We start from the raw sequence: 72,089 nt of genomic DNA on the forward strand, positions 1-72,089 counted from the left end.
TACTAATTCAGACAGATTTTATACTGCCACAAAGATAATTGGATCATATGATACATTTCTAAGATGGGCATATCTATGGCTAACTTTGTGCCATTTCTTTTCCTTTATGTCGTGGTCTCTCGGAATTCTTTCACTTGCAAAATTCATCTGCTTTTTTATTAACATATTTCTTAGATGTCACAGCTGGAGATTTAAAAAAAAAAACATCAACATCATTCAGATAACAGCTTTGATCAAATCTGCCATCTGGCCTAGAATGGACCAACAAGCCTCTTCTCATTCCCATGCCAATTTTGGGAGAAATATTCAATACAAAGCCAGGTGGTAAAGGTATAATTATGATTTTTTTTTACAGTACCTTTTAAAAGGCATACTTTGAATAAATTATTTAATTTCCCCATCACTTCATTGGACTTCACAACGCACGCAACCGCTTCCAAATGAACCAAGAGACGAATAGGAAGAGTTACAAAGGGCTTGTTGGCAGCCTCTGCGGAACATCTCAAATCATGCAGGACTGCTGCTGCTGCTAAGACATACAATTTATTAAGCACTTATGTGTCACTCATTCATGGGCTTGCTCTGTAATCATTTCTGCCAGTGTGTATGAGAATAATTAAATACCATTCACAAATAATTATGCAGCTCCACAGAAAGTAAGGTGTTATTTGACAGATTGTCATACACTGTAGTAAACATCTTGGGAAGAAAAGCAAGATGATATGACACGAGCCTTAAACAAGAATAGGCTTCACCATCAGAAAAAAGAGAGAGAGAGAGAGAGCTTTTAATGATGATGTAAAGAATTCTTCCACCTTCCTATTGAAAATGTTTGGAAAAATATAACTCTGAGTTTTGAATCCCCTTAATTATATACCTGTCGGTATATTCCCAGCCTCATCAATGAGAGTAGAGAAGCTGGGATCATCAATGTTAACCAAGCAACTTAGAGAAGTAAGATGTGTTTGAATTAAAGCTAAGAAAAGAACTGGAATTCAAAACCAGGAATGGGTCAGGTTAAAAAATAAAATCCATAACATCCAAAAGCAGGACAAGCTTTTTTAAAACATGAAATGAAGATAGATAGCCCAAGCCATTACAAGTCAGGAAAGCTAGAATTTATCCAAAATTTGTATTGAAATCCTTGGGAAGGGATGTTCTCGCTATTCTTTTGGTTATTTTTCTAATTTTCCTTTAAAAAAGGAAAACTTCCGCCTTTTTTCTTTTAAAAGTTATTTTCTTCTTCTTCTTATGGAGGCTGCTATTTATTTCCCTCCCATCTGCTGCAAAGCCAGCATAAGGAGCATGGAAAGGAATTCGAAATAACAGACTGAAAATAGGACATGGGTACCTTCTTTTGAATAAAGAGTTGCTCAGTTCTGAAAGGCAAGCTTACAGAAGTCCTTTTCCTTACAATTTTTCAAAGACTTTTTTTTTTTAAAATTGGTCTTACTTCCCAGCCTATGGAGCAGTGGTTAGAATGCAGTATTGCAGGCATTCTCTCACAGTCATGAGTTCAATCCCGACCGGCTCAAGGTTGACTCAGTCTTCCATCCTTCCGAGGTCGTTAAAATGAGGACCCAGATTGTTGGAGGCAATAGGCTGACTCTGTAAACCATTTAGAGAGGGCTGTAAACCACTGTGAAGCCATATATAAGTCTAAGTGCTATTGATCATCCATCCATCCATCCATCCATCCATCCATCCATCCATGATGCACAATGTTAGAAGGCAGAATTGCAGGCTAACACTGCCTACTGCCAGGAGTTCGATTCTGAGCAATTCAAGGTTGACTCAGCCTTCCATCCTTCCGAAATGGGTAAAATGAGGAACCAGATTGTTGGAGGAAATATGCTGACTCTGTAAACTGCTTAGAGAGGGCTGTAAAAGCATTGTAAAGTGGTATATAAGTCTAAGTGCTATTGCTATTCCCCCGGAGATGAAGGCAAAAGGAGAAGGGGATGGGCAAGGATGAGATAGTTAGATAGCGTCATCGACACAATGAACATGAATTTGAGCAAACTCCAGGAATCCATGGTGTTGCAAAGAGTCAGACATGTCTAAGTGACTGAACAACAACAATCCTGCTGTGCTTTAAATGGGCCTAGAAAATCTAGCTCTTTCTCCAGGTTAGGAAGTATCTACTGTGTTTGTTGAGAATGTTATTAATGTGCTTGGGGTGCATTCATCCCCAAGTTGTTGCCTTCTTTTGATTTTATTGTACTGGATGTGTTTTTGATTTGCAAGCTGCCCAGGGGTGTTTTGATTTGGCTGGGTTGCAATGGTGACTTCTTAATAAGTACAAATGCCTATGCGAAAACCAGAGGTGAAGCAATCATTGGCTCTCTGGCCCTACAATGTACACATATATGGGATTCAATTAATATAGTTAAATTCAGTGCTGACTCTGTAGACCACTTAGAGAGGGCTGTAAAGCACTGTGAAGCGGTATATAAGTCTAAGTGCTATTGCTGTCCAACATTCTATTCCCAAATGGTCCCTCACTGAAGTACTAACCAGGGCCCAACCTGCTCAGTGTTCTAAATCTGCAACCAGCAAAAACAAACTTAGATCCCACTGAGTTCTCTGAAAAGAAACCCCACAGAATTTCTATCTTTGATGACCAATGGCTTGCACACAATTGTTGCCTCCGATCTTATGCTCCTCAAATAATTGTCAAATAACATTTCCTCCCCAAACTTTCCTGTCAATTAACTGGTTTTTTTTTAAAAAAAAGGTGCTTAAATATTTTTTAAAGTAGGAAGCGGAATTTAAACTCTTGTCTTATTTGTGTCTTGTTCTACGCTGGAAGGGACTGCAGATTAGATGCCATGCACAGAGCAGCTGACATGTACAAATGCGATTTCCCTGCAAGAAATGAATTAGTGTCTAAAGGACTGAAAGGGATTCCTCTCTGCAGGTATATCAGCATTATGTCCCTCTAATACTGAAGGCCATGAATCAGCACCTGTGGACATTTGAAATTATACATACAGGGAAAAGGATGAGCTCAAACTGAGCACAGGCCTTATAATCATCCTGTAAATAGGCATTGCATTCTATGTAACATTACTGAGCCGATTGGTGAGATGCTATGGAACATTCAGTGTTTGCATTATGAAGCCACTATGGTCTCTTAAGTATAATGCTGCAACTGAATGGCCTTCACCCTGCATAAGTTTTATACCCATCAGCAGTGATTTGAATGTATGCGATGAGCTGAAAACTGATAGCATTCGTTGCTTGGCTATGGCTATTTCTATCATCCCCATCATCTTTAATGTCTCCCTGTGTAGCAGGTGAGGACTTCTAGAGATAATTCCCATAAGGAAGACATGGTTCAAACCTCATATAAGCCTCCCACATGTATGTTTTGTGCAGTAAAATGTAAAGGTTCCCCTCGCACATACGTGCTAGGTGTTGCCGACTCTAGGGGGTTGTGCTCATCTCCGTTTCAAAGCCGAAGAGTCAGTGCTGTCCGAAGACATCTCCGTGGTCATGTGGCCGGCATGACTCAATGCCAAAGGCGCACTGTTACCTTCCCACCAAAGGTGGTCCCTATTTTTTCTACTTGCATTTTTATGTGCTTTTGAAACCGCTAGGTTGGCAGAAGCTGGGACAAGTAACGGGAGCTTACCCTGTTACATGGCAGCACTAGGGATTTGAACTGCTGAGCTGCCGACCTTTTTGATCGACAAACTCAACGTCCTAGCCCCTGAGCTACCGCGTCCCTTTTGTGCCGTGGTGGGATTCAAATAATATAACAACTGGTTCTTTGCCCTCATGATTTCTTCCAACAACTAGTTCACCAAACCGCTCAGAAAGTTACCAACTGGTTCTCCTGAAGTGGTGTGAACTGGCTGAATCCCACCACTGGTTTTGTGTCACCGATCTACTGAAAAAAATGTGCCCACCCCCCAAGTGCCTAATTTTCTCTACTCACCTTGTTGAAGTAGATGTCTGATTTGGAACTACACCTGCCTAAAAAATAGGATGCTTTTAGGGTTTTCATTATTTCCTCAATAAGGTAGGATGAAACTGTGTACTGAACTTTATGGTATAAACCAGTGCTGGCGAACTTTTTTTGGCACCGAGTGCCAAAACGGGGGCATGCGCATACCGGAAACCAGAAAAGCAACCGCCCTATAACCGCATATACACACCGGGAAGATGATCTGGTTTCCCGTGCAGTTTCTGGCATGCATGCAGGTGCGAAGGCCAGCTGGCCAGCGCGATCATCATCCTGGTGTGCACATGTGCACCAGTGGTGGGTTGCTACCGGTTCATCCCGGATCAGGCGAACCAGTAGCAGTGGTAGCAGGAGGCTCTGCCCACCCTCCCGGACATCTCTGTGCACATGCAGAAGTTTCTTCACATGAACAGAAGCGTCACACGTGTATGCAAGCGCGCAAGAGAGAGCAAAGCAGTAGCGAATGAAATTCAAAGCCACTACTGATGTGCATGTTCCACGTGAAGACCAGCTGGCCAGTATGTCAGAACCCAGAAGAGCAATGGGTGACGGCTCGCATGCCAGGAGATATGGCTCTGCATGCCACTTGTGTGCCATAGGTTTGCCATCATGGGTATAAAATCAGATCTGTTAATTTTAGGTTCTGTTAGTTAATTCTATGCAAGAAATGGCTGGCACTTTTCTTCAATTAAGGGCCTCTGTTTTGTGAGAAAAGTCCTGATTTCCTGGTCCTTAGGCCCTAATCATTCCTCTTCTTTCATGTGCCCCTAAATATCGCTTTGGAGAGAGAGAATGTGAAATTCAAGGAAATAGAAGCACATAAACTTTTTTTTTAGAGCAAAGGAACAACATCATTTGCCAAACCTTAAATAATTGATAGCCTCGTCTTGCTCCAGCAAGTAGATGGAGTTTTTAAAGCTTTATTATTGGTTGCTTGTGATGGATTACTATAGAAGTCAGAGAATGGGGGGAAAAATATGAAGCAAAGAGGCTGAATACCTCTTATTTTCTATGAAGGCATCCCACTTTATGTTATCATCTTAGACAGCAATACTTCTTTGCAGAAATGCATCTCAATGGGTGCATGATTACTTAATTGTGAGATGTTATTAGTAGTTTGTTTCTTAAGGATGCCTGCTTTAAAGTGTTTTTAACTGCAAGTTTTAAGCAATTTGGAATATTTTATTTGAATGTGTGCAGTATCGTGGTCCATTTTTTTTTAAAGCAGATGATTGAGGATTACTGCAAACTTTATATAAAGTATGTTTTATGCCAATGATTGCAGCGGTACAAAAATCTAATCAATAAAATGACGTTTATAAGAATGCATAATCCAAATGCAAACAATGGAGGTATGTCATAACTGAATACAGGTAGTCCTCGATTTATGTCCACAATTGAACCCCAAATTTCTGTTGCTAAGCGAGAGATTTTTTAAGTGAATTTTGCTCTATTTTACTATCTTTCTTGCCACAGATGTTAACTGAATCACTCCAGTTGTTAAGTTAGTAAAACAGCTCTTAAGGGAATCAGGCTTCCCCATTGACTTTGTTTGTCAGAAGTTCGCAAAAGGTCATGTGGTCCCATGACCCCAGACACTGCAACCATCATTAATATGAAGTAGTTGCCAAATGTCCAAATGTTGATCATGTGACGATGGGGAATGCGACAATCATCATCATCATCATCATTATTTAACAACCCCATTATCCCTTGCAGGGTGCAGTTTGGGCAACTGAATGGAGCTAGCAGAGTGTTTAATGGCCAGATGCCCTTCCTGTTGCCAATGCGGAGTTTTGTTTGGCAGATATATTCTCATTGTGGGGATGCGACAATGGTCATGTAAAAAAACAGTCAAAAGTCACTTTTTTTTATTGAAAAAGTTTTACAAATTTTTCCCCTTTCCCCTCCCCTCCCCTCCCTTCCCAACCCCCTCCCCCCCCGACTTCCCAGAACAAACACAAGGTATAGTAAAAATAAAGCAAACATATACTAAAAAATTTTCCTTCCTAACTAAATTATAATCCTTCAATTCTCATCAATTCCTAACTTTCCCCAAAACAATAAAAAATAATACATCCTAATCATTCAAAGGCAGTCTGATAACTCTTAGTCTGATATCTGCTTTGAATATAGTCAATCCATTTTTTCCATTCACTTAAATATCTTCCTTGCGTATTGTCTTTCAAAAAGGCTGAGATTTTTGCCATCTCAGCCAAATTGGCAACTTTCAATATCCATTCTCCTATTGTAGGTACTTCTTTTTTCTTCCAATACTGTCCAATTAGTAATCTTGCCGCTGTTGTTAAATTTAAAATCAACTTAGTCTCAATTTGTCGGCTGGCGGCCCCCAGGGGAAGGGCCTTCTCTGTTGGAGCACCTACCCTCTGGAACGAACTTCCCCCTGGTTTGCGTCAATTACCTGACCTTCGGACCTTTCGCCGTGAATTGAAAATGCACTTGTTTATCCAAGCAGGACTGGCTTAATTTTTTAAACTTTTTGAATTTTAATAATTTTAATTGGGGTATTTTTATGAATTTTATGGGTCAAATTTGACGGTTTTAAATTTTTGGCCATTTATAGAATATGTTATTTTAACTTTTGTCTTAATTTGTATATTGTACTGTTTTTATTCTGGCTGTACACCACCCTGAGTCCTTCAGGAGAAGGGCGGTATAAAAATCTAAATAAAAAATAAATAAATAAAATAAATTATTATTAAAAATCCCTTTTTTCAATGCTATAATAACTTTGGTTACTAAATGATCTGTTGTAAGTCAAAGACTACCTGTATACCAATAACGTTTAAGGCTAACCAAAATAACATTATCGTTGATGTCCTTATCAAAAATAATGGCCAGACTAATACTAAGATATGAAAATTACATCTGTTAATAGGTAACATATTCATTTTCCTGATATATTTTGAGTATAGTTCAATTTCTTTTCTTTTTTAAAAAAAATAAAATTAAATTAAGAGACCATTCAAAATATATGGGACAAAATAAAAATAAAAGAAAGAGATGGTGCACAATCAGCCCATAGAATACCCAATACTCAGATCGGTTGGGATTGATTTGAACTCTCGGATCAATTCAACAAATTGAAAGATCAATTGAGTTTAGCAAATTGAACTGAATGCACCCAATTCAACTTATCCTAATGTTGATGCTTTCCCAAAGGGGCAACTCTATCTGAACTGAACTGGGCTCGGTTTGAAACTGTGATCCAAATCGGTTTGGACATCTGAATTGGATTGACTTTCCAAATGTACTTGAAACGTTTGCGTTGAACTGAAAAGGCACTTCACTTTGGCAAAGGTTGCGTGACAAGGAGAATCTGTTTCACTTGACCATCCAGCTTTGGAGGCAGATTGACCACTTCATAGTTTCTAAATGAAGCATCAAGCCAAAGCACTTCCACAGGAAGAAACGTCTCACTCAACTGAAGTGCGCTGGCTTCCTACATTCTATACATAAACAGAAGCTGCTACATATCCTAAATGGTATCACTGAAGCACTGTTTTGCTCAAACTTCCTGTCTTTCATAAACATATAAATATAGGTACTCCTCAACTTACTTACAGTCATTCATTAAATGACTGTTCAAAGTTATAACAGCACTGACAAAAGTGACTTATGGCCAATTTTCATACTTAATCACCGTTGCAACATCCCCCACTGTCCCATAATCAAAATTCAGGCGCTTGGCATAAATAAGCTCTGAATAAAATCTATTTATGACAGTTGCCTATCCCAGGGTCCAGAGGTGGGTTTCAGCAGGTTCTGACCAGTTCTGGAGAACCAATAGCAGAAATTTTGAGTAGTTTGGAGAACTGGTAGTAAAAATTCTGACTGGCTCCCCAGTCTCTGCCTCCCAAGTCCCAGCTGATCGGGATGAAATGGGGATTTTGCAGTAACCTTCCCCTGGATTGGGGAGGGAATGGAGATTTTACAGTATCCTTCCTCTGCCATGCCCACCAAGCCACACCCACAGAATCGGTAGTAAAAAATTTTTGAAACCCACCACTGCTGGGGTCATGTTATCACCATTTATAACTTTCCCAGATGGCTTCTGACAAGCAAAACAAGCAAAGTCAATAACTGCATGATTCACTTAATGACAGCAGTGATTTTTTTTTGTTTGTTTACATTTATACCCCGCCCTTCTCCGAAGACTCAGGGCGGCTTACAGTGTATAAGGCAATAGTCTCATTCTATTTGTATATTTTTACAAAGTCAACTTATTGCCCCCCCAACAATCTGGGTCCTTTGTTTAATAACTGTGATTTGTTTAATAACTGTGGCCAAAAGGTCGTAAAATGGGTCAAAACTCATTTAACCACTCACTTGGCAACAAGCGTTTTGGGCTGGACTGAGGTTGTAAGTTGAGGACTTCCTGTAGAGCTTTCCCCCCCCCCTTCTTCAAACTTTTTCCTCTGGTGGTCCAAGATGAAACAACCCCACAAAATTCGCACCCCTGGCTTCTTAAGCAAGTTTGCATATGAAGTCAGATCTCTATCGTGAAAAGGGCTATTCTCTTTGGACAGTCAAAGCCAGATACCAACAGTAATAGCAGCAACAAAGCATAATATCAACCATAAGGTAAAGGTAAAGGTTCCCCTCGCCATACATGCTAGTTGTTGCCGACTCTAGGGGGCGGTGCTCATCTCTGTTTCAAAGCCGAAGAGTCAGTGCTGTCTGAAGACGTCTCCGTGATCATGTGGCCGGCATGACTCAATGCCAAAGGCACACGGAATGCTGTTACCTTCCCACCAAAGGTGGTCCCTATTTTTTCTACTTGCATTTTTACGTGCTTTCGAAACTGCTAGGTTGGCAGAAGCTGGGACAAGTAACAGGAGCTCACCCCATTACACGGCAGCACTAGGGATTCAAACCGCTGAGCTGCCGACCTTTCGATCTACAAGCTCAACATCCTAGCCCCTGAGCCACCGTGTCCCTGTCATATCAACCATACTAATAGAATAGATGATATTGATAACAAAGAATGTAGTCATAACATCTAGAGATCCGTCTGTTTCTCCGTACTCATTTTAAGCAAAGCTCGGGTAAAGCCAGTGAAGTTGCTGGGAAGCCAATGTTGGGTTTTATTTCCATGACAACATAGTCTACAATGGCTGAATGTGAGAAACCTAAGCAACTCTTCCTGACAGGTCCCCAAAGAAGAAATGCTGGGATTATAGAAGATTTTGAAATCCACAATGATGAAAGGACAAACCAAACAAAGAAAGAAGGAATCCTATTAAAATGCATGCAAACAGAGTGCAGATAACTCAAAACAGCGCTCTTATATTTTTTCCCCTAGCATTCAATCTGCTTTCCTGTTTAGACTAACACTCTGCTTCTTTTACCTCTTTATTTTGCATCTCACAAATGTTTGAAGTGTGAAGATTCATTTAGCTTCCTCAAAGTGGCCTTCGATCAAGATAATTTATACTTGACCTCATGAAAGAATGGCAGACATTTGAATCTAACTGGCAGCTTTAGAAATTATAAGAAGTTTTTGTTTTATGCTCAATATTTCTCTCTGACTCTCATCCTGGAAGTATACTTTTTATACGTGTGTATAAAACAAATTGAACAGACTACAGCCAATATCAGCCTCCTAAGTAGTCCAGACAGGAAACCCAAGATTAGCTTTTTATCCTTTATTATAAAGCTACATTAAAAGAACTCTAAAAGTACAAATCTCCCGTTGTCTCTTTTTATCACCTGAATAGTTAGAGTGGATCCTTTCTTTCTCTGCTTGCTACTTAGTTCTTTTTATCTGATTTATTTCCTAGACAGTATCTCTCTTCCCCCCCCCCCCAAGGTCATTCTCAACACTATTACATCAAAGGACCAATGTAGCGTAGAACTTTGCAACTCAAATGTCTGTGCATATATGTTTTATTTAGGAATCTGTATGACTCAGCTTAACAAAACTTACTTTTTACCCATGCTCGGGGCTGCAATGGTACAGTTTGAGCATCTCAAATGTTCTGCTATCTGAAGAAGAAGAAAAAACCAGTTCATTCCCATTCACAGAGCTAACAATCTTAGGAAGCCCAGAATAAGTACAAAAAAACACCATAAGGAAGGTTGAGCGTCAAAGAATTAAGGCCTTTGAACTCTGGTGTTGGAGAAGACTCCTGAGAGTCCCATGGACTGCAAGGCAATCCAACCGGTCAGTCCTAGAGGAGATCAACCCTGACTGCTCTTTAGAAGGCCAGATCCTGAAGAGGAAACTGAAATACTTTGGCCACCTAATGAGAAGGAAGGACTCACTGGAGAAGAGCCTAATGCTGGGAAAGATTGAGGGAAAAAGAAGAAAGGGACGACAGAGAACGAGGTAATTGGATGGAGTCACTGAAGCAGTTGGCATGAGCTTAAATGGTCTCTGGGGGATGGTAGAAGACAGGAAGGCCTGGAGGAAAGTTGTCCATGGGGTTGTGATCAGTCAGACACAACTTCACAACTTACAACAACACAAAAGCTTTTGTTTCTAGATGTATCGCAACTGCTCCCTCTCCTCCTCCCCATCTGAAAATCTGATAGTGCCAGATTCAATCTAATATACCATTGGACAGCCCAGGATAGATGGATTGGATGGGGGGGGAATGATGCTGTAGTGATAACAATAGCACTTATATACCGCTTCATTGTATTTTACAGCCCTCTCTAAGAGGTTTACAGAGTCAGTATATTGCCCCCAATAATCTGGGTCTTTATTTTATTGACTTCAGAAGGATGGCTGGCTGCGTCAACCTTGAGCCGGTCAGAATCGAACTCCTGGCGGTCGACAGAATTAGCCTGCAATACCGCATTCTAACCACTGTGCCACCCCAGCTCTGATATGTTGATAGTTTCATCTTGGCTTTAATGAGGAGGATATTTTGTTTTCTCCCCCCCTCCCAAAAAAAAAGTTACCTTAAACCTATTTTAGGATAAGAATGCTGCCTAAAGTATGCCATTGATTTTGAGCATCCGTTGAAATGCTCTTCAAAAAGCCAGAAAAAAGCAGAAAGCAGAGGCTGCATTTGGCTCTGAGCCTCAGTTTACCCATGCTTGTCCTAATGACAGAGCTAGTCTTGACAAGCCTAGCTACTCAAACATAAATCCCACTGAGTTCTCTGAGTACCATTCCCCAGGAAGCCCGAATAAGAATGTACAGCATCAAGCAACACATTTTTATAAGCTTGGCAATCCAATTCACCCTGAATGCACGGCCCAAACTGCATTATAAAGCAGGTTATGAATCTCATCGATGCCGTGGTCTAATACAGTGCAGAGTTTGCTTTGGCTGAGTATAAACTACCTTATTACCATTCCAGTTTGGGACCCACAGCTTTTCATTCCCGGCTTGAAATTGATTTGAGGCAGGCAGGCATTGATTTCACTTGATTTACTTGAAGAACCTAATTATGCAAAATCTAAATAAGACTTCTATAAATCGCTTGCAGAATTTCTGCCGTGGCATTGCACGGCACGCAATTGTAAAGCAGTTCACACCGCAATTCGGTTATCTCTTATTGGGCAGTAAAATCCACTGAGCTGAAGAAGACTTTCTTCTGAGTAAACAGGCCTTAGATCAGACAGCTTGGTGTACTAAATGCATCACTAGTACATACATTATAGCCCTTTAGAATTTTAAAAGAGGAGTAAAATTTGACTTTATAATGATTTTACATAGTAGGGAACTCACATTATAGAACTGTAGAAGCATATCCATAGATAGCTGTAGAACAGTGTATAATTTCCAGTTAAACATGTATTCAATCAATCAATCAATCAATCAATCAAATCAATCATGTTTATTTGGTCAAAGACCAGCAAGATTTAAAGGAATAAAAACAGAGTGAAGCGTATACTAACAGCTAGCAGAATAAATCACACCCTATAGGTAAAGGTTCCCCTCGCACATACGTGCTAATCATTGCCAACTCTAGGGGGCGGTGCTCATCTCCGTTTCAAAGCTGAAGAGCCAGCACTGTCTGAAGACGTCTCCGTGGTCATGTGGCCGGCATGACTCAATGCCAGAGGCATATGGAATGCTGTTACCTTCCCACCAAAGATCCAATTAAACATGTATTCAATCAATCAATCAATCAAATCAAATCAATCATGTTTATTTGGTCAAAGACCAACAAGATTTAAAGGAATAAAAACAGAGTGAAGCATATACTAACAGCTAGCAGAATAAATCACACCCTATAACGTCCTCTATTACTATGTTAATGCAGTTGTTACCCAACCGATAAATCTAAAATATTAATAGCTGTAAAATTTAAAAAAAACCATATATCCCCTCCAATTTATTTAAAACAAAGGTAAATATGTCTTTTACCAATTATATCTTGGCTTCATTGCAGCAACACAAAATTTAGCTGCTGCACACATAATGAATGGTTTTAAATCCTGCAGGAGAAAGTTCATATACAATTTATTTAGCCTCCCAAGGAATTTATCTATTAGGGTTACAATGTAGATTGACCTAATGTCTCTATGAAATGTGGTTTCAGCTTCCTTATTACCGCATAGACAAATACAATCAGCTTCAGGAATTTTACTATAGCTGTATCCTTTATTCATATCTCCCCTTTACAAGTTCATATTACAAAAGTTTTTAAAAGGGTTATAATCAAACGAGTTCCTAAAATTTGGAACCAAATCGAGGGAGGAAGGAAGAAAGGAAATATTCATGGAAATGAAGCAGCTATGAACACCTTAGCCTTTGTATCCTTCTGGGTAGTTATAACTCTCTGATATTCACATAATGTGGATTATAAACGCATGGGTAGGAGATGACCAGTCTGAGCCCAAAGGAGTCAAATACATCTTCAGTCATGAGACCCTCCACATCCAGAAGAGATCTAAGTTCAGCCAACCTTGAATTCCTTTGACTCTTATCTACCGCCAATTTGCTTTGGGCCTTAGTAGTTCAGATTCTTGAAGGGAGCATTTCCTTGTTGCATTGTCCTTAGTGTCATTCCTAACATTAATGGCACAATTAATGATGATGCTCACTCTGTGAAGGATCTTGGAGTACTCATATCAAATGATCTAAGTGCCAAAGCCGAGTTGTAAACCTAATCTTGCGTAGCTTCTTCTCTGGTAAGATTACACTACTAACCAGAGCATACAAAACATTTGCTAGACCAATTCTCAAATACAGTTCATCTGTCTGGAATCCACACTGCATATTGGACATTAATACAATTGAGCACATCCAGAAATATTTCACAAGAAGAGTCCTCCACACCTCTGCTCGCAACAAAACATCTTATGCCACCAGACTTGAAATTCTGGGTTTAGAAAATTTAGAACTACGCTGCCTTCGGTATGACCTGAGCATAGCTCATAAAATCATCTGCTACAATGTCCTTCCTGTCAATGACTACTTCAGCTTTAACCACAACAATACATGAGCACACAATAGAGTCAAACTTAAAGTGAACCGCTCCAATCTCAACTGCAGAAAATATGACTTCAGTAACAGAGTTGTTAATGCCTGGAATGCACTACCAGACTCTGTGGTCTCATCCCAAAATCCCCAAAACTTTAACCTAAGACTGTCTACTGTTGACCTCCTCACCCATTCCTAAGACGTCTGTAAGGGGCGTGCATAAGAGCACCAGTGTGCCTACCATCCCTGCCCTAATGTTCCATTTAGTTGTATTCATTTTATCTATTCAATTCATGCTTATACTTATATATATATATATTATTTAATATGTATTTGACTAAATAAATAAATAAATAAATAAATAAATAACATCTTGGTCTTGTCAATAACCAGTTTAGTACAGAACCGTCTCCTTTATCTGTGATATTTCCTCAATGTTCTAATCTCTGCTCAGTTTTATCTAAACCAAGATCCTTTCAAAGAACTATGCCTAAAAATCTTCGACAAAAGTTTCTAAAAGGCAGCCAATATAAGACTGGATGCTAGATAAACCAAAATCTCTTGCAGATCATCAGATATCACCACCAATCATGGAAGACCTCCAAAAGAAGTAAAGATAAAAGACAGTGACCTAGATGGCAGCCGCAGAGGTACTGCTTTATGACTACCTAGAGTTTTAAATAAAAACTAATTTTAAAGAAAGCGGAATGAGCTTAAAGGTTTTCTGGATGTGTCACCTTTAGCAAAAACCCCAGTAAACTGCTAACTTGCAAATTTACTCCGTTGTCATTTTCTTTGTGTAATCAGATTGTAAATACTACAAGGAAAATTAGGGTGTGGTTTAGAGGCTTATGAGTGATGGGTTGAAAAGGATATCTATTACTGTTAATTGCTCCAGTGAATTCTGTTTGTTAGGATGGGTGTCTGAAAGAAAAAAAGATGAATTTTGGATATGGAAACCTTGTTGTTGTTAGTTGCGAAGTCATGTCCAACCCGTCACGACCCCATGGACAACGTTCCTCCAGGCTTTCCTGTCCTCTACCATCCTCTGGAGTCCATTTAAGCTCACGCCAACTGCTTCAGTGACTCCATCCATCCACCTCATTCTCCGCCATCCCCTTCTTCTTTTGCCTTCAATTGTTCCCAGCATCTAGTGAGTTCAGTGAAACTTTACCATTTTGTTTAAAAAAAAAGTTGTTTTGTTTACAGTTAAGAAACAAAATATGGAGAACAGGGAAGATACCTTGTGTCAAGAGGTTTATAATGCATAAAACCCAGTGGTACATTGAGAAATAAAACATTAAAAGTCAGCAACAACCTTGAGAACAAACATATAAAAATACCAAATCCTAAACATCTCCTGAAATGAAAACTTGATACTGTAAATAAATTCCAAAGCCTTAGTGACATGTCAACATCAACAGATCTGTATCGTTAAAGTCAATGAAACAGTGAACAAAAGTTAATATAAATGAGAAATTAATGTAATTCTCATTGTAACAGGAATGTATCCAGTAAATTTTTGACAACCTATGTATGCGCTGCAGTCCTATGTATATGAACTAGGAAGCACTTACACATCCTGTATAAATAATGTATTATTGCATACATAATACATTGTTGTATAAATATTAGGCTTAGGCAAGATTTGTACATGATTTGGGAGAAATGTTTTGGGCTTCATTATTTCCTTTAAGAATCCATTCATTAACATTAATGTAACTCTTAAACTAGATTATTAGCACCTTTTTCTCAGAGTTACACAGAAGTTTGAAATACAGTTGGCATGGCACACATTCCAAGAGAAATGCAGAGCACTTCTTCCCAAGTGTTTTCAAGCTTGGGTACCACTGTAACGTATGTAAACTTGATTCCTTTCACAATTTAAAATATGTGTAGAGTAAGGAAAAGTGCACAACCTATTAAAAGTTGTAATCAAACTACAAAACTGTTTGCAAACAAGTCCACATATAAGCGATTATATAAAGAGAAAAGACTATAGTAGAATATATACATGTTGTATATCGAACATGGATACTCTAAAACACCAATAAAATGAGTCCTTAATGTCATTAAGTGTCATTATGTAAATCAAGCAGTTATTAAGCAAAGAGACAAAAACTTTTATAGGAAACAAAAGGTAACTTCAAGGTAATTTCAATCTGATAGTTTGTAGCTATTAAAAGAGAATGCCATATAGTTTTGTTAGAGAATTGAATTGTCAATACTGTGTGCATTTCTGAGATAATAGAATGTGGATAACAGTATATTAAAGGGGACATGGTGGCTCAGTGGCTAGGATGCTGAGCTTGTCGATCGAAAGGTCGGCAGTTCAGCAGTTCGAATCCCTAGTGCTGCGTAACAGGGTGAGCTCCCGTTACTTGTCCAAGCTTCTGCCAACCTAGCAGTTCGAAAGCCCATAAAAAATGCAAGTAGAAAAATAGGGACCACCTTTGGTGGGAAGGTAACAGTGTTCTGTGCACCTTTGGCATTTAGTCATGCCGGCCACATTACCATGGAGATGTCTTTGGACAGTGCTGGCTCTTCGGCTTTAAAATGGAGATGAGGACCATCCCCTAGAGTTGGGGATGACTAGCACATATGTGCGAGGGGAACCTTTACCTTTACTTTATTACACTATATTAGCTTTTAAAAAATAAGTCCTAATGAGAGGATTTACTTTGCATAGAACAGAAAGAAGCGTGTTTTTTAGCTTTAACTGATCTTGGATTATACTGATTAAGACGTGTGCAAGTTAACCAGTGCCATCTTTAGCTTTAGTAGGAAATGTGGCATACAGCATAGGTACGATTAAGACTAACCCTAACCTATTTGGGGCTCTGTGAAACATATTATGTGAAAATCTTTCTTGACCCAAGTTGTCACCCGCAGCAAAGACCAATATCGACAGTAAGCATCACGGCATGCGGAAGACTGCAATGAAAACAATTTTTAAGCGATAGAAATGAAATGTACAACTGTCTAAAGGAAATATCTAGGCTGCACGTCTATGAACATATTTAAAAAGCTGCTTCCTCTTTCAGTAACATTTGCATTAAGCAAGGAGTAATGTTGTTGTTCCTATGGAATAATGTGATTGTTCCTCTTTGAAATATTCAGACTTTTACCCAGGATCTAATTGAACCCTTTTCTTTGTTTACTGCCATTTGTTGAATGATGAAAGGACCTTCTCTTCACAATCACCGTAGCCCCACACAGCAAGCACAATCCTCTGTCATCAGAAAGGACCAATCTTGGCCTTTCCAAACAATGCAGCACCCAGATGCTCGGCTGTTAGAAGCAGTTTGCTAGCTGCAGCAGCTGGCTCTATATTGATTCAACAGTTGGTGTCTGAGTCAGTTATGTGGTTAAATGGATAAGAGAGCGCGTGCATTCCTGGAATGCTGATTTGTTTTGCACCTTCCTTTTCCAAACAATCTCTGCATCCTTAGCAGAGATCTTTTTCTTGCCTTTTTTTTTTCCTGAAAAGACCATGCCCCCCGCCCCACTCTGCTTTTTATCTCATAATCTATGAAAAACTCTGAGCCTGAGACATCATAACTCACAGCAAGGCAGGAGGCCAACACAATCGCTCTTGACCCATCTTTTCTTGTCCTCCAATCTCTAAATGGAACAACTTGATTTTCAAAGAATAGAATAGAATAGAATAGAATAGAATAGAATAGAATAGAATAGAATAGAATAGAATAGAATAGAATTCTTTATTCTATTCCAAGTGCCAAGTGTGATTGGATACACAAGGAATTTGTCTTGGTGAATATGCTCTCAGTGTACATAAAAGACAAGATACATTCGTCAAGAATCATAAGGTACAACACTTAATGATAGTCATAGGGAACAAATAAGAAATCAAATCATATTAGGAAACAGTCAATATAAATCGAAAGGATATAAGTAACAAAGTTACAGTCAAACAGTCATAAGTGGGAGGAGATGGATGATAGGACTGATGAGAAGATTAATAGTAATAGTAATGCAGCCTTAGTGAATAGTTTGACAGTGTTGAGGGAATTATTTGTTTAGCAGAGTGATGGCGTTCAGGAAAAAACTGTTCTTGTGTCAGGTTCTTCTGGTGTGCAGTGCTCTATAGCATCTTTTTGAGGGTAAGAGTTGAAACAGTTTATGTCCAGGATGCGAAGGGTCTATAAATATTTTTACAGCCCTCTTTTTGATTCCTGCAGTATAGAGATCCTCCATGGAAGGCAAGTTGGTAGTAATAGTAGTCTCTCTCTGTCTAAATGGAGACCTATTTTACATGGTAAATCTGACTATAACATTTAAGTCTAGTAGCAAGCAACATCATGGTGGAAAATATCACTTCTAAATGTAGGGGGGAAAGGTATTTCTATGGGGAAAAATCATATTTGGGAAATGAGGGCGGTGAAAATATATTCCCTTCTGAAATGATTCTAAACCTCTTTTGAACTGTAGCCTAGTTTCCCCCCATAGTAGTCAGCTGTCCTTGTTCCTCTTCCTGCTTTGAGCTTGGTGGCTTTCTTGCAGACATTTCATTACCCAACTAGAGAATATCATCAGTGGTGATTTGCATTGTTGGTGTTGGTGAAAATGTTCTTGATGGTTCCTTGATTAGGCTTTCTTTTACAAGAACACTCCTCCCAACATTTACATGCAATCTATTGCATATAAACACACACCTTCACCAGCATGGATGATGTTATCTAGTTGGGTCATGAAAAGTCTACAAGAAAACAATCAAGCTGAGAGAGGACCAAGGACCCCACAGTTCAACCCTAATCTATAAATATTTTCTTCTCTTCTTCTATCTTCATTCTTCTTTTTCTAATAACACTAATCTTATAAAATTAAAAGTACTGATCACGAGATTATGTTGGAGCCAGGACTATGTTAAAGTCCCATTATTTAGACCGTTTTCTTTTTAGGGAAAGTGTTGAACTATATATTTCAGATGAATTTATACTGCATTTTTTTTCTCCAAAGAATGATATTATTATGATTTCAGGTCAAAAAAAGTCGATGTTGTGGGTCACAATGATTTATTTATTTATTAAAGCTATATGCATGCAATTACCATATTTTTCGGAGTATAAGACACACCTTTTTTCCCCCAAAAAAGAGGGTGAAAATCTGGATGCGTTTTATACTCTGAATTTAGCTCCGCCCAGCTTCTCAAACGGAGGTTTCAGAGACTGAAAAAAAGCATCAGAAATGAAGCTTCAGAAACGAAGCCCCAAAACAGAGCTTCAGAAAAGAAGCCCCCAAACAGAGCTTCAGAGGCTTTTTTTTCTTAAGTTCTGTTTTGGAGGCTTTCAGAGGCAGAAAAAAGTTTTTTCTGAAACAGAGTTTCGGAGGCAGAAAAAAAGCAAAAAAAAAAAAAAAAAGCAAGGCACAGAACTCACAACCAAGGAACCTATTGCTAAAATTCAGCTCTGGGAACAGCTGATTGGGGGTATTCCGGGAGGCTGATCCACCTGCCAATCAGCTTTCTTCTTATTTTCCTCCCCAAAAACCAAGGTGCATCTTATACTCCGAAAAATATGGTACATACATCTACGTAAAATCCCTTGAAACCCCTGAAACCCATGTAAAAAGCATTGTTTTCAGCGTTGTTTTCCTCATCTTGACTTTTCTTATTTCCCCCAGCATTAGTGCAATTTTTTTAAAAAAATAAATAAATCACAATTTGATCTGGCTGTAAGAAAATGAAGAGCACATCTCCAGGAGATTGTTTGGAGTTCACAATCAGGAGCTTTGTTTCAGCCTTCATCTTAGACTCGAAATTAAGATTGTGCACACAACTTAGGAGCCTCTGGTGGCTCAGACTGCTAAGACAGTCTGTTATTAACAGCAGCTGCTTGCAATTACTGCAGGTTCAAGTCCCACCAGGCCCAAGGTTGACTCAGCCTTCCATCCTTTATAAGGTAGGTAAAATGAGGACCCAGATTGTTGGGGGCAATAAGTTGACTTTGTATATAATATACAAATGGATGAAGACTATTGCTTGACATAGTGTAAGCCGCCCTGAGTCTTCGGAGAAGGGCGGGATATAAATGCAAATAATAATAATAAAAAACCTTTCTAAAGTAAAATGAATTTCATCCATTATGTGATTCCAACCAACCTCCCCCCCACCCCCACCCCTTGCTTCCATTTCTCTCTGTGTGGTATTTCTGTGATTATTCTTCTCCTGACTTATAACATGGAGGCCAGTAATATGTATTTCCCATTTCCTTCATTTACAACCTCTGTTAAATCATTCCAGAAATGCAGTAAATTTTCTTTTGACACCACTTGTCAAATAGTATTAATAACTAAAGTATGCTCCAAAGACTTAATGGTACTCTTGTAACAATGCCCTTAAGATTGTGGACTATGACCTTACCTATCAGCTGTCTTACAAAGGGTTCACATAGTCATCTCAGACTTTGACAAAGTACAGTAGAACACACAACGCAACAAAACGCTACTAAGAGATTTTTCAGAAATTCAGTAATGTTGCATTTCTGAACAACATTTGGATATCTGCAAGTCTTAAATCGCTACTACTGTTATTTTCTTCCCCAAAACCAAAATGGAAATGAAAAAATACTATTACTATACAATGTGCAAACATTTCTCTATCTCTGCATGGAACCAATCATTTCAGAAAGATCATTTCAACTGAGAAAAATAGAGGGTAAGTGTAAATATGAATGAAGGTTGAAACTTTTTGCTGAAAGTAGATTGTGCCAAAGTCTATTTTGAACTTTCTAATCTATAAGAATTGAGAGGAGGTAGAATGCACCTCCATCTAGTAGCTAGTTGAGGCTGTGCCCATAATTTCCCTGAAGTATCAGTGTCACCTCCATAGAAGGCAGATCCAGTCTCTCACCATCAGGGGTGAAATCCACCCAGTTCTGACAGGTTCTGGAGAACCAGTAGCAGAAATTTTGAGCAGGTCGGAGAACCGGTAGAGGAAATTTTGATTAGTTCACAGAACTGGCAAATACCACCTCTGGCTGGTCCCATAGTGGGGTAGGAATGGAGATTTTGTAGTATCCTTCCCCTGGAGAGGGATGGGAATAAAGATTTTGCAGTATCCTTCCCCTGCCATGCCCACCAAGCCACATCCACCAAGCTACATCATGCTCACCAATCCATGCCCACAGAACTGGTAGTAGAAAAATTTGGATTTCACCACTGCTCACCATCATTACATCTGTGGCTAGAATATACCTTAGGTATGGAAATTCAAACTAAGGTAATGAAGAAAACATACCCTGAACCCATTGTAGAATTCAAATAGTCATGACCACCCTAGGAATCTCTGAAGTGTCTGAAATGAGAAGCTTTATGAACCTCTGGGGGTAAATAAGGAAACTAACTATTTGAAACCATCCCCACTCAATATCTCCTATTTCTGTTACCGTTCTCGTCTGTCCTAATCATACTTCTGAGAACCAGTGTCCACACCAACACATCTATTTTCCCCCACAAGTGGGGGAAAAATATTATAAATTGACTGACTCTGCAAGTTTTTAATGAAGCATTTTTGGAATCCAAGGTCATCATCTGATCAAGGGAGGAAGCAAAAGGTTATCCTGAATGCTGAGAGGACTGAGACTAAGAAAAATCCCTTAAAAACCCTGGGAAGATGTAGAAGCTTTGAAGGTGACAACATTCACAATAAACAAGGCAGAGGTGTCAGTTTTCTCAACTAAATCTGTCAAAGCTAAACACTGGCCATGGTATCTGGTATTTCTCCACCTCTCACATTTTATTTTATTTATTTTATTTTATTTTATTTTATTATTTTATTTTATTTTATTATTTTATTTTATTTTATTTTTTTATTTTATTTTAATTAATTAATTAATTTATTTATTTATTTTATTTTATTATTTATCGATCGAACATGTATAAGGTGACATAGACATGAACAAAGGAAGTAAATACAGATAAATGGGGACAGCAAGACAGGGATGGTAGGCACGTTGGTGCGGTTATGCACGCCCCCTTTATGGACCTCTTAGGAATGAGGTGAGGTTCACGGTAGACAGTTTAAGGTTGAAGCTGTGGGGTTTGAGGATGCAACAATGGAGTCAGGTAGAACATTCCAGGCGCTGACCACTCTGTTGCTGAAGTCGTATTTTCTGCAATTGAGTTTGCAGCGGTTTACCTTGAGTTTGTATCGATTGTTTGTATTGATTGTTCCTAACAAACAGGAAGCAGCAGGTGAAGCTAAGCAAGATCACATCAAATACCTGTACAATTAGCACAGGGGGGCCCCCAGGCTGTGTGCTCTCCCCACTTCTCTTCTCTCTGTATACCAATGACTGCATCTCCAACGATCCATCTGTCAAGCTACTGAAGTTCGCAGATGACACAACAGTGATTGGTCTCATTCAAGACAATGACAAATCCGCATATAGACGAGAGGTCGAACGACTAGCCTTGTGGTGCAACCAAAACAATCTGGAACTGAACACGCTCAAAACCATAGAAATGGTGGTAGACTTTAGGAGAAACCTTTCCATACTTCCACCTCTCACAATACTAGACAACACAGTATCAACAATAGAAACCTTTAAATTTCTAGGTTCTATCATATCGCAAGATCTAAAATGGACAGTTAACATCAAAAACATCATCAAAAAAGGACAACAAAGAATGTTCTTTCTGCACCAACTCAGTAAGCTCAAACTGCCCAAGGAGCTGCTGATTCAGTTCTATAGAGGAATTATTGAGTCTGTCATTCTGTCTTCCATTGAGGACCTGTATACTGCACAAAACAAGAAGAGGGCCGTGAAAATATTTACAGATCCCTCACATCCAGGACATAAACTGTTTCAATTCCTACCCTCAAAACGACGCTATAGAGCACTGCACACCAGAACAACTAGACACAAGAACAGTTTTTTTCCCCCAAAGGCCATCACACTGCTAAACAAATAATTCCCGAAACACTGTCAAACTATTTACTAAATCTGCACTATTATTAATCTTCTCATCATTCCCATCACCAATCTCTTTCCACTTATGACTGTATGACTGTAACTTTGTTGCTGGTAATCCTTATGATTTATATTGATATATTGACCATCATTTGTGTTGTAAATGTTGTATCTTGATGAACGTATCTTTTCTTTTATGTACACTGAGAGCATATGCACCAAGACAAATTCCTTGTGTGTCCAATCACACTTGGCCAATAAGAATAAAAAATTCTATTCTATTCTATTCTATTGATTGTTTCTCCATGTATTACTGTGGTTAAAGCTGAAGAAGTCATTGACAGGTAAGAAGTTGTAGCAGACAATTTTTGTACTATGCTTCTTATCCTACAACAATAACTTTGATTTAGGCTACTCAATTCTGATTCTCTAATGGCGGACTCAAGGGCAGTAGAAATGAAGCAATAGTGCTACCTAATATCAGTATCCCACTACTCATCTGAGCAAATTTTAATGGAACAACTCATAATATTTTGACAGGCCATTTTCAAAACCATTTTAACTACAAGGCAGGTGCAGAAAAATGACAATAATTTGCGGGAAAAAGAGAACACTTTAGATGCCAATTTTCTGAGACATAAGTTCTTGTATTCTAAGCACTGTTGATTGCAAAAGGCCCTGATTTCTATTACTTGTGGACTGCTTTTAAGTGTTGTATCTTATGATTCTTGATGAATATATCTTGTCTTTTTATGTACACTGAGAGCATATGGACCAAAGACAAATTCCTTATGTGTCCAATCACACTTGGCCAATAAAGAATTCTATTCTATTCCATTCCATTCCATTCCATTCCATTCCATTCCATTCTTTTGGTGGTAAGTGGGTAAGTTAGAGTACATGCTATCATTGGTTGAAAAAAGTAGTGTGACTCTTGGAATCATATGAAACTCAACCAATTGTCTCATTAACTCACTTCTAATGATTGAAGCAAGAAGTCTAATAAGGCTGATCCCTCTGCATAATTATATATGGAAATGACCTTAGGAGACAAAGAGAGGCTGATTGGGGTACGGTCAGATAAGAGACAGCATAGCCCTCAGATAGATAGTGGTAAGTGAGAGTAAGAGGCTCAGAAGAGATTCTCCCTTAGCTTCTTGAACTGTAAAGGACCCTGGCCAGTGGGAGAATTGTACTTTCAGACTTACAAGAATCAATAGCTTCACATAAAGAAGAATTGTTTTGTTTGGTTATATTTACTATCTGGTTTATCCCGTGAGGCAGGGGTGGGTTCTACTTACCTTTACTACCAGTTCACAACAGGAGTGCATGTGTGCGCTTCTGCGCATGCGCAGATCATCCATAATGACATCTGGGTGGGTGAACGGAGCTTCCCGCGGCTTTTACTACCGGTTCGCAAGAACCGGACCAAACCGGGAGCAACCCACCACTGCCATGAGGCTAACGGTCCTGGTATTTGATCACATGATCAGCTGATTGTAGTATAGCAGATAGACAAAATTAACCATGAGAAACTAATCATTTGAATGCCAATTGACAACAAATGCACAGACCCACACAAAATTCTGTGCTAATGCAGTCTGTTATTAACAGCAGCTGCCTGCAATTACTGCAGGTTCTAGTCCCACCCAAGGGATGACTCAGCCTTCGATCCTTTATAAGGTAGGTAAAATGAGGACCTAGATTGTTGGGGGCAATAAGTTGACTTTGTATATAAATATACAAATAGAATGAAGACTATTGCTAACATAGTGTAAGCCGCCCTGAGTCTTCGGAGAAGGGCGGGATATAAATGCAAATTAAAAAAAATTGAGCATCAATGTAGAAAAAGTCTTAATCTCTTCTCTCTGTGATTGGTTGAATTACAATGTGCCCATTTTTTAAAATCAGTATTCAACCTTCCCAACAATGTTTTGACCAGTATGATGCACAGTTAGAAGCTGACTGATATAGCACTTACAGCTTCAGAATCTTATACTTCTCAGCCACAGAATTACAATGTATAAACTTAGACATTGGCCTGAAACTCCTTTGCTAGGAAATATATTTCTTGAATGATTTCCTGAAGATAAACAGTAAAATTGTATATAAATTAGAAAATTATTTTCCAGTCCAATCAGAACAAATAATTATTTTTTGAGCCATACAAGTGAATTCTAGGAGGTCTTTCTTAATAAGAAGTCTTGTTGATGCAGCTGAAGTCATGATAAAAATCCAGAGGTTGAATTTTTCTAATTATACCATAGTTTATTTGCATATTAATTATGAATCAAGACAAAGTCAGGCTTATCACACATCACTATCAGTACTACTAATCAGGCACCATTAATCTGGGCCTTTTGAAAGCCTCCCGAGCAACTCTCATTCTCTTACTTTTGAAATTATTGTTTTGGTGTAGAGTTTTAAGCAACAACCAACATTTAAAGCAACCTGAAGTCTCAAACAAAAAGAAATGAAAGAGCAACAAACTGGCTATAAAAGATCCATCTCTAGCAGTGGTGAAATCCACTTACTGTCAGCTTTGGAAGCTATAGTAGGCTGAAGGCTTCCACATGCTGCCACTTTCTCTGGAGTGGGAAAGTAGAAGAATGGGCTGGTGGTACAAGGAGCTATTAGACATAATAACATTCTTCCTACCGGTCAAGGTCAGGCTGAGCCCACATCTGGAGAAGGAGTGGCTGGAGTGATGTCTCGAGATGGGATGGTTAGAGATTGGAGCATGTATCGGCAGAGGGGTCAGGAGGGTGAGGATTTTGGAGTCTGCATTACTGAGGAAGAAACCCGGATCCCCCGATTCGGATTTCATCCAAGTGTGCCAGTTTACCTATGCTAGTAAAAGAACTGAAAGATGTTTGCTTCAGAGTCTTTTCTGCAGGAGGGGTTTTCTGGAATGTTGACACTTACCTTTGCTACCAGTTCAGGAATGGGGGCGCGCATGCCTCTTCTGTACATGCACAGAAGGTCAAAAACAGGACATAGTGATATCCCAGCAGGTGGATAGAGCCTCCTGCCGCCAGCGCAACCAGTTCGTGCGAGCTGAATAGAACTGGCTGGATTTCACCGCTGAACTCTTAGGTTCTCTGTCAATGACTTACTAATCTGATCAGTTGCCATTGATTTACTAATTGGATTAGTTTAACTTCATTTTACTTTTAAGGCCAAAATCTCACAAGGTACCCTCATTTCCTAACATAATAATAATGCAATCCCAAAGCAACTAGAAAACCACTCAAAAAACATCAACAAAACTATCAGTCAAATGGAAAAGGCAGCTTTCCTTGGAATAGCTTTACATACTGCAACAATACACCTTTAACACCATCAAACAACAATATCTGCCTATTACAAGTCCTTGGGAAGGGCTCAATAGGTAGATAAAAATGACAAATCTAGCTGAAACACCTAGCTGACTGCAGCAAACCATAATAAAAAAAAATAAAAACCATGCAAATATCTCTTAAAAATCAAACATACTAATAGGAAGAAAATGGACGTGGTGCTCAGTGGCTAAGACGTTGAGCTTGTCAATCGAAAGGTGGGCAGTTCAGTGGTTCGAATCCCTAGGGCCACATAACGGGGTGAGCTCCCATTACTTGTTCCAGCTTCTGCCAACCTAGCAGTTCGAAAGCACGTAAAAAATGGAAGTAGAAAAATAGGGACCATCTTTGGTGGGAAGGTAACAGCGTTCCATGTGCCTTTGGCGTCAAGCCACATGACCACAGAGACGTCTTCAGACAGCACTGACTCTTTGGCTTTGAAATGGAGATGAGCACCGCCCCCTAGAGTCAGGAATGACTAGCACATATGTGCGAAGGGAACCTTTACCTTATGAGTAAGAAAAGAATAAGCAGTTTCTAAAGCCAGAACTATTTTCAGTACAATATTCCTAACATATGTCAAATGGGAACAATAGTGATAGTGACTATTCATCATGAAAAAGCACCATAAACACTTTAGTCTTTCCAACCTTGGCCAGTAATAGAGCCACGTGAACTTGCCACTGAAAATAGGTAACCTAAAATAAAACTACTATTGAAAAAGCATTTCAAATCTGTTCAGACTCCTGACATTTCCTATGTCTGCATTATTTTTTTCTGTAGAAAAATAACATAAACTAATATAATTTTCAGCATAAAAATGTCACAACAACAATTTCACCCTCAGCTCCTTCCACTACGGCATCTATGAAAAGGAAATATTATTTTGACTATTGACTATTCTATTACTTCTGCTGATAATTTCTTATAGCATAGTATACAGAAGGGTTTCCCAATAGTTTGAACTGTTTTCTTTTCATCTTTTTGATCTTACAAGGTCTAGGGTTTTTTTTCATGCCAACAAATACAGCCTTATAGCAGAATCCAGTCTGGAAACCCAAGTGTAACAAGATCATTGAACATTTCTAAATGATGCTCAACAATAGTGGTCATGAAAATGTGCTAACATTTATTGCCATATTAGTTTTCCGTACAGATGAATAGAATAGAATAGAATAGAATAGAATAGAATAGAATAGAATAGAATAGAATAGAATAGAATAGAATAGGAGAGTTTTTTATTGGCCAAGCGTGATTGGACACACAAGGAATTTGTCTTGGTGCATACACTCTCAGTGTACATAAAAGAAAATATACCTTCATCAAGAATTCTAAGGTACAACACTTAATGATAGTCATAGGGTACAAATAAACAATCAGGAAACAATCAATATCTTCATTGCTTGTAAGGATACAAGCAACAAAGATACAGTCATAAATGGAAAGAGATGGGTGATGGGAACAATGAGAAGATTAATAGTAGTGCAGATTTAGTAAATAGTTTGACAGTGTTGGGGAATTACTTTTTTAGCAGAGTGATGGCGTTTGGGAAGAAACTGTTCTTGTGTATAGCTGTTCTGATGTGCAGTGCTCTGTAGTGTCATTTTGAGGGTAGGAGTTGAAAGAGTTTATGTCCAGGATATGAGGGATCTTTAAATATTTTCACAGCCCTCTTTTTGACTCGTGAAGTACACAGGTCCTCAATGGAAGGCAGGTTGCTAGGTATATTAGCAATATACTGACAATTCAGCTATATCACCAGCTGTAGGAGCTGGGTTTTGTGGTGGTGAGGTTAGGGAAGAATGTCAAATAATATATTCTCATTAAACACTAACTCACTTCTTTTGATATCCATAATCTCAGTGCAACCATCTGCCCAGCAATTCCATAGATACTCTGGGAAGACATCACTATTTCACTAATGAAACATCTGCCAGAACACAACAAAGTTCATAGAGCATCAAAGATCCCACACCACTATCTAGACGAGGGCAAAAATGCAACAAAATTATATCCCTCAATGCTTGCTCATGTACTCAAGAGAAAACATTGTCAAGTGAAAAACCACAATAGAAACTAGGGCATAGATCTCACAGCCTAGCAAAGCTCCAGAAGGGAATACTCATAGCCATCATAAATCATATCTACTTACTATTGAACTTGGCTTCAGAGCTTCACATCAGTCTTCAGTCTTTTATCAGAGTTGCAAGGGCCCAGCCTTTAGCACCATTTATCAGCCTTGTATCAGGCTTCCAAGAAACCATCAACATGCGGCCTCAATGTTCAGTGGATGACACGATAGCAAAGTCCAGTTCAGAAATCAAGAATTTCACATAAGCAAACAGAGTTTCAAGGTAGTCATTCTGCCTTCTGAACTCAAGTGGTCTGCATTCCTCACTTTAGGTGCAGCTGAAGCAAAGCTAGTTTAATTTGTCAGAATCTAATTCTGCACAGCTTCAGGCCTCATTAGAAACCTTCCCCTGATAATGGTCACTTCTTTGCATGGCTTAACATATGATTTTCCATCCACTGCTTCTGAATATATGAGGGTTGGGGGAGGGATTGTTTGCAACTATAAGTCGAAATCCTTTGTATCATGATCAAAAGTGAGTGGGAACCACAACTGCACTTGCTAACACTGGAACCTGATTCTTGACTTCTTAATTTCCTGAATTCGGCTCACATGTATTCACTTTATTGGGCTAGAGATTATTCCACTCTGTCTTATTTAGCTGACAATTCCAGGTTAACACTTGTTCATAATTACTATGCATATATAATCCCTTTTCCAGGGGATTATTTTAAATGTATTATGGTTGTTTTAGTGTGAATATTGGTTCCTTGGCTTTTGAGCTGCTTTTACTGAATATGTACTTATGTGTGGTGGTGGTTGTTGTTTTTATTTTCAATAACACCTTGGTAAATGAGCCATGGTGGCACAGTGGTTAGAGTGCAGTACTGCAGCTACTTCTGCTGACTGCCAGCTGCCTGCAATTTGGCAGTTCGTGTCTCACCAACCTTCCATCCTTTTGAGGTGGGTAAAATGAGGACCCAGATTGTTGGGGGCGATATGCTGATTCTGTAAACTGTTTAGAGAGAGCTGTAAAGCACTTCAAAGTGGTATATAAGTCTAAGTGCTATTAATATTGCTATTGCTAAAGATGTGTAATTTATTATGTGGGATGCCCCATTGATCTTGTCCAGGGTTCTCAAAACTTGGCAACTTTAAGATGTATGAATGTCAACTCCCAGAATTCTTCAGCCAGCCATGTGTTAAACAAGCCTAACTTGATTGCAGTTAATGCAAATTTCAAATCTGTTAAAATGCAAATGTTAAGGTGAAAATGTTACAGTGAAAATAGAATGCTCGTGGCCAGTATTCACTACCATTCTATCAATACAGGATCATGCTGAAAGTTTTAAAGTCTCCCCAGATTCAAGAATTTTTCCACCACTGGGTTTATTTGTAGGGAAATTGTTTTCAAAGCTGGACCAGAATAATCTAGCATTCATTGGAAAGTGAGGATCATTGCTGATGCATTTTGTCATTTGCAAATCTCCAAAGCAGTTGAATTTACATTTTGTTAAAAAAAAATACATCAACCAAACTCTAAAGAGAATTTTTATAAAGCTGGGAGGATTCAGCAAACTTGAAATAATAAGCCTAAAGCAGTTATATACACAGGCTTTCACTATGCCTTCTTCCTTAAATGTCACACAGAGATTGTTCCACTATATGCCTTTTTTGAGTCTATAGTGTGAAGCAATACTAATATGTTCACACAATAAAAAGAGGACTTAGCCAAAGAACGTAAGTAGAATGCTCTGCATCAAGTCAAAATATTGTTTCAAGAATGTGAAACATTTTCTTTCAATTGTAGAATCACTTTTGACCTGTTGAATTGGCCAAAGAACTGGGCATGTCCAACACACCACAAATACCCATTACACATTCAACCCAACTCAACACATAGGGTTATTACAGGTAGGTTTGGAGGCAAGATTATTAGGTATGTCTGCCACCTAGAGCTGACCAAAAATAAAGGCAGGACTTCAGCATCATCAATTTTTAATGTAATCAGACATTTGTTTTACCTGTTCTGAAAAGCTTATAAACAAGATACGATGATGCTGATTAAAAAAGCACCCTCAGAGGTTGTAGTCCAGAAACTGGTATTTATAGCTTTCTATATCAGATGTACCACTTTACAGAGATAGAGAAAGCTAGCTAACTATCTCATTGTCCCCTTTCTATATTCTTCCTATCTATGTTTTCTGACATACTCTTAGGAGCAGTCTGTTGGAATAGCTTAACAATGGAATTCCAACAGTGCAATTAGCTCTTAATTAATTTCATGGAAGACTACAGTGGCCTGAGAGAATTTACTGACATTCAGCAAAGACGTTCCATTTCTTAGCATCTGGGCAGCTTGACTCATCGTAGAAAAATGGAAGAATTTATACTTAATGTGCCCAGTCATAACAAAGCATGAAGTTTTCTAATGCAAATTTGCACCTTTTCTTCACTTTGCTAATGCATGGCAAAGCCCATCAGGAAATACACATATCTATGCATGTACAATTCTTAATGGGAAAGATGAAAATGACGATTTGAACGGCCATCTGGAAGCTGAATGTTTCCCTCTCCAACAGATTGCAAAAAATTTTTCCTCTCAAATCTCCAGAAGAGCTTTAAACGGTTGAACAGCAAATTGTTCTGGTTGCTTTTAATCTCTCCTTTCTCTTGTCTTAAAGACTGGGGATATGTTTTGCACGACATGAGAACTTTTCAGATAACACATTTTAAATGCAGTTTGTTTCCTTTAAAAAAGAAGAAGAAGAAGAAGAAGAAGAAGAAGAAGAAGAAGAGGAAGAGGAAGAGGAAGAGGAAGAGGAAGAGGAAGAGGAAGAAGAAGAAGAAGAAGAAGAAGAAGAAGAAGAAGAAGAAGAAGAAGAAGAAGAAGAAGAAGAAGAAGAAGAAAAGTGAGATTTGGTTTTAATATTCCACCTCATCAAAAGCTAGTTGTCATGGGTCATAGTAATTAATTTTAGTGAAAGACACTAAGTGAAATCTACTGCATCCGCAAGCTACTTAATTGATTAAATTAGAAATCTGTTGCTACAATGCATAGATTAACGATATTTCAATGTAACCTGGACCGAAGTCAGTGTTATCAATAACGAGAAAGATATAAAAAAGCAGCTTATTTAGAAGTGACCAAGCTTTCAATGTCTACTGTAGGTATTTAAATAGGGTATTGCCTCTGTATGAAGGCTGTGACCTTATAGCTGTGATGGCTAACCTTTTTGCCATCACATGCCAGGAGGGGGGGAAGGGGGGGTCATGCATGAGCATGCCCACACCCATAATTCTATGTGCCCCACCCCCACGCATGTGCATGCAACCCCCCCACTCCCCCCACTCCTGTCATGCGATTGCCTGGTAGGCCCATTTTTCTTTCTCACCTGACTCCAGAGCCTCTCTATGAGTCTGGGAAGGGCAAAAGTATTTGAGTTTCATCTTCAGGATCTTCAGGATCTGGCCTTCAATAATAATAATAATAATAATAATAATAATAATAATAATAATAATAATAATAATAATAATAATAATAATAATAATAATAATAATGATGATGATGATGATGATGATGATGTTGTTTCTAAAGAGCAGTCAGTGTTGATCTCCTCTAGGACTGACCGGTTTGCGTTCCAAGGGACTCTGGCCCTCCAGAGGCCAGAAACAGCCCATTTGCCAACTTCTGGTTGGACAGGAAGTGACTTTTTTGCTGCCCCCAGCCTCCAGAGACTCCTAGAGAGGCTCTGGAGCCAGATGAGGGAGAAAAACAAGCCTTCCCCACCACACCCCAGGCTCTCCGGAGGCAGAAAACAGCCTGTTTCCTTCTGGTGGGCCCAGAAGGCCCCAAAATCAGCTGCCTAGCGCATGCATGCATGCCAGAGCTGAGCTCACATGCCCACTGATATGGCTACACATGCCACCTGTGGCATGCATGCTATAGGTTTGCCATCACAGCCCTATAGCATGCTGTCTCTGCTACAAATGATTGGGATGCTTCAGAAAAGTTGCTCTATTTATCACTGACATAATATTTCAGGTTTTTTAAAGTACAAAATGCCAGACACACTGATGAATGGATGGAGGAAGGCAGACAGGGAAGGATTATCTTCCAACTCTTTTATACAATAAACACAACACTAAAATGACATATAGATGAATCAGTCCAAGTTCATTCCTTTGTTGAAATTCTTACACCCTGATAGGTATTATAAAGTACACTTTCCCAAAAATATGCATTTCTAAACAAAAACAAATATATGTCACACAATTCACATTACTTAAAAGTATGTCCTCTTAAAATGTGCATTTTAAAATTCTATTTTGACAGGTTTGGGCTTTTTAGAAATATGCCAGAAAACTAGAAGGATAAAAGCTAACTGTCTACAAAGTTCTGACTTGGGTATGAGCAAAATAACTAAAGAAACAATTCTACAGACTGCACTAACTGCATTAAATCCATGCTATACCAGTTGAGAGCCTTATGTAAAACATTTCCTAAATAAATTGCTATAGATGAGGTTGAAGTTTCATACCACGTTTAATTTGCCATTTTCATACCTTACCCACTCAATTGTTCCTGAACGGCAACTTCCAACAGCCAAGCAAACATAAAAATTGGTGAGAAAGTGGTTAGAATGCAGTATTGCAGGCTAACTCACTGCTCATTGTAAGCAATTTGATCTTGACCGGCTGAAAGTTGACTCAGCCTTCCATCCTTTTGAGGTCAGTAAAATGAGGGCCCAGATTGTTGGGGCCAATAAGCTGATTCAGTAAACCGCTTAGAGAGGGCTGCAAAGACTTTAGGAGAAACCCTTCTATACTTCCACCTCTTACAATACTAGACAACACAATATCAATACTAGAGACCTTCAAATTTCTAGGTTCTACCATATCACAAGATCTAAAATGGACAGCTAACATCAAAAATGTCATCAAAAAAGCACAACAAAGAATGTTCTTTCTGCGCCAACTCAGAAAGCTCAAACTGCCCAAGGAGCTACTGATCCAGTTCTACAGAGGAATGATTGAGTCATCTGCACTTCTATAACTGTCTGGTTTGGTTCTGCAACATAACAAGACATACACAGACTTCAGAGGATAATTAGAACTGTAGAAAAAACAACCTGCTTTCCATTGAGGACCTGTATATTGCACGAGTCAAAAAGAGAGCTGTGGAAATATCTACAGACCCCTCATATCCTGGACATAAACTGTTTCAACTCTTACCCTCAAAACGATGCTATAGAGCACTGCACACCAAACAAACTAGACACAAGGACAGTTTTTTCCCAAATACCATCACTCTGCTAAACAAATAATTCCCTAAACACTGTCAAACTATTTACTAAATCTGCACTACTATTAATCTTCTCATCGTTCCCATCACCCATCTCTTTCCACTTATGACTGTATGACTGTAACTTTGTTGCTTGTATCCTTACAATTTATATTGATATTGTTTCCTAGTATGATTTGATTGCTTATTTGTACCCTATGACTATTATTAAGTGTTGTACCTTATGATTCTTGATGAATGTATCTTGTCTTTTCATGTACACTGAGAGCATATGTACCAAAGAAATTCCTTGTGTGTCCAATTACACTTGGCCAATAAAGAATTCTATTCTATTCTATTCTATTCTATTCTATTCTATTCTATTCCACTCTAAAGAGGCATATAAGTCTAAGTGCTATTGCTATTGCTAGCCCTCAATTTAGAACAGTTCATTTAGTGAACATTCAAAATCACCATCACATTGGAAAAAGTGACTGATGACAGTGTTTCACACTTAGAAGCATCTCCTTAGACACATGATCAAAATTTAGATGCTTGGCAACCGGTTTATATTTATGAGGGTTACAGTTTTCTAGAGTCAAGTGATCACCTTTTGTGACCTCTGATGAGTGAAGTCAATGGAGAAGCCAAATTCATTTAACAACTGTGTTACTAACTTATTCACTTAACAGTTGGTGTAATTTACTTAACGGGGTGGCAGGAAAAGTTATAAATGGGGCAGCTCAGTTGGCACCTGTTTCGTTTAACAACAGAAATGTTGGGTTCAATTGTGGTTCGTAAATCGAGGACTATCTGTAGTTTAGCAACGGCCTGACTATCCAATCATTTGGATCCTCTTTCCCAATTCAAATGCTTTAGATGAATAGAATAGAATAGAATTTTTCATTAGCCAAGTGTGATTGGACACACAAGGAATTTGTCTTTGGTGCATATGCTCTCAGTGTACATAAAAAGACAAGATACATTCGTCAATAATTCTAAGGTACAACACTTAATGATAGTCATAGGGTACAAATAAGCAATCAAATCATACTAGAAAACAATCAATATCGATATAAATCCTAAGGATACAAGCAACAAGGTTACAGTCATGCAGTCATAAGTGGGAGGAGATGGGTGATAGGAACGATGAGAAGATTAATAGTAATGCAGATTTAGTGAATAGTTTGACAGTGTTGAGGGAATTATTTGTTTAGCAGAATGATGCTTCAGAGGTTCCCCTTACGTCAAGGAGGAAAATAAATAAATAAAGCAATTGCAACTGGAATCATCCAGTTTACTCACTGGAATTGATATTTAGTAAAGCATACACGAGTGAGCAAAGCAGTATCTATTGAAAAGGGATTAAAGTGCAAAACTAAGATTTATCATGATAAATTTCCAGGACAAAACTGGTCATCACTCCATTTTCTCTCTTTATGATGGGAGGCCACAGAAGAAAGAACAGATAATATAAATTTCAGTAACAGTCTATGGCTAGTAATTAAGGGGGAAAAAAGGAAATATTTAATTTATTTCTTTTTTTTTTTTTTAGAAGTCTCTAGTTTTTTTTAGAAGTCTCTAGAAGTTGCAAATGTTCCAACACTGAAAATTTTTAAGAAGATGTTGGATAACCATTTGTCTGAAGTGGTTTAGGGTTTCCTGCCTGGGCAGGGGGTTGGACTAGAAGACCTCCAAGGTCCCTTCCAACTCTGTTATTCTACTTCTATTTCTAAATACTTAAGAATTAATGGAATTCAACCTTATATAAATTCCTGGGAGAAGAAAAGAGTATTTTCTTTATGATGTAAAGATACCAACATAGCAGCAGACTTGCTTTCCTTCCTTTAGCTAGGGTTTTTTTTTTTTTTTAATAATTGCAGAGTTCCCTTTTTCTCTGTGATCATCTCCCATCAGATGATGGAAGGGCCTGGGCAGATCCCTAAGGAAAGAGTCTTCCTTACAATTTATTGCTTCAACTAACTACAGTTGAGTTATTATTGGCTGGGCATTTTTTTAAAAAATTCCCCATTCTTAGAGGAAGAATGTTGTAATATATGTGAAGCTTATTGCCCTGCCTGCAGAAAAGTAAAACACTCCAAGGTTGGATAATGATGATGATAGCTCGACAAATGGCACTTCCTAGCTAAAGTCTGTTCTTAATTTTTACTTTGTGTCTTTGTTTAAGCTGTGGCCAATTCCTAGTCAGATCCGGTCCACTGAGGCTGTCAACTGAACTTGTTGCTCACCTACAATCACCTGCATTTAGTAGAGAGTCATGAATCATGAAATTCTCAACATTGTATATTACTTTTTTCTGCATTTCTTTAACCCCATGCTTTTTTTGTGCTGTGAAATTCTTACTCAAACAGTTAAAAATACGAGGACAGAACAAAAAATATTTCTCTCTCTCTCTCTCTCTCCCTTTCCTCTCTCCTCTCCCTCCCTCTCCCTTTTGCTCTCCCTCTCTCCTCTCCATCTCCCACCCTCTCCCTCTTCTCTCCCTCTGCCTCCCTCTTGCTCTCCCTCTCTCCTCTCCATCTCCCACCCTCTCCCTCTTCTCTCCCTCTGCCTCCCTCTTGCTCTCCCTCCATCTATCCCTCTATTTATCATCTATCTCTCTTCAGAATAAAAACACCTTCAGCTGTGGTCAAGAGGTTAATACATAGCTATTCAGTGATGCCATTCCTCACCAGTTGAAGCTTCATTGAAAAGATCAGACTTGAAAAGAGGAGGATAGGGGGGAAAAATAAAGACATGTTTGCATTCCTCCTTGATTGCATCTGAATATCAGGACCAGATTAACAAGTTGAATTGTGCTGGCACGGCAGTGCAAAAACCCAGTGACTATATCCCTTCTGTTATCAGGAAGAAATGTGACATTTAAAGCATGTCATTTTTCACTCTCGTACACATTGACAGGGTATTTCCAGAAAGAAAATAAATGAGTTAGAAAATAGTTAAACATAACACCTCAAAATCGGCATTGTAATGTGGCTGACCTTAACAAAGTGTTACATCCTCTGATGGATACAGTTTCTCTGCATATCGTATTTGCAAAAGAGAATTCTGCCTTTCTTCTTGATGGACTTGGTTTGCAATAGTGCTACATCTAATCAAGATGCCATAGATATTGATAGATACAGGCTACTTTCTGACTAATGATCTAGAACAAGAATTCAATTGTCCACCCTATAGGTAGTCAAAAGAAGTAAATTATTTTTTCCCCTAATTTCTATAATGGATGATAGTTATTTATTTATTTTTTTGAGGGGAGGGGGTTCAATTGAGAATGGCAGCTACATTCTTTTCCTCTTTGTAGATTTTTTTGGGGGATCACTTTGCCAATGATAACATCCAATATCTTTTCAATACAGTGCAATGGAGAATCGGGGAAACGTGATTTTATTAATTATTCACTTTACTTAGCTTCGAATACACACAGAATTAGGTTTGAGTAATGGTAAAATCCAAATTTTTTACTACCAGTTCTATGGGCGTGGCTTGGTGGGCGTGGCAGGGGAAAGATGCTGCAAAATCCCCATTCCCATCCTACTCCTGGGGGAAGTATACTGCAAAATCCCCATTCCCTCCCCACTTCTGGGGGAAGGATATTGCAAAATCTCCATTCCCACCCCACTCTGGGGCCAGCCAGAGGTGGTATTTGCTGGTTTTCTGAACTACTCAAAATTTTTACTACTGGTTCTCCCAACTGCTCAAAATTTCCGCTACTGGTTCTTCAGAACCTGTCAGAACCTGCTGGATTTCACCCCTGGGTTTGACCTTAAGTTAATCATGCATTCCAGGGTTAATTGTCACACTTTTCTTAATGGGGTCCAGCTCAATGTGTCAGTTCTGGTTGGATTGGTGACTTTGAGAGTGCTGCACAATGGGTAGGAAGAAGGGTAAGCAAGTCATATCTGGGGACAAGAGTTATGTATGCCATATCGGGCGAAGGAGTTATGCATGTCACTTCCAGCACAATCTTATGGTATCTCTTTTGGTGCAACCTGATGGCAGTACTGATTAAATACACAGATGAGCCACCATTTAGATAGATAGATAGATAGATAGATAGATAGATAGATAGATAGATAGATAGATAGATAGATAGATAGATAGATAGATAGATAGACAGACAGACAGACAGACAGACAGACAGAATAGAATAGAATAGAATAGAATAGAATAGAATAGAATAGAATAGAATAGAATAGAATTTTTATTGGCCAAGTGTGATTGGACAAGAAATTTGTCTTGGTGCTATCTATCAATAGATAGATAGATAGATAGATAGATAGATAGATAGATAGATAGATAGAATAGAATAGAATAGAATAGAATAGAATAGAATAGAATAGAATAGAATAGAATACAATACAATACAATACAATACAATACAATACAATACAATACAATACAATACAATACAATTTTTATTGGCCAAGTGTGATTGGACACACAAGGAATTTGTCTTGGTGCTATCTATCAATAGATAGATAGATAGATAGATAGATAGATAGATAGATAGATAGATAGATAGATAGATAGATAGATAGATAGGGATAGGGATAGGGATAGGGATAGGGATAGGGATAGGGATAGGGATAGGGATAGGGATAGGGATAGGGATAGGGATAGGGATAGGGATAGGGATAGGGATAGGGATAGGGATATAGATACTCTCACTACTATGGACAGATGGTACCTTGTATGTATGAATTTTACTATGCATCTAGAAAAATGGCAGTTCATATATTCACATTATTCCTTTTTGTACAAAAGCTCTCCAACTAGATTATTTGTCTTTCAGGAAATGGCCTCTAAACTCAGGGATTCCTGCCTAAATCAGGTAGCCTTTCGTTTTGGGAAAGATAAATCAAACTTTTGCTGATGTTAAAAAAGAAAAAAAAAACTACGAGTTTCTCCCACCCAATACAAAATGGCAGCTCTCTGTGGAATCAATGTAGCTCCAACTGTAATTCATTTTTCCCCAAATAGTGTTAAAGTTCATTATAAGGATTTGTACTGAAGTGAAAATATTTGGCATCAAAATAGTCTGTTTATGAATGTGATGATCTTGCTTGAAACTTACAGTGGCATCATTAGGATCTCTGCCAACAAGCTGCAATTCTCACTTCAGAGAAATTCCCTTAAATAGCTAGATTCTGCAAGTGTTTTCCTCATGCTTCTAAAAACAGAAGAGAGAGGAAGGACAAAAGTTAAGATGAAGAAGAATTTCCATTTTGGCATCTACCTGACTATTTGCTTACGTTGGTAAGAAACTAAGGCTGTAATTCAATACCTGCTTACTGGAAAATAAATCCATCGAATCTAATATGACTGAGTAGATAGGCAAATCACACACTGGCAGAGGCCCAGCTAATGACAAGTTTAAGATTAAAAGAAGACTCTCAAAGACCTCAAGGAAATTCTTAGAAACACAAATTGAAGAATTCAGATTTAATCATTTCTTCATAACTTCTGGTTCTCAATGACCCAATTCTTCCCTCTATGTGTGTGTGTCTGTGGGATGTATAGAGTTATCCCCATCCCTTACATAAAATATTATGTACATATATATACTGCTCAAAAAAATAAAGGGAACACAACACAATGTACTGTATTTAATAAGAATATTTCATTCCTTCAGATCTAGGATGTCTTACAGTATACAGTAAAGGGAACACAAAAATACTGTAAGACATCCTAGATCTGAAGGAATGAAATATTCTTATTAAATACAGTACATTGTGTTGTGTAAGTGTTCCCTTTTTTTTAGCAGTGTATATATTACACACACACACACACACACACACACACACACACACACAAATTTCATTACTAAATTCTCTACCTCTTCTGCCTTTCGCCTTGGAAAGGATTTTTCCACTAAAGTCTTCTCATTTATATGGTTTATAAGTAGGAAGCATACCTTTCATCGATAAATGCTAGCATATTAAAAGTGTTTTCTAGAAAGTAGATTCTGAATGGAGCACGATTAAAGCACGTAAATGAACTGACAATCACTAAAAGGCATTTCTTTTAGCAAAACCTCTGCAGCAATGGTGGCAGCACTCATCCGTCTATTTCTCAAAGCCAACCTCTGGATATGACGCTGAGCACAGGCACTCAACTTCTTTGGTCGACCATGGCGAGGCCAGTTCTGAGTGGAACCTATCCTGTTAAACCACTGTATGGTCTTGGCCACTACGCTGCGGCTCAGTTTCACAGTCTTGGCAATCTTCTTTTAGCCTAGGCCATCTTTATGTAGAGCAACAATTCGTTTTTTCAGATCCTCAGAGAGTTCATTGCCATGAGGTGCCATGTTGAACATCCAGGGACCAGTATGAGAGAGTGAGAGCGATAACACCAACATTTAACACACCTGCTCCCCCTCCACACCTGAGACCTTGTAACACTAACACGTCACATGACACCAGGGGGGGAAAACAGCTACTTGGGCCCCATTTGGATATTATCACTTAGGGGTATACTCACTTTTGTTGCCACCAGTTTAGACATTCATGGCTGCGTGTTGCGTTATTTCGAGGGGACGGCACATTTACACTGTTATACAAGCTGTATACTCACTACTTTACATTGTAGCCAAATGTCATTTCTTCAGTGTTGTCACATGAAAAGATATACTTAAATAAGTGTATTTACAAAATGTGTGTGTGTGGGGGGGAGGTGTACTCACTTCTGTGATATACTGTATATATACAATTCATTATTCATCTTCTTATCCACCCGCTATGGCAATTGTTTTAAATGGCATTCTCCCAATGACAATGGTGTGAGTTCTCCACTTTTTGAAATATCTAACAAGAAAGGCATTTTGTGAGATGGTTTTGTTTATAATTTTTGTAGTAAAGATTTAGAAAACCCATAAACCCTAACAAAAACTAATAAACAGCAAGAAAAACAAGAGTCCCTCTCGACTTGTTTCATTTATTCCACATATTTTCCGTGTTGGGTTGCTCACACGTGACTTCTGGAAAAACAGAACCTAAAGAAAAGTTCATCTGAGCTAATTCAGAAAATGAGAATTATCCAATTCATTCTTTTTTTTAAGAGTGTTTGAGGTCGGAATTCTTTTCTCTCTCCCTTCCTCCCCCCTCTTCATTAAGCACAGCCAGCACAAAACGGCAGTAACTATGACAGCTCAGGTTGTCCCAGCAGGAGGATCAACTAAGGTGGCTTAAACAATAAACACAGCAGATGCCAAGATTCAAGTACAGTTAGCTCACATTCTTCACAAGATTAAATGAACTGTTAAGACTGGAAAAAGTCAGCCGCAACAAATGCTACAGTTGTTGAAACAGAGAAAAGGTGTGAAACTGCGATTATGAAGGATTTACAGCTGACAAATACAACAAATAAAGGGTTAGGTTAATTAGCGGGTAGGTTTCCCCTCCTCTTTAAAAAATTTCTTCAAGGTACACATTATGTCTAAAGCTACACATTGCAGCCTTCTTGATAAGGATCAAGAGGTTGGAACTCAATAGGATTTGCAATTATTCCATGCCCAGGAACAGAGATCACTTCAATAACTGCTATTCTGGGACAACTACTCACAACCTACAACGCAGGTAGAATTCAGTCATGACACTCAAGAAGTATAAATTGGTTCTTTTTCCATTATGCCCAGAGAAATACTTTGTCTAGAGATGAGTAGAAATTTAAATGACGGCTCCAAGTTTGGTGTCCTTGCCACATAAGGCCCATCATCAAATAAGCTACTACTGTCAAACAAAGAGAAACTACTCACTTGTGGACAGATGCATGATATAAATGAGATTTCATTCACTGGGACTCCATTAAGAGTTCCATAAATAAATAAATAAATCTGGCATTAGAGGTTTGTTTTATAGCCTCCCATTCAATGTATTGGTAATGTTACCACCATGTTCCTTTCAAGTAAACACAGGTGAAGGAAGAATGACACCTATGGAGCAGTGGTGGGATTCAGCCAGTTCGCACCACTTCAGGAGAACCAGTTGTTAACTTTCTGAGCAATTTGATGAACTGGTTGTTGGAAGAAATCATTAGGGCAGAGAACCGGTTGTTAAATTATCTGAATCCCACCACTGCTATGGAGAGTATGCACCCAAAGGCAGGACAAGAAGCAATGGATGGAAATGAATCGAAGAGAGTAGCAACTTAGAAGGAAGAGAAATTCCCTGACAGTTAGAACAATTAATCAGTGGAGCAACTTGCCTCCAGAAGTTGTGATTGCTTGAACACTGGAAGTTTTTAAAGAAGAGACTGGACATCCATTTGTCTGAAATAGTATAGAATTTCCTGCATGAGTGGATGGTTGGACTAGAAGATCTCCAAGGTCCTTTCCAACTTTGTTATTCTGCAGAGACGTTCTGAATTATATTCTTGAAAATATCTTTATTAAGAAATTGATTTTTTTCTTTGTAATAGCTGTGTTACGAAGTTAAGCTAGAGCAGGCGGAGCTACCTCCACTGATTCTGGACAAGAACCACCAATATTACATGCTCACTACAGCAGATGAAATGTGAAATCTCAGACTTCTAGGGTATACCTGAACCTAGGATCACTCAACAGTGAGATGGGTGGCATATAAATTAAAAACAAACAAATAAAATAATACCAAGTTGTTTCTCTCTGGAACAAAGAACTTTAAAGATTGTTATTTATGTTTATTTATTTATTTATTATTTAAATTTTTATACCGCCCTTCTCCCGAAGGACTCAGGGCGGTTTACAGGCAGATAAAATAAACAGTACTATTACAAAATAAATACTATTAAAATACCACTAAAAAACTTATTCAATTTGGCCGCAATTAAAATTTAGCAAATAATAAAACCCATTTAAAAACCTATTAAAAACCCATTTAAAACCCCTTAAAAACCCACGAATTTAAAAACTAATCCAGTCCTGCGCAGATGAATAAATGTGTTTTAAGCTCGCGACGGAAGGTTCGGAGGTCCGGAAGTTGACGAAGTCCTGGGGGGAGTTCGTTCCAGAGGGTGGGAGCCCCCACAGAGAAGGCCCTTCCCCTGGGTGTCGCCAGACGACACTGTCTCGCGGACGGCACCCTGAGGAGTCCCTCTCTGTGAGAGCGCACGGGTCGGTGAGAGGTATCCGGTAGCAGTAGGTGGTCCCGTAAGTAACCCGGCCCTATGCCATGGAGTGCTTTGAAGATGTTCACCAAAACCTTGAAGCGCACCCGGAAGGCCACAGGCAGCCAGTGCAGTCTGCGCAGGATAGGTGTCACATGGGAGCCACGAGGGGCTCCCTCTATCACCCGCGCAGCTGCATTCTGGACTAACTGAAGCCTCCGGATGCCCTTCAAGGGGAGCCCCATGTAGAGAGAGCATTGCAGTAATCCAGGCGAGACGTCACGAGGGCGTGAGTGACCGTGCACAGGGCATCCCGGTCTAGAAAGGGGCGCAACTGGCGCACCAGGCGAACCTGATAAAAAGCTCTCCTGGAGACGGCCGTCAAGTGATCTTCAAAAGACAGCCGTTCATCCAGGAGGACACTCAGGTTGCGCACCCGTTCCATCGGGGCCAATGACTCGCCCCCGACAGTCAGCCGAAGACTCAGCTGACTGTACCGAGATGCCGGCATCCACAGCCACTCTGTCTTGGAGGGATTGAGCCTGAGCCTGTTTCTCCCCATCCAGACCCGTACGGCTTCCAAGCACCGGGACAACACTTCGATAACCGTTGGGGTGGCCCGGTGTGGAAAAGTACAGCTGGGTGTCATCAGCGTACAGCTGGTACCTCACACCGAAGCCACTGATGATCTCACCCAGCGGCTTCATATAGATGTTGAACAGAAGGGGCGAGAGGATCGACCCCTGCGGCACCCCACAAGTGAGGTGTCTCGGAGCCAACCTCTGCCCCCCTGTCAACACCGTCTGCGGCCGATCGGAGAGATAGGAGGAGAACCACCGATAAACGGTGCCTCCCACTCCCAATCCCTCCAACCGGCGCAGCAGGATACCATGGTCGATGGTATCAAAAGCCGCTGAGAGGTCTAATAGGACCAGGGCAGAGGAGCATCCTCTATCCCTGGCCCTCCAGAGATGTTACTGCCTATTGAGTAAATATTCATTTGACCTGAATCTTTTTTTAAAAAAAAAAATCTCTGGTCAACAATGCTTACTTTGCCCGTTCTTGATGTGTTAGAAACACCCATTGAAGATATAGTTAGAAGCTACAGAAGAGTAGTTACCCTATACACACTGAATACTATCCAGTTCTCTAGACTTTGAGTGGTATTTCAGAGATGCTTCAGAAAATGGTTATAGAAGTGAAGTATCTCTTCAGATCTGTGCATAGCAAAAGTAGCTGTTTTGTTTGTATGTGTATGTGTTCATACATGCTTGCTTGCACACGCATATGTGCATTTGCGTGTGTACACACAGTTTTAAACTCCATTTATATTCTCTGTGTGTGTGTGTGTTATCCATGCTGTTTTTCAGTTAATTTTCACAGAGAAGTGTTTAAAGCAGTTCTTTCATCTGACTCATCCAAGTGATGAATTTATGGAAACCTTGCCAAAGTTTGATTGAGTTGTAGTTGAAAAAGTCTATTTCGTATTAGTGTGCCGCAATGAAATTATCCATTGCAAAAGAAAAAAAAATACATATTCATTGCTACAGTCCTTGCGCTATGCATTTTTAAAATAATTTTTAAAAACATTTTAACTTAAAAAGGGGTAGAAAAACAGATTGGTTAATGGAAGGAAAGTGTAAATACACCATTAATATTTTAAGCTGTTTTAATGTTTTACTCTGTACTATATCTCCCTGTGCTTACAATTTCATGGAGAGCTGTATATATTTGTGATATATTATTTCTTACTCTGAGCTGTGTTTTTTTTTTTTAAAAAAAAAGAACAAGGACAAAGAAAACCCTACTATTCTATTTGTCTCTAAAATGCAAATTGGTTTTTTGAAACAAAATAAAATTAAATCAATTTAAAGTTAGGGAACATAAAATTTGTAATGAAAAGGCTCTCTGGGAAATAAATATGATTGGGGCTGATAATTGAAAATGCTTGCTGAAAACTACCTACAGCTAAAATATCTTTCCTGCTGTTGGGATAGCTAAGCGAGGATAGAAAAAGCAACACTTTAAAACACAACTACATATGCAAAGAAATGTGAATAGAATTTAATTGAATTAACCACAAGGAAAAAAAAATGTAGGTAAGAGATTAAACTTTTCAGGCTTAAAACCTCAGCGAATTAAGAAGCTGAAGACATGCAAAGGGAATTTTCCACTGATTTCAGTGGGAGTATTGCCGTTCCCAACTCCACGGAAGGAGGTATAAGCAACAGTGAACAGCATCTTTTAGCATCAAGTCTATCTACTAAAATATTGCCCAAAGAAACTGACAATAAAGAAAGAGGAGATCTGATAGTGTGTCTATTGGGAAATGTGTACCTAAATGATGTTTAAAGTAGCTGCATAAAAAAGGAAGCGTGTATTAATAATAAATACTTTAAAAAAAACTTCTAAAAGTTAGATACAATTAGATTAGATTAGAATAGAATTTTATTGGCCAAGTGTGATTGGACACACAAGGAATTTGTCTTGGTGCATATGCTCCCAGTGTACATAAAAGAAAAGATACGTTCATCAAGGTACAACATTTACAACACAATTGATGGTCAGTATATCAATATAAATCATAAGGATTGCCAGCAACAAGTTATAGTCATACAGTCCTAAGTGGAAAGAGATTGGTGATGGGAACTATGAAACGATTAATAGTAGTGCAGATTCAGTAAATAGTCTGACAGTGTTGAGGGAATTATTTGTTTAGCAGAGTGATGGCCTTCGGGGAAAAACTGTTCTTGTGTCTAGTTGTTCTGGTGTGCAGTGCTCTATAGCGTCGTTTTGAGGGTAGGAGTTGAAACAGTTTATGTCCAGGATGCGAGGGATCTGCAAATATTTTCACGGCCTCTTCTTGATTCATGCAGTATACAGGTCCTCAATGGAAGGCAGGTTGGTAGCAATTATTTTTTCTGCAGTTCTAATTATCCTCTGTTATATTAGAATTCTTTATTGGCCAAGTGTGATTGGATACACAAGGAATTTGTCTTTGGTGCATATGCTCTCAGTGTACATAAAAAGAAAAGATACATTCATCAAGAATCATAAGGTACAACACTTAATGATAGTCATAGAGTTCAAATCAGCAATCAAATCATACTAGGAAACAATCAATATAAAGGCTACAGCAACAAGTTACACTCATACAGTAATAAGTGGGAGGAGATCAGTAATAGGAACAATGAGACGATTAATAGTAATAATAATGCAGACGTAGTGAATAGTTTGCAGTGTTTAGGGAATTATTTGTTTAGCAGAGTGATGGCATTCAGGAAAAAACCTGAAGGGCCTCTGGTGGCTCAACAGACTAAAGCAGTCTGTTATTAACACAGCTGCTTGCAATTACTGCAAGTTCAAGTCCCACCAGGCCCAAGGTTGACTCAGCCTTCCATCCTTTATAAGGTAGGTAAAATGAGGACCCAGATTGTTCGGGGCAATAAAAGTTGACTTTGTATACAATATACAAATGGATGAACACTATTGCTTAACACAATGTAAGCCGCCCTGAGTTTTCGGAGAAGGGTGGGATATAAATTCAAATTAAAAAAAACTGTTCTTGTGTCTAGTTGTTCTGGTGTGCAGTGTTCTATATATTAAGGGTAGGAGTTGAAACAGTTTATGTCCAGGATGTGAGGGGTCTGTAAATATTTACACAGCCCTCTTTTTGACTTGTGCTGTATACACGTCCTCAATGGAAGGCAGGTTGTTTTTTCTGCAGTTCTAATTATCCACTGAAGTCTCCTGTCTGTCTTGTTGGATCGCAGAACCAAACCAGATAGTTATAGAGGTGCAGATGACAGACTCAATAATTCCTCCTTGGGCAGTTTGAGCTTCCTGAGTTGGTGCAGAAAGAACATTCTTTGTTGTGCTTTTTTGATGACATTTTTGATGTTAGCTGTCCATTTTAGATCTTGTGATATGATAGAACCTAGAAATTTGAAGGTCTCTACTGTTGATACTATGTTGTCTAGTATTGTAAGAGGTGGAAGTATGGAAGGGTTTCTCCTAAAGTCCACTACCATTGCTACAGTTTTGAGTGTGTTCAGTTCCAGATCGTTCCGGCCGCACCACGAGGCTAGTTGTTCAACCTCCCGTCTGTACCCTTTATATTAGCAAAGCTTACACATAAAGCTATAACTGTTCAGGAACATTTGTAAAGCACAATAAATATGGAGAGGAGGAGGATTATTAAAAATTTTAAACAAAGGCACATCAACTTGACTCTTAGTTGGAATGTTGGATCCTCTCTGCAATTCAGGTTGTCAGGATAGAATATGAAATTAGAAAAAGTGCAGAGAAGTGTGATGACAATGGAGAAGGTCTTGGAGGCCAAAAATCATATAAAAATTCTCAAACGAACTAAGCATATTTATTTCCTTGAGATGGCTAAAAGAGACATGATAACCAGTGGTGGGTTGCAACCGGTTCTCTCTGGTTTGGGAGAGCCAGTAGTGGAGATGTTGAAGTGACAACGAACCGGTTCGCTCCAACTGTCATCTGGCCCTCCCGCCCATCCCTGCACTATACCTATTTTTATTCCTCCAATTTTAGCCGCGGCAGAGCGAATTGCAATGCCTCAGCTGTTTAGCAAGTCAATGAGCTTGCACGACGCACAAGTTTGGTGTTCATGCGAGCAAAGCAAACTGGTGGTAACACCGGTTAGAACCCACCACTGATGATAACATTCCTTAAATACTTGATGAACTGAAAGAGATAAGAGATGGTAGATTGATCCTTCATAGCTCCCAAGAATAGTAAAGAACCAATGCATTTACACTTTCCAGAGGGATTTCCTAATTTGTAACAAGACAGACTTTCCTGATCAGGAGAGCTCTTAAGAAGTAGAACACGTTGCAATCTTGGTGTTCCTTCACTGAACATTTTATTTTATTTATTTATTTATTTTGTCACAACATCATACAAAAAGATTATATAGTATATACACATATAAACATATATAGGAAGAAGAAAAGAAAAACAATAGGACAGGAACGGTAGGCACGTTTGTGCGCTTATGCACGCCCCTTATGGTCCTCTTAGGAATGGGGTGAGGTCAATAGTAGAAAGTTTTTGGTTAAAGCTGTTAGGATTATGGGAAGAGACCACAGAGTCAGGTAAAGTATTCCAAGCACTGATGATTCTGTTGCAGAAGTCGTATTTTCTGCAATCTAGATTAAAGCGGTTTACATTAAGTTTAATGCCTCAGCTGTTCCCCAGCCGTTCTGGCCGGGGAAGGATACCAACGAGGCTGAGCAGCGTCCCGAACATTGTTTGGGGCGTTGTTAGCCACGACTGCCGGTTTGGGGCGTCGCTAGCCACGACTGCCGGGATGGGACTTGTATGGCTTGGACATCCCCCCCCCTTTTCTCCCTCCTTTTTCCCTCCTTGGGGACCGGAACATCGTTTGCTCCCCATTGCTCCCCATTGCTGGTTCTTGCCACAGCCTGCCATAATCACCGCAATTGCTATCTGCGGTCGATTTCTTTTTTCCTCAGTCGCTTCTCCATCTGGAACTGAGAGATGGCTTCCACAACTTCATCATTGGCTCTGTGGCTTGTTAGGGCCATAAATGGGCCCAGGACTAAGTGGGCCCAGGACTAAGACCATAAATGGGCCCAGGACTAAGACCATAATCGGCTGGCCTTAAGGAGGAGACATGGATGGCATGAGGGCATGGACGTCGTTATCTCAATTTGCGTACTGTACGGGGCTTTGTCCCGTAACGGTGCGCAGCCGGGAGAGTGTGGGAGACCTTTTCATTCTTGTGGTCCCACGGACTCCTACGGACTTGGACCCATATGGTTGGCCATCTTTTATGGGCCCTTGGTGATCTTTGTTTACGACGGATACATCTCTGAACGGCCTAGGATGGACACTTTTACCGCGACTATCTGGACTATCGCTCCATGAGATATACACCCGCCGAACTACTACGATTGCGAGGTTCCCCGCCTCGCAAGAATGGCCTCCGTTATCGAGGGCCTACCTCAACGAAGGGTCTTGGGACCCAGAGAGGTGGCACGAGCAAGAAGAACTTATGGGGTTTTTTAAATAGATTTTTTAATAAGGGGTTTTTAAGGGGAGGGAGGGATTTGACGGGTGGGGGTGAAAACCCGTCGGGGAGGGATCCAGCCCCTGTGCTAGTTCGCGGCACTTTGCTATCTTGTCCGAAGGCGGCGGGGGAGGGCGATGTTCCAGGTTCAGAGGGCTTTTCGATCTGTACGGTAAGTGGGAGGGGCAGATATGGCGGGGGGGGGAGGCCGTATCGAGAGTTGGGAGCACGTGTTCGATGTCTAAATGCGATCGCGTGCTCCGGCCCCCCAGCCCCCACCCGTTCCTCAGGTGGCCATGATCCTCAGAGCTTGGACCTTCGGCTGATGTTGTGTAATGCCCGGTCCGTGGTTAACAAGGCCCCCCTGATCTGCGATCTTATTCAGGCGGGGTCCGCGGACCTTATGGGCATCACGGAGACCTGGTTGGGCCCAGAGGGGGGGGTTCCCCTCGTTGAGATGTGTCCTCCAGGTTTCCGAGCATTTCATCAGCCGAGGGCCCAAGGTAGGGGTGGGGGGGTGGCGGTTGTCATTAAGGAAGATCTAGAGCCGAGGGAGGCCACTGTTCCTCAGATTGCCGGCTGTGAATCCCTCTATGTGCGGTGGGGCCATAGGAGCCAGTTGGGCTTGTTGGTCACGTACCTGGCTCCTTGCTGCGTGACCACAGCCCTGCCAGAGCTGTTGGAGGTGCTTGCCGCTGTGGCGGTTGAGACCCCCAGACTTATTGTTATGGGGGACTTCAACCTGCCGTCAGTTGGCTTGTCATCAACGGCAGCTCGGGAGTTTGAGGCTTCCATGACGGCCTTAGACCTGACTCGAATAAATGATGGCCCTACGCACATGGGGGGAGGCACGCTGGACTTGATTTATATCTCTGGTCAGTGGTTAAATGATCTGGTACTAGATGATTTAGTAACAGAACCAATGTCATGGTCCGATCATTTTCTCCTTCGCCTTGACTTCCGAACCGCCATTCACCATCGCAGGGAGACGGAACCTATACGTTGGTTCCGTCCCAGGCGCCTGATGGACCCTGAGAGGTTCCTGACGGAGCTTGGGCCTTTCCCTGAGGATCTGGCCCACGGCACGACTGAGGAACTCGTCGCGGCCTGGGAACAGGCGCGGCGGGGCCTTGGACCGTGTCGTGCCTTTGCGACCTCTGACCCGGCGTGGGTCTCGTTTGGCCTTGGTTCTCCGAGGCTGAGGGAGATGAAACGCCGCGAAGACGCCTAGAGAGCACTGGAGGTCCAGTCGCTCGAGCTGATCGGACACTAGTTAGGTCCTATACTAGGACCTACCTAGTGGCAATGGGGAGGCGAGGCGATCACGCCCACCCTCATTGCGCCGGCAGATAACCGCCCGCCGCCCTGTTTGGTGACCGCTCCCTCCTTCATCAGGAGGTGCGGATGACCCTTTGCAGGACGTGCCGAGGAGTTTAGTGGTTATCTATACGATAAAATCGCTCAGCTCCGGGACGATCTGGACCGAATTTGGGATGATCCAAGCGGGGAGAGGAGGCACGCCTTGTTGAGTCTGTTTGGGATCAGTTTGATCCTGTGGCTCCCGAGGACGTGGACAGGTTATTGGGGAGGCTCCATGCCACGACATGTTTACTGGACCCGTGCCCTTCCTGGCTGGTACTGGCTACTCAGGAAGTGACACGAGGCTGGCTCCAGAGGATTATCAATGCTTCTTTGTTGGGGGGGGGTTTTCCCGCCGCCTTGAAAGAGGCGGTGGTGAGACCCCTCCTTAAGAAGCCTTCTCTGGACCCAGCTATTTTAAGTAACTATCGTCCGATCTCCAATCTTCGCTTTGTTGCGAAGGTTGTAGAGAGTGCTGTGGCTCGACAGCTACCCCAGTACCTGGATGAAGATGTCTATCTGGACCCGTTCCAGTCCGGTTTCCGACCCGGATACAGCACAGAGACGGCTTTGGTCGCATTGGTGGATGATCTCTGGAGGGCCAGGGACAGGGGTTATTCCTCTGCTCTGGTCCTGTTAGACCTCTCAGCGGCTTTTGATACCATCGACCATGGTATCCTGCTGCGCCGGTTGGAGGGATTGGGAGTGGGAGGCACCGTATATCGGTGGTTCTCCTCCTATCTCTGACCGGTCGCAGACGGTGTTGACGGGGGCAGAGGTCGACGCGAGGGGCCTCACTTGTGGGGTCCCGCAGGGGTCGATCCTCTCGCCTGCTGTTCAACATCTATATGAAGCCGCTGGGTGAGATCATCAGTGGCTTTGGGGTGAGATACCAGCAGTACGCTGACGACACCCAGCTGTACTTTTCCACCCGGGCCACCCCAATGAAGCTGTTGAAGTGCTGTCCCGGTGTTTGGAGCCGTCGGGTCTGGATGGGGAGAAACAGGCTCAAGCTTAATCCCTCCAAGGCGGAGTGGCTGTGGATGCCAGCATCCCGATTCAGCCAGCTGCAACCGCGGCTGGCTGTTGAGGCAGTTATTGGCCCCAAAGGATGGGGTGCCCACCTTGGGTGTCCTCCTGGACGACGGGCTGTCGTTTGAAGATCATTTGACGGCCGTCTCCAGGAGGGCCTTCCACCAGGTTCGCCTGGTTCGCAGTTCGCCTTCCTTGATCGGGATTCCTTATGCACGGTCACTCATGCGCTCGTTACCTCTCGCTTGGATTATTGTAATGCTCTCTACATGGGGCTCCCCTTGAAGTGCGTCCGGAGGCTTCAGTTAGTCAGAGCGCGGCAGCGGTGATAGAGGAGCTGCGCAGCTCCCATGTAACACCTCTCCTGCGCAGGCTGCACTGGCTACCTGTGGCCTCCCGGGTGCACTTTAAGGTGTTAGTCACGACCTTTAAGGCGCACCATGGCTTAGGACCTGGGTACTTACGGGACCGCCTACTGCTACCACATGCCTCCCACCGACCCGTACGCTCTCACAGAGGGACTCCTCAGGGTGCCATCCGCCAAACAATGTCGGCTGGTGGCCCCAGGACGGGCCTTCTCTGTGGGGCCCCACACTCTGGAACGAACTCCCCGGCTTACGCCAGATATCTGACCTTGGACATTCCGTCGCGAACTGAAAACATATCTTTTTATTCGCGGGGCTGGCTTGAATGAAATTTTAAACTTAAATTTTAGCAATTTTAATGGGGTTATTGGTTTTATGGTAAATTTCTTAAATTTTTCAGGCTCATTTAATAAGTTTTTAACTGATTTTAATTTTGTATATTGTATATTGTTCTTTGTTGGTTTTATTCTGCCTGTACACCGCCCTGAGTCCTTCGGGAGAAGGGCGGTATAAAAATCAAAATAAATAAATAAATAAATAAAAAATAAATCTATTGGTTGCCCTTGTATTATTGCAATTAAAGCTGAAGTAGTCTTTGACAGGAAGGACATTACAATAGATGATTCTGTGAGCTAAACTTAGGTCTTGTCGAGCGTGAGTTCAAGTTTTCTAAGCCTAGGATTTCAAGTCTGGTGGGATAAGGTATTTTGTTGTTTTCAGAGGAATGGAGAACTCTTCTTGTAAAATATTTCTGGACACGTTCAATTGTATTGATGTCAGAGATGTGGTGAGGGTTCCAAACAGGTGAGCTGTATTCTAGAATTGGTCTAGCAAATGTTTTATATGCTCTGGTTAGTAGTGTGGTGTTTTGGAAAAGAAGCTGCAAAATTAGGTTTACAACTCTTAGAGCTTTTTGCTATGTAGTTGCAGTGGGCTTTGGCACTTAGATCATTTGACATGAAAACTCCAAGGTCTTTAACGGGATGGGGGTCGTCTGTAAGGTAATGTCCATCTAGTATGTACTTAGTTTTAGAGTTCTTTTTTCCTATATGTAAGACTGAGCATTTGCTGGTTGAAATTTGGAGCTGCCAATTTTTAGACCAAGCGGTTAGATGGTCAAGGTCGTTTTGAATGATAGAAGTGTTGTCTGTGGTGTTAAATAGTTTGACATCGTCAGCAAAGAGAACACAATTACTTGAGATATGGTCACAAAGATCATTAATGTATAGAATAAAGAGTGTTGGTCCAAGGACGCTGCCTTGAGGAACGCCACTCTTGACAGGAACAGGATTTGAACATTTAGAAGGAAGGCTTAGACAACCATTTGGTTGAGATGGTAAGAGAATTCCTAGGGTTTGTGGCAGAGAGGTTGAGCTAGGAGACCTCCAAGACACTCCCAACCTATAATTCTCTGACTTCATGGTCCATCTATGTTACTTTATTGGCAACAATATGGAAATGGATTGCTACTACTTTCTTCTGATATGGTGATGTTGATCATGATAGCTAATTTTGTATTTCTCAAAGATTGAGGGCAAAAGAAGAATGGGACGACAAAGAATGAGGTGGCTGGATGGAGTCACTGAAGCAGTAGGCATGAGTTTAAATGGACTCCAGAGGATGGTAGAGGACAGGAAGGCCTGGAGGAATGTTGTCCATGGGGTCGCGATGGGTTGGACATGACTTCGCAACTAACAACAACAAGTACATAGCCTTGGCTTTTCCTGGAAGTCTTTTATTCAAGGACAGCATCAAATAAGTCAGCCTGCTTAACTTTTCAAAGCCAGTTTAGATCGGTTAAGTGAAAGGGCCCAAGGCATACCAGATCACATACCAGATTTTAACTGATCCACGCAACTCCTCTGAAAAAGAGAATCTGGTACTGAGGACTTGCACAATAGAAATTCAGAGCAAGCTGCCAGTTGGCCTTCTGTCAGCAGCTGGGACCCACAAAATAGTTGCAGGTGGAAACATCAGTGTTATGAACATGAGAAGAGAGAAAGGAAAATAATATTTATACAGATATTCATTGAGGGTCACTGGATATAGGAAAAGATGTTCTGGGAAAATAACATGGTGGAATGTTTATCACTGCCAGTGTTGTCAACAGCTATCCAGCAGAAGCAAATGTTTAATTGCACAGCTGGTCTTTTCAAACAAATTCATGAAAGAGTAGCTAGCTTTTATAAGGTCAGTTCCTTGCTGTCAAAAAGAGATGAAATTTGTCAGCTTCCCACTAACAAAATAAAAGTTCCAAATATTTTCATTCTCTTGAAATGACCAGAAGACACTACTAAATGGATGATATATATATATATATATATATATATATATATATATATATATATATATATATATATATATATATATATATATATATATATATATGTCTTTGGTTATTCGGGTTTTCTCCCGCGTAAAATTGGAAGTGTCTTGGCGACGTTTCGACGAAGTCTCAATCGTCACCTTCAGGCTTCAGCTTCGTGCTTCTGGGAGCAATGTGTGATTGCAGCTGTTTCTTCCCTTTTAACTGCTAGTGGGGGTTTGAACTGATTGGGTGGGAGCTTGGCTGTGCTCTGATTGGATGGGGTGGTTTTTTTGTGCTCTGATTGGCTGGGGATGTGTCCTGTTTGGGTGGGGGCTTGGTTGTGCTCAAATTAGTCTGAGTTGCAGGGGGATTTGAGCTGGTGAGCTGCACTGCTGCTGTTTGGCTTCGTGTTCGTGGTCGTGCTACATCTTCGTAGTGGGTGTCGGTCTGCTGCATGTATGGATTGGAGGGGTTTGAAATGGCTAATGTTGCAGCTGTGGTCTGGCTTCTGGTCCTTGGTCGTGCTTCCTGATCAGTGTGGGTTTGGGTCTGCTTTCTGGGTGGATGTGTGGTGGTGACATCCTGTGTGGACCTCGTGAGTGTGGGTCTGGTGTCATTCCTCGTGTTAGGGACTCGTTTGTCAATAAGCGCAGATTTGCAAATGGCTGGTAGGCGGGAGGTATCATCTCGTTTGTTCATGCTGTGTGGGCGTTTTCTATCTCGATGGCTTCTCTGATTATTCTATTGTTAAAGAGTTCAGTTTTGGCGATAGTTCTGGTCTTTTAAAGTCAATATCGTGTCCTGTGACTTTAAAGTGTTGGACCAGGGAAGAAGTTGGTTCCTCTTTTTTGAATGAGTTCTTGTGTTCTTCAATGCGTGCACTTATTCTTCTGTTGGTTTGTCCAATGTATGTGGTGGGGCAGGCGGTGCATGGGATTTCATATACTCCTTGATTTTCTAACTCAATTTTGTCTTTGGGGTTTCTTAGGATGGTGGATATTTTTTGGTTTGTGCAGAATGCTGTCTTGATGTTATGTTTGTGGAGGATCTTGCTGATTCTGTCTGTGGTGCCTTTTATATATGGGAGGAGGGCTGTGCCATTTTCTTGCTCTCTGTCTTGGGTTTTAGTGGGTGGTTCTTTTTGGATTAGTTTGGTAATCTTATTTCTCTGGAATCCATTGGATGTTAGTACGTTTGTGAGAGTGTGTAGTTCGGTTTTTAGGTGTTGTTCGTCACCTAAGCATTTTGTTCTAGAGATGAGTGTCTTGGCTACGGAGTTGATCTGTGCTGGGTGGTGGTGTGAGAGTGCATGCAGATAGCGGTTTGTGTGTGTTTTCTTCTGGTAGATGGTGTGTCCTAGGGAGCCATTGGGTTTCTTGTAGACTAAGACATCTAGGAAGGGAAGTTGGTTGTTAACTTCTGTTTCCATGGTGAACTATATTTTGGGGTGTAGGCTATTGAGGTGTGTGAGGAAGTTTTCAAGTTTTTCTTTCCCGTGTGGCCAGATTATGAAGGTGTCGTCTACGTATCTGAGCCAGAGTTTGGGTTTGTGATCCCCCTGTTTGGGTTTGTGATTTCACAATTTGAGTTTGGGTTTGTGATCTCAGATCCCCCTGCAACTCAGACTAATTTGAGCACAACCAAGCCCCCACCCAAACAGGACACACCCCCAGCCAATCAGAGCACAAAAAAACCCCACATCCAATCAGAGCACAGCCAAGCTCCCACCCAATCAGTTCAAACCCCCACTAGCAGTTAAAAGGAAGAAACAGCTGCGATCACACATTGCTCCCAGAAGCACGAAGCTGAAGCCTGAAGATGACGAATGAGACTTAATGACGTCAAGACACTTCCAATTTTACACGGGAGAAAACCCGAACAACCAAAGACCTATATACAAACACCCGTGAAAACCTCAGAAAACATATATATATATATATATATATATATATATATATATATATATATATATATGTATGTATGTATGTATGTATGTATGTATGTATTTATTAATTAAGGGCCAGAATTCAGAATACAGGAAGTTGCTTAATCAGGGTGAAGGTTTGTTCTCCAAGTTTGTGGTTTGTATTCTGAATGCTTCATTACCAGGCTAGGTAACATCTTCAGCAGAGTTTAGGGGATGTCGGCATCAGGGTTCTTCAGGGCTTCAGGTGTGGGTGTATCAGTGGGTCAGGTGTGAGTCATCAGTGAGTCTTGTGATGGGTCTTCGATAAACTCAGGAACAGGGTGGGCGGTACTGTGGCCAATGATTTTTGTGTTGCTCCAATCAAGCTGGTGCTGCTTGGTGTTGGTGTGGGTAGAGATTAATTTTGTGTGAGTTTATTGAAGCCTGGGACTCCACAAGCAAATCCATCAACAGACAAATTGACTTACCACCAGCCTACGAACCCCTCAGAATCCAAATCAACTGCACGGCCAACCAGAAACACAGTAGTGGGTTCTTCTTACCTTTGCTGCTGGTTCAGAACTGGGAGTGCTCATACGTGTGGCGCTTCTACACATGTACAGAATCTTCTGCGCATGCACAGAGCATCCATGATGACATTCAGACAGGTGGGCAAGGCCTCCCACTGCCACCACTACCGGTTCACCCAAACCGGGGCAAACCGGTAGAAACCCACCACTGCAAAGACAGCACTGACCCTCAACCAACCCACAGAACCCTACCACCAGTAGTTCACCTCCCAATGATCCTGACCTGATGACTCACACCTGGCCCATCACAAGAACCTCACTTGACCACCCACACCTGAAGCCCTTATAAACAGAAGAACACAGACATCCCCTAAACTCCGCTGAATACTTGTATTATTCATTGAATACTATTCAATACCTGGTATTGAAAGATTTGGAAACCGAACCCACAACCTCAGAGAATAAACCGCCCCCTTCATCCCCATATTTGCCACTATTGCAAGTTGCTTAATGCTGAAGAACAATGATCTATGGAATTCAATCTTGATAATTAATATATTCCAGGGATTTTGGTAAAAATTCTTCCTAATCCTACTAACGATTCACTTTGCATCTTCCAAGCAAACATGGCATTTTTCCACTAAGTTACTAGCTAGCATCGTGATGGTGAACCTTTGGCGTTCCCCCGTGCTGGCCTGCATGCCAGAAGTGGCACACAAAACCATCCCGCGAGGTATGCATGCCCTGCTGGCCTTTACACATGCAGGAGCAGCAATACCCAGAAGAGTGGCAGTCCATTGTGCATGCGTGAGCTGGCCCCAAACACCCAGATACCGGCATGAAAGAGCACCTGACGAACAGCTGGCCATCGCGCATGCGCACGACGTCAACCTGGAAGGTTGGCTGCCAGCTTGTGCATGTTTTTTGTTTGTTTGTTTGTTTACATTTATACCCCGCCCTTCTCCGAAGACTCAGGGCGGCTTACAGTGTATATGTGTATATGTGTGCCGGAATGCTGCTCTTCTGGGTTCCGCCACTCCCGTGCACGCAACAGCCAGCTGACCAGCACGCGTTTGATCACAGGAATGCGGAATAGGAGCCAGCGAAGCTGCGCATTCTTCATGGGATGGTTTTGCATGCCACTTCCAGCACACATGCCATAGATTTGCCGACACTGAGCGAGCACATAAAGAGATGTGTTGAGCCTCTGCTCTTCAATGGACTAGATGATGGAACTTCAAACTCTTTTAATAGGCAACACTGGATTACTTCATTATTAGAGTTTACAGTTGATTGCTGGTTTTTCAACAACTTACTCAGATCTATTATTTTGATAAGCAATCTTAGGATAGTCCTACTCATACCATAATTACACTATTTGCTTGCTAACAAGTAGTGGGCTAAATTTTCAAATCTACAAAAGGTTTAGATTTTGGGTTTGTGTTTATATATGGAATAAAAAATACTGGCAAAAGACATTAAGGGGAGGTTGTCAAATCTTATGCATTTTTCTAGATCTTTGGTACTGTAAAATGACCAATTGGAGTCCATATTTAATACTGATTTTTTTTCTTTTCTGTAGCTAGTTTCAACTTCATTGTGAACTAGACTTGTCCAACAATCTTTGAACTTTATCAATCATGTAGAATATATGTGCACAAATCTTGGATTGCCAACTTAATTTACACATATTACTCGAGTTTATGTCAGATTGAAATACCAATTTTGTATTTCTTCAGTTATATGATAAAATCTGAGGCTCAGAAAAATCCATAGCCATATTCATATCAATTGCAGTGTAAAATATGTTCAGAAACCCATAGATTAGTAAGAATCTTCTTAGAAAGCTATATTTTGAAATATATTTAAATGCAAATGTGTGTGTATCTTCTGATTAATGCAGAAATGAAATTAACTGACGCTATGAATAAACATTGGCAAAAGGAACAAATAATGAAAATAAAATATGTTTATATGCAGTTTTTTCTCTGATTCTGATACAATTTGTGGATGGAAGATATCAGAATGCCTTGAATCTTTTATCAAATAAGGGGAAATAAAATCAGTTCTAACACCCCTATAAAACAGCAGTACAATAAAATGTTGCAGTGTAGTTACAACATCTGTTTTAAAGTCTTATTCATTTATTCATTCATTCATTCATTCATTCATTCAACTGGTGCACTACCCTCAAGGTGTACAAAGGCCCTCTTAGCTATGACTACCACCTGCTCTTCAAGCAGGAGGACCCCCAAATTGTCCTGCTAGATAATTTTGTGGGCCGTCCTATGCCAGGCTTTCACAGGAGTGGACTTTGAAGTTAAAAGCTTAATTTTAGTGATACAAGCATCTCATCTTTTTTCTCTCTCAATCACACAAACCTTATACTGTATTTTAAAGAGTATAAGGTGCACCGGAGTATAAGACACAGCTTAGTTTTTGAGGAGAAAAATAGAGTGGGAAAAAAATCTGCCTACCAAGTATTCAACTGGCTAGCGTCCTTAGTCTGGTCAGCTTCAGCACATTAGTTTGCTGGTTTTGAGCGTGCATGCGTGCACTTTTTATCCCCTGCTTGGGGATAAAAAACAGCTTCTAAAGAACAGCTGAGAGTCAGGGGGAGCAAGCAAAGGATTGCTTCACTCGCTAGTGCCTCAATAGGACTGAAAAAAAAGCTTCTAAAGCACAACTGAGAGTCAGAGGGAGCAGGCAAAGCTCGGAAGATCTCTTCACTTGCTAGTACCTCGTTAGGGCTGAAAAAAATCTTTTAAAGCACAACTGAGAGTTGGGGGAGCAGGCAAAGCTCGGAAGATATCTCTTCAGTCGCTAGCGCCTCGTTAGGGCTGAAAAAAAGCTTTGAAGCTACATTTGGAATATAAGACGCACCCAAATTTTCTTTTACCCCCCTCTTTTAGGAGGGGAAAAGTGTGTCTTATAAACCGAAAAATGCGGGTATGTCTAGAAACCTTCTTTGACACTGGACAAGTAATAAAAGGAGATAGAAAATACAGAAGAACTCTCTCAAATGATCTTCAATGGAGTGGAAGATGGGACATCAAACTCCTCCTTTTTTCACCTTTCATTTTATAGGCAATACTGGATTACTTCATTGTTGGCGTTTAAAATTCAGTTGATTGATGATTTTCTTTTCATCCATCTGCCAGGTTGAACAAGGAACCTTAGGATGTTCTTACCCAGGAAGTAAACAAAACTTACTGGAACGATGGATTCAAAAATTTTCAAAAATTTTTACAGCCTGGTTCATTTTGGAATATTTCTCAACATATTGTGCTTAGGTATGCACAATCATATTCACTTTTAATAATTGCATTTTTCCCCCATCCTTCAGTGTCCAGCCATTAACTTATCCTGCAATACAAACTTTCCAATAAAACTTCTTGCTTGCTGTTGTCAGATTTGAGTTATACCACAATGTCAGTTTCCCATCTGAGGCAGGATCAAAATGTAATATGTTATTTTTTAATAACCTAGTAGCTTTCAAACCAGGAAATGAAGGGTTCAGAAACAAAGTTATAACCCAGTGAACAAAAAATGGTGGGAACCCATACTTCTATAATTATTGAGTCTGTCATTTGCACCTCTATAACTGTCTGGTTCGGTTCTGCAACCCAACAAGAAAAACACAGACTTCAGAGGATAATTAGAACTGCAGGAAAAATAATTGCTACCAACCTGCCTTCCATTGAGGACCTGTATACTGCACGAATCAAGAAGAGGGCCGTGAAAATATTTGCAGACCCCTTGCATCCTGGACATAAACTGTTTCAACTCCTACCCTCAAAACGATGCTATAGAGCACTGCACACCAGAACAACTAGACACAAGAACAGTTTTTTCCCGAAGGCCATCACTCTGCTAAACAAATAATTCCCTCAACACTGTCAGACTATTTACTGAATCTGCACTACTATTAATCGTTTCATCGTTCCCATCACCAATCTCTTTCCACTTATGACTGTATGACTATAACTTGTTGCTGGCAATCCTTATGATTTATATTGATATATTTACGATCAATTGTGTTGTAAATGTTGTAACTTGATGAACGTATCTTTTCTTTTATGTACACTGAGAGCATATGCACCAAGACAAATTCCTTGTGTGTCCAATCACACTTGGCCAATAAAAATTCTATTCTATTCTATTCTTAAAACACACTACACAAATTCAATCTGGACCAAATGACACAAGTTTTCAGCATCTGGCAGGAAGGAATTTATGACAAAATAAACCGTTGTTCTGTTTTCAAGATTCAGTACAGCAGCAAGTCATCAGAACATTCCAGATTTTTAATTTCGCAGAAACAGTGTAAAAGTTCTCTTCAAAAAATGTCTTTGAAGAAATGATTATTCCTGTCCATTAAGTTCATGAGCTCGTGGACTGAGCTCAAAAGTTTTGATCAATGAATCAATAAAAAACAGATTTATTTGGACTTTGGTTAAATCAATATACAATTTTCTAATACTAAGGAAAAAAAAACCTCTTTCGTTGTTTCATGGAGATTACAAAATTAATTTTGAATGTAATGCATCAGATAATCTGCAGGTTTATGCTTCTCCTTTCTCTTTGAAAATGGGATATTCTGAGGGGAACTAGATTGTTTTGCAACAGACATTGTGCTCTGACATACTGTTTTATAGAATTTTCCTTGACACGAATGCTGCAAAGTTTGAACAGATGGCTTAAGGACAGAGGGGCATAAACATTGATTTGACACTCATTCACATTGGATATGGGACTGCTGGCAAATTCATGTTGGAAGCTAATCCTCATTCTGAATGTTCTTCTTTGTTTCCATTGAGAAGATGGCTATAGTAGAAATCTCCTTCTGAGCTGCAAAATAAGCATTCCACAGTCTCTGTGTGTAAGTCTGTAGAAACCCTTGGACTCCAAAAGATAAGTTATTATCTCTTAAACTGGTTCTATTTCTTTCAGTGTGATATGAAACTCTGTATCAGAAAATCAAGTAGACGACATGGGATACTGAACTGTCTGCAAGGAACGGAATAGTATCTACCACTAACCATTCCTATTAACTGTAAAACCTGCAAAGGTAAAAAAAGGACGATCGTTCAATCTGTAAAATGAACAAAACTGACAATATAGAACAGAGGTGTCAAACTCAATTTCATTGAGCGCTGTGTCAGGGCTGAGGTTGACCTCAGGGCCAGGCGGGCGTGGCTGACTGGGTGGATGTGGCCAACTGGGTGGGCAAGGCCTGCTTGATGCCACTGACTGGGTGTGACCAACTGGGTGGGCATGATGGACTGGGTGGGCAAGGCCAACTTGATGCCACTCCCCAAACTGCTGGCATGTTTCCTCTTCGTATTAGGTAGACCGGGCCAAAGCCACACGGGCCGCCCCCTTACATTTTCCAGGACAGCCCCATGGGTCATATCCAACTACATCCTTGTGTTTGACAGCCCTGATATAGAAGCAGGGGTGAAATCCAGCAAGTTCTGACAGGTTCTGGCGAACCAATAGCGGAAATTTTGAGCAGTTCGGAGAACAGGCAGCGGAAATTTTGAGTAGTTCAAAGAATTGGCAAATGTCACCCTCTGGCTGCCCCAGAGTGGGGTGGGAATGGAGATTTTGCAATATCCTTCCCCTGCCACGCCTACCAAGCCACACCATGCCCACTAAGCCACACCCACAGAACCGGTAGTAAAAAAAATTTACCACTGTATAGAAGCTGAATGTTTTAAATAGTTTCAGTATAACCCAAAGTGCTTGGAACACTACCAAGTATTCATCTCCAGAAAAATCCGGTATGATATTGCAGTAGTAGGTAGCCAAAAATCCATCACCACTTTCATACTTTCAGACACCTATTGTATACTATATGTCTTACAGCACTCCTCGAAATTTTATTAAATTGGATGGATTTTGATGAGAATGGTTTTAATGAGGATGAGAACCCACATTTCTACACCCAGGAAAGTAAGGTACAGTACATGACCAAGAATAAAATTGGAAAGTTATATAACTTCTTTCATTCTCAAGGGCAATTGAAAAGAAAATGAAATATATGAAAACTCTTGATGACCTGTTTTCAGCCTAAATAACTCCATCAAATACATACTGTGAAGCTTTGATCTTAGCTGTCTAACAGAATTCTCTTGTGCTTTTTTATTTGATTATCCTTTGATAGTCTGTTAAGTCTCTCCATGGCCTTTCAGAAGTGTAACCATCAGATGCGATAGAGTTACTTTTAAGACAATAATACTTAACCAAAAGTTCCCATTCCATTTTGAGGTTTGCTTCTGGATGATAAGACGTGTGTGGTTGCATTAGACAGCAATTTGACAATTCTCCATACATTGGGAGGACCAGTAGTGGTATTCAGCCGGTTATATCCGGTTTGGACAAACCGGTAGCGGTGATGGGAGGAGGCTCCACCCACCCAGACATCATCATGTCCCATTTTTGAAGCTCTGTGCATGCATAGAAGGTCCTGCGCATGCGCGGAGGTGGCACATGTGCACACATTTGTGAACCGGTAGCGAAGGTAATAATACCACCCCTGGGGAGGACCATGATCCATCTTGGAACGAAATCACTGATGCTGATCATGGCAACAGATGTTATCTCACAAACAGCATGAGAAACTTGGGTGGTATTAGTAAGAATAAAATGAACCGATACCTGTAATCTCAAGAAAATCTCCAAATAATGATAGTTGGTATCAACAGCTCTATAAATCTTTGCAAAACAAAAATGTGGCAGAGAAAAATCCAGTATCCTCAACATTATAGTCTGCTTTAGGGATAGGGAAATTCTTACATAGATACTCTCAGCACCCATTTTGTATTCTCAACAAGGAACTGGGCAAATTTGATATCAATCTTATTTTTTGCTTTGTGTGTGTGTGTGTGTGTGTCCAGGTTTCTCTATTGCATACCTCTACTTCTGTCGTATCAAAGCATTTTGTAACTACATTAAAATTCCCAATCTGGAATTTGACCCCAAGAAAATAAGATCTTACCCGAAATAATAATAATAATAATAATAATAATAATAATAATAATAATAATAATAATAATAATAATAATAATAATAATAATAATAATAATAATAATATTTTTATTTGTATACCGCCTTCTCCCGAAGGACTCAGGGCGGTGAACAGCCAAATAAAAACAACAATCAAATACACACAATACAGATAAAACAGTAGCTAAAAAACGTATTCAAATTTGGCCCAAATTTAAAATACATTTAAAATCCTAAAAAACTAAAAAAACTAAAAAACTAAAAAAACTAACTAAAAACTAAAAAAACTAAAGTTCAAACTTCTTGGGCCTGTTTTCCAAATTGACAGGCTATTTTTTTCTAGATACCTGTTCAATCTACTATGGCCCAAGAATAAAGAAAAATCCTGTCTAATTTATTTGGTCATGCCTAATTGGAGAATAGGAACATGGTGGCCCAGTGGGTAAGATGTTGAGCTTGTCGATCAAAAGGTCAGCAGTTCAGCAGTTCAAATCCCTAGTGCCGCATAATGGGGTGAGCTCCTGTTACTTGTCCCAGCTTCTGCCAACCTAGCAGTTCGAAAGTATGTAAAAAATGCAAGTAGAAAAATAGGGACCACCTTTGGTGGGTAGGTAACAGTGTTCCATGTGCTGTTGGCATTTAGTCATGCTGGCCACATGACCACAAAGACATCTTTGGACGCTGGCTCTTTGGCTTTGAAACAAAGATGAGCACCACCCCTAGAGTCAGGAACGACTAGCACATATGTGCCAGCGGAACCTTTACCTTTTAATTGGAGAATTCGCCGTCAGTAATTTTTTAAAAAGGGAGGGAAGGAAGAGAAAGAGACAGAGAGAGAAGTGTGGGGGAGGGGAACCCCAAGGACCATAAATTCTACTGGAATGGGTCTGGTTATTTGGAAAGATTGGAGAGGCGGGCAGGAATTTATGGCATCGAATACCTGTATTTTGCTATTAAATTTAAGCAGCATGATCCTTGGACTCCCTAGAGGCTGCAAAATTGATTCTGGAATAAACATGTGTTTCTACATGGATAACTATGTGGCTGATTTCTTCTATTTTCCACACACAGACACACATGAGCACAAACAAACAAAAATCTCTGATGAATTCTGGGGATCTACAGAAACTGGAGCAGTCTTAGGCAATGAAGAGACAGAAGATGAATCCATTGGCAGCTTCTCTAGTCTAGGCAAATCAGCCCCTTGAGAAGAACCGTTTCAAATCATCCACTATAAATGAAGTGGATAGAAATCCGTCTTGCAGCTTTCAAGATACTGCCAAACCTCAACTTAACCTCAAGTCAGGTGTGCCTCGGTTAAAAACTCAAGAAAGAAAAACCCCGACTCCGTGTTTGTAGAGAAAGGTACTCAGTATGAACTGAATGCAACGAAAGGAAAGGAAAGGGCCTCTGGTGGCTCAGACTGGTAAGACAGTCTGTTATTAACACAGCTGCTTGCAATTACTGCAGGTTCAAGTCCCACCAGGCCCAAGGTTGATTCAGCCTTCCATCCTTTGTAAGGTAGGTAAAATGAGGACCCAGATTGTTGGGGGCAATAAGTTGACTTTGTATATAAATATACAAATAGGATGAAGACTATTGCTTAACATAGTGTAAGCCACCCTGAGTCTTCAGAGAAGGGCGGGATATAAATGCAAATAAAAAAAAAAGTCTGAGGCAATAGGCGCGAAAATTGCATATCGAAAGCATCCCCAAATCCCTCCCCCCCTCCACGGACCCAAGTTGAGCATCCAATCCACATCTCCCCAAGGTGTCATGTGGGGTGCTTCTTCAGATGGCCCCATCTATCTGGTATGCCAGATGGTTGACCCTGATGGCTATCAGCTCTCTCTGCAGCTGTTACAAAGACGGTGAGAATTTCCCTTCCTTTTCCAAGACATCTCCACCAGCTCACTTTCCCCCCAGTGGTAGAGTTCCAAAATTTTTTACTACCGGTTCTGTGGGTGTGGCTTGGTGGGCATGGCATGGCTTAGTGGGCGTGGCATGGCTTGGTGGGCGTGGCAGGGAGAGGATACTGTGAAATCTTCATTCCCACCCCACTCCAGGGGAAGGATACTGCAAAATCCCCATTTCCTCCCGATCAGCTGGGACTCCGGAGGCAGAGAATAGATGTGGGCGGGGCCAGTCAGAATTTTTACTACCGGTTCTCCGAGCTACTCAGAATTTCCACTACCGGTTCTCCAGAACTGGTCAGAACCTGCTGAAACCCACCTCTGCTTCCCCCCCCTCCCAAATGCCTACAATACCTCCCCCCTCCCGTTACAATGGCAGCCAAAAGCAAGCAAACATCGTAGAGGCTGACAGAAACCTTCCTGTAGATCACTGTAGTTCTTGCATTCTTGCTTTTTGCTCAGCTCTGTGGGACTCGACAAGATGGTGCCTTACAGAAGTTAATTGGAATATGGCATCTTTGTCCATTCTCCAAACTTCAGCCAATTGGATTGCCTAGTTTGAATAATGGTACAGTATTAATGGGATCGAATTAATATTGTTGATCGAAAGGTCAGCAGCTCGGCGGTTCGAATCCCTGGTGCTGCCATGTAACGGGGTGAGCTCCCGTTATTTGTCCCAGCTTCTGCCGACCTAGCAGTTTCGAAAGCACATAAAAATGCAAGGAGAAAACATAGGGACCACCTTTGGTGGGAAGGTAACGGCGTTCCATGCGCCTTTGGCGTTGAGTCATGCCGGCCACATGACCACGGAGACATCTTCGGACAGCGCTGGCTCTTCGGCTTTGAAATGGAGAGGAGCACCGCCCCCTAGAGTCGGCAATGATTAGCACATATGTGCAAAGGGAACCTTTACCTTTACCTTTACCTTATTAATGGGAGGAGGTAGCCAGCTAATACATGAGATGCAGTTTGATCTCTGTGGCTCACACACTTTGCTCTCCAAAAGAAAGGAAGGGCCTGATAGCTCAGGTATAATATCTGGGGACTTCTACAGCTGTTCCCGGCATCTGGCCTTGGATGCCCAACTCTGCCTTACGGCGGGTGCAAGAAATGAAGTTGCCAAAACAGGAATCCACAAGTTCAAGGCTCTTAGAGAGCGCCATACATCAACACAGAGAAGGTTCATTTGTTTCCATTGAAAGCTCTTAAAAAAAACCTTGACATGTTCCAAAGGAGGAAAAAGCCCAGAATTAAAACCTTGAAATATATTCACACAAAGATGGATGGATGGATGGATGGATGGATGGATGCAGTAGACAGATATCTGTTTAGTGTAAAAAGTATTATAAAAAGTATTATAAAACATTTGCTAGACCAATTCTTGAATACAGCTCGCCTGTCTGGAACCCATACCACATTTCAGACATCAATACAATTGAATGTGTCCAGAAATATTTTACAAGAAGAGTTCTTCACTCCTCTGAATACAACAAAATACCTTATGCCACCAGACTTGAAATCCCGGGTTTAGAAAACTTAGAACTCCGCCGCCTTCGACAGGACCTGTGTTTAACTCATAGAATCATCTATTGCAATGTCCTTCCTGTTAAAGACTACTTCAGCTTCAATCACAACAATACAAGAGTAAACAATAGATTTAAACTCAATGTTAACTGTTTCAATCTTGATTGCAGAAAATATGACTTCTGTAACAGAGTTTTTTAATGCTTGGAACACACTACCTGTCTCTGTGGTCTCTTCTCAAAATCCCCAAAGCTTTAACCAAAAATTGCCTACTATTGACCTCACCCCATTCCTAAGAGGTCTGTAAGGGGCATGCATAAGAGCACCAGCGTGCCTACCGTTCCTGTCCTATTGTTTTCTTTCATTATATCCAATTAATATAGTTATTGCATGCTTATGCTTATATATATATGCTTATATATTGTGTAGTTACTTTCATGCTTATGCTTATATATACTGTTGTGACAAAATAAATAAATAAATAAATGAATAAAATATTTTGCCCGCAGTAAATAGACTTATTTAGCCATGTCTTGTGCTCAGCAAGGCTGATCCTGAATGAGGAATTACTATCTGGACAGCCAAGATTTTCAGCTGTGCCTGTGGGCAGCCTGACATCTGAGCTTTGAGCATTGGACACCTGCTGATCATTATGCCTGTATGATTTCACCCTTGCCCATTATCTTAATGCAGTTTGTTAATTTGGAAAATTAGGGCCGGAGAACTTTTGCTGAGATTTGAAATGGGATAAGATTAAAAATTAAACAGTATAGCATAATAAAATGGGATAAGAACATTCTAATGGTATAATGATTATACAAATGGATCTATGGGAGACCATGTGATTCAAATTCACATTTTGTTACAATTTAAAAGGAATCTACTGTACGTATGCCCAATTAGAAAGCTCGTGGATAATTGTATACATACACACACTCACACACATATACACTGTGCAGTGAGGCTAAGATGGAAAAACACAGAAAGTTCTCCACAATAGACGGAAGATGGAAGTTACAGAACTGGCAACATTGATTTGTTCGATGAGTACTTTAATAAGTACTTTAATAAAAGATTGGAAATATTTTATGGAATTTTTGCTAAAAATAGACAAAAAAAGTGAATTGCTAATATCTGCATCTGTTGATTAAAAATGGTTGAATATGGAAAAAAGACAACTATATGATCTAATTCTATAATGGGAGAAATGGTAAAAAGTTTGCAACACTTATAAAGAAAATTCTTTAACATTTTTTCTTTTTTTCTTTATCTGTCTTTTCTCCCCAGCACTTTGCTCCTTTCTTTCTAGATATTTTTTTCTTGTTTACCTTTTAATTAGGTAAAAAGGCTCAATAAAATTTAAAAAAAAAAAAGATAACAGGAGCGAAGAAAAATATTGTAGGTTTATTCTGATTCCAGGCATTTCCTCAGAAAAGTGATGGATCAGTACTTGTAAATTAATGGTCATTTGTTCCCATTTGTTACCCTGGGTACCCATTTGTTTTGTTTATCAAATATAACTCCATTAGGTTCAGGTGTTTTAATATACTATGAAACAAATTTGGACCTCTATACATTGGGCTTATTTGATAGTAAGTACTTTTCATTCTTCGTATTCAATTGCACATAATGGAAAAGCTGTTAAAAAATTATCCAGCCTATATCAGAGTGTCAGGACTAATATAATAATATCTAGGTTTTAGTAAATATATTATAGGATCTGTAATTGCCTTGTTCTGAAAGCCATGTGTGGACAGAATGTGTGGAGATTCCAATGAAGACACAAATCCAAATTGCATTCTGTTCAAATACCTTTCAGGTATCATATTATTGTAAAAGCAGCCCTTGTCACTTTCTGCAAGTTCTGTCCATTGCTCTTGTTTTTTGAAGACCTTGGTTATAGTGATTAAGTGCAAAACTGTTGTGACCCACCTTGAGTCTGTTCCCAGTGTGCGCATGCTCAGAGCTCCTGGGAGACAGGAACAATTAAGAAAACAGGGTCGACTTGGGAGTAAGATTTGGAGATGATTGGCCCCTCCCATAAGACATAAAAGAGAAGCGAATGGGACGTCAGCTCTTGCAGGAAGCAATTAGTTCATCTGGTCGGTAAAATTCTGTTTGACTCTGTGCTAAGTTTGGCCTTACCCTGCATATGGCAATTAGTTCTCTGATAGCATTCCAAGGGAGATAATTTTAGTGTTTGTAAACATACTGCATACTGTTTGAGAAGCCTTTCGGACTGGGAATGACAATAATTCACAGCTGTATGAATTAAAGAGGTTTGCCGGGACTAAGATTGTGCTGTTTAATTTCTAAAGAAGCCTAGGTCAGAACAAAAATGTTCTTCAAATAACCAGTTACACCTACGGTGTTACAAACCATAGGAGGTTCAGGTGGCTTAAGTTTTCCAAGTCTATTTAAATTATCATGTCATGCATATGCAGATTGTTCCAAATCAAAGGGGGAAGCGGAATCAAAGAAAATTATGTTTTAAAGAGAAATAAAGATTTGATTCCTAGATATTGAGCTAGGTGTTTCATAAACATTTGTGTCAGGAGACTATTAGAGCCGTGATAGCCCAGTGGTTAGAATGCAGTACTGCAGGCAAACTCACTACTCACTCCAGGAGTTCGATTCTGAGCGGCTCAGGATTGACTCAGCCTTCCATCCTTCCGAGGTGGTTAAAATGAGGACCCAGGTTGTTGGGGACAATAGGGCTGTAAAGCACTATGAAGTGGTATATAAGTCTTAGTGCTCGTGCTAAGTGCTATTTTTTTTTTAATTTGCATTTATATCCCACCCTTCTCTGAAGACTCAGGGCGGCTTACACTATGTCAAGCAATAGTCTTCATCCATTTGTATATTATATACAAAGTCAACTTATTGCCTCCAACAATCTGGGTCCTCATTTTACCTACCTTACAAAGGATGGAAGGCTGAGTCAACCTTGGGCCTGGTGGGGTTTGAACCTGCAGTAATTGCAAGCAGCTGCTGTTAATAACAGACTGTCTTACCAGTCTGAGCCACAGAGGCAAGCAAACTGGCAGGGTATAAATCAGCAAATGGGGAGGTTGTACATCAGGTCAGCCAAATCCAGCTCCTGAAGGAGACAGTTGCTTTAACTAGGACAGCAGACAGTCTTCTAACCCAGATCTGACAAATGTATAGACCAGGGGTGAAAGGCTACTGGGTAGGACCAGATCGCGTGATCCGGTAGTGATTGCGCCTGGTAGTTTGGCAATTCAGCAGCGATGGCAGAGCAAAGCTCCACTCACCCACCCACCCGGGTTTTAACCGGGAAGTAATGTGTTTTTTACCTTCTGTGCATGCATAGAAGGTTTTGCGCATGTGCAGAAGGTCTGCGCGTGCATGTGATTCACACACACATGTGAGTGAATCAAGCACACACAAACGGCGTATGCACTTCCAAGCCGGTAAGGAAGATAAGTAGATTTCACCTCTGGTACAGACTTCAAGATGGACAATGTCTTCTGTTCTATCCATATATGCAGGCTCTTGAGTGTGTTCAATAATTTATATTTTGCTCCTTTCATAGAACTAGTGAGGGGATGATCGTGTCTGTCAGGCCTATGAAATGCAACAGTAGATGATTGGAAGGGCTTACATATTGACCCAGATTATATCATTGTTAAGTGTGTTTGAAAAACTACTACTCAATTCATGCGATACATACAGAGTGGAACACAGAAAACTGCCTTAAGCTAAGTCAGATTGCACTATATTGCAGTATTGACTAGAGTGATGGGACGTTGTTTTAGAGTAGTTTTAGAGAAGCATCTTTCCAGCCTATTTATAGAAATCATTGAGTTATATATTGATTTCATACAAAGTGGGGGAGTATAGGTTTTGCCTCCAGGAATTCTAAATGTAAGACTATTTTCTTAAATTAAAAGCAAAATAAAAAAAACACAAAAATCATTTGGGATTTCATTGTTCATACAAGTTAAGATAAACACCAGTAGTAGAAAACTACTAATATCTTTTTAATCTCTCCAGAATCCAATCAGAAGAGTCTACAAAAGATTGTGGGTTAAATCATCAGGATAGTATAGTATAGTATAGTGTAGGGTAGGGTAGTGTAGGGTAGGGTAGTGTAGTGTAGGGTAGGGTAGGGTAGGGTAGGATAGGATAGGATAGGATAGGATAGGATAGGATAGGATAGGATGGCTAGGCTAGGCTAGGCTAGACTAGACTAGACTAGACTAGACTAGACTAGACTAGACTAGACCAGAATAGAACAGAATAGAATAGAATAGAATAGAATAAAATAAAATAATAGAATAGAATAGAATAGAATAGAATAGAATAGAATAGAATAGAATAGAATAGAATAGAATAGAATAGAATAGAATAGAACTCTTTATTGGCCAAGTGTGATTGGATACACAAGGAATTTGTCTTTGGTGCATATGCTGTCAGTGTATATATAAAAGAATAAAATATATTCATCAAGAATCATAAGATACAATAGTGATAGTGATGGATAATCAGATGGATTTATTAATAATTTCATTGATGTTGATGAACTCCATAAAGAAAACCTAAGTGTCTATGGAGTTCTCAGTATTTGAGTATTTGAGAGTATTCCAGTATTTGAGAGGCTGCAACAAAGAAGAGGGAGTCAATTTATTTTTCAAAGCAGCAGAGGGCAGGACAAGAAACAATGGTTGGAAACTAATCAAGGAGAAAATTGAGAAGAAACTTCCTATCAGTGAGGACAATTTACCAGTGGAGCAGCTTGACTTCAAACATTGTGGATGCTTGGAGGTTCTTAAGAAGAGACTGGACAATCACTTGTCTGAAATGGAACAGGGTTTCCTGCTTGAGCAGGAGACTGGACTAGAAGACCTCCCTTCCAGCTCTATTCTGATTCTGATTCAGTCATCCAGGTCATGGTTGTCCCAAAGATGCTTTTTTCCAAAAGGCAACTGGACTTTCTTGGTTTGTTTGTTTTTCCTTTGAAAACATTTTGCTTCGCATCCAAGAAGCTTCTGAAGAATGCATAACTTCTTAAGAAATACATTACAGGATCTATGTAGTATGTCTCCTCCTTCTGAAATCTACGTATGGACAGAATGGGGTGGAGAGGGTGGTGAAGACACCAATGAACTGAAGAAACCTCTTGGATGAGAAGCAAAAATGTTTTTAAAGGAAGAAAAAAAAAACAAGAAAGTCCAGTTGCCTTAGACTTATACAGCACTTAGACTTTATATACCACTTCACAGTGCTTTACAGCCCTCTCTAAGTGGTTTACAGAATCAGCCTCTTGCCCCCAACAATCTGGATCCTCATTTTACTGACCTCAGAAGGATAGAAGGCTGAGTCAACCTTGAGCCGGTAGGAATCAAACTGCTGAACTGCAGGCAACTGGCAGGCAGCAGAAGTAGCCTGCAGTACTGCATTCTAACCAGGGGCAAAATGCACTTCCTTTTCCTACCGGCTCGCTAATGAGCGTGCTGTCCTTTGTGCATGCACAAAGCCTTCTGCGCATGCACAGAGGGTCAAAACATGGAGAAAATGTGAACCAGAATAACTGCAAGATGCTTCCCTCCTCATTACTCTCCTCAAGGTCCATTAGTGACTGCATATTAACATGCATGTTGGAATGTATATGTTTGCATAGAAGCAGTCATATGTCATGAGGTAGTGACAGATAGTATTTTCCTGGGCTCCAAGACCACCGCAGATGGGGACTGCAGCCAAGAAATTAAAAGACGCTTGTTCCTGGGAAGGAAAGCTATGGCAAATATAGACAACGTACTAAAAAGCAGAGACATCATCCTGCCAACAAAAGTGCATATAGTCAAGGCTATGGTGTTCCCAGTTGCAATGTATGGCTGTGAAAGTTGGACCATAAGAAAGGCTGAGCGCCAAAGAATTGAGGCCTTTGAACTCTGGTGCTAGAGAAGACTTCAGCGAGTCCCTTGGACTGCAAGGCAAACAAACAAGTCAGTC

This window comes from Ahaetulla prasina, chromosome 12 (assembly GCF_028640845.1).
Source record: "Ahaetulla prasina isolate Xishuangbanna chromosome 12, ASM2864084v1, whole genome shotgun sequence".
Lineage (NCBI taxonomy): Eukaryota > Metazoa > Chordata > Lepidosauria > Squamata > Colubridae > Ahaetulla > Ahaetulla prasina.